Below are 72,089 nucleotides of genomic sequence, written 5' to 3' on the forward strand. Positions count from 1 at the left end.
CATTATGTACTGCAATTAGTACACAAAAGGTCGTATAGAAAAGATAGAGTACAGCAAAAAAAAACCGTAATAGGATTGAAATAGCATCAATTGGATTGAGGACTATTGAAGTTCCGATATATTGTATATCCTACGAGTAAAAGAGAAGATACATAGTTATTAAAATTATACTTAATTCTTTTAAAGAATTGTGTCTAAAACCAATGCTATAACAGATTCAACGACTGTATAAACCTATCTAAGAACAGCTTAAGAATTATCACAGGAATCGTAACAGGACACTACAAAGTAAAATGCCACCTTCCGAAACTAGAGATACATGTTAATACTAGTTGTAGATTCTGTGAAATTAACAAATATTCGACTATGTACGTATTTCTTAATTGTCCTGCATTAGTGCACAAAAAATGGCGAGTATAAGGAACAGAAATGTTCCACGAATTACTACGGTTTGTCGAGGTAATCGGACTTAAAGAAAAGTGCAGTAGGGGCATAATATATAAGGTCGCAAGGTCGCAAGGTCGCAGTGCATACACCCAAAAAATTATAAACTAATAAATAATCATTAGTAAAATGAAAAACATAATGACGTTTTTCATGATTTTGTGAAAATGTTTACCTTCTTTAGTTAAGAACAGATAAATTAAATTTTGTCTAAAACTTCTAAAGATACAATATTCTTAATATTGAATGAATTGTATTTAATTGCTTTGTTCTCCAGATTCCTTCTGTAATTACATTTCCAAATCCTTTGTTCCATTATTGAAATATTCTTGATATTCTTATATTTCGATCAATTACAAAATCCTCAACTTTATTACCTAAAGTAATTAACTCAATCATTAAAAAGTTCACATTTACTTAACTGTAAATATTTTATGTTAAAATAAATTACAATTTACGAGTAAAACTAAAGAGCCAGTTAACTGCACTTAAACTTGGGAAATTAAGAAAAAATATAAAATTAACAACACCTCATTATCAACCGTCAGAATGGTTACAGGCTCCTTGGCCCGGCATGCAGCCCTGAGGTCAATTATTGCTTAGTCTGATGAAGTGATAAACAATAATCCAGTCAAGGCATAGAGAGGGGTTAGGAAGAAATCTCGCAGTTACTAGAGAGTAAAAGTGCTCAAGTGTACTGATTCAACTAGGCTCAACATAATAAATAATAATAATAATAATAATAATAATAAAATATAACAAAATGAAACAAAATAAAATAAATTAAATTGAATTGAAATAAAATGAAATAAAATAAAATAAAATAAAATAAAATAAAATAAAATAAAATAAAATAAAATGAAATATAAGTAGAAAAAAATAAAATAAAATAAAATAAAATAAAATAAATTAATATAAAACAAAATGAAATATAATAAAGTGAATTAAAATAAAATAAAAGCAAAGTAAAATAAAACAAACTAAAATAGAAAAATTAACGCAAAATATAATAAAATAAAATTAAACAAACAGAAAAAACAAAATAGAACAAAACAAAATAAAGCAAAATAAAATGAAAGAAAATAAAATAAAATGATATAAAATAATATATAACAAAATAAAATGAAATAATATATAATAATATAAAATAAAATAAAATAAAATAAATTAATATAAAACAAAATGAAATAAAATAAAGTGAATTAAAATAAAATAAAATAAAATAAAATAAAATAAAATAAAAACAAAGTAAAATAAAACAAACTAAAATAGAAAAACTAACGCAAAATATAATAAAATAAAATGAAACAAACAGAAAAAACAAAATAGAACAAAACAAAATAAAATAAAGTAAAATAAAATAAAATGATATAAAATAATATATAACAAAATAAAATGAAATAATATATAATAAAACAATTTAAAAGAAAATAAAATAAAGCAAAATAAAAATAAAGTAAACTAAAATAAATAAAATAGAATAAAATAAAATAATATAAAATCAAATAAAATAACATAACATAAAATTATCACACAAAATCGGTGTATAAACATTTTCAATCTTAAAAAATTAAGGGCATGTGTTATTTGTGCCTTTCTTTAATAAATCACTTAGTATTAATATTATATACAAAAAAAAAATATTTAAGTTTATTACATTTTAATGCTATTAAAATTAAAATTAAAATATTTCGTCATAAACTAAATTTTTAAAATTTCTTTCAACAAATCTTACTGCAGTGCTGATTTTCTGAAACCATACAAGAAAATTTATACACGCACTATGGATAACAAGAGAGTTCAACAAACTTCCGTGGTATGACAAAGTATAGTTACGTCTATGCGAACGATTGATTTTCACTTAAAAAATTCAATTTTTATTTCTCTTAACCCTAAAGTTCACTGCGATTTAAGCAATTTCCAGTTATATAGCGCTACGAGGTTAATACTTTGACACTAAAAGCGTAACTGAGTCACCTTTCGTGAACATATAAGCGTCTTGACAATTGTATGAGAAAAGTCTTGAATGCTTTTTGTACCAATAAAAAAAAACTGGGTGAAGACGTTATTATGTGATTTAAAGCGTAATAAAAAACGAGAAATTACTAAACATTGTAATAGAAAAATTGGTCAAGTGAGGCTACCATCGATGTTTGGATTACAACAGTTAACAGTTTTCCAAAATAAAAATGAAAATAAAAATAAAATAAATTACATCGTAAAGCAGCTTAAAAGTACTTACCAAAGCCTCAATTAACAAAACGCAAGAAGCAAATAAAATCTGTAAATAAAGAAAAAAGGATTATCAGAGTATGTAATTTGAAATCTGTATTAAAACAAATATCGTAATTTTTTATAATAAAATAGAAAATATTTTTTTTTTTTAAAAAAAACTGTTAATATTTTCTTGTTCAATTAAAATAGAAAAAAACACATTTCCGGCATTAACATTGCAACGCCGTTTTGTTCACACAATTGAAAGTCGGATGAGTTCAGTTCAGTTCAGTTCATTCGCTCCCAAATGAAATCGAAACTATGACACAATTTTAGATGCAACCGAAGTGTAAACAAACTGCAATTGCAACTGCAACCTACAATTGTGTTTAGATTACACAAGATGAGGGTCTGATGCATTACTTCCACATTGCTCACAAAAACTAAGCATGTTGCATATTTAGAAAAAGAAACCCACCAGCAGCAGGAACATGGGAATAACAATGAGTTTCATGTGCCGCGGGGGAAAAAACTTCACGAACGCGTGTTGAAGTGGCAGCCACTCCGCTATTGCAACACCAAGCGTCGCATTTGGTTAGACTAACCTAGGGAAGGGTTCATGACGTGCTTAACAGAAAGTAAAGTCTTGTTTTTTATAATGATTGATGCAGTAAATAGGTTAAGAAAGTATTTCAAAATAATATATATACAGAAGTATTTAATACATAGTTTAACTTTAAACTTTGAATAATTTTCTTACACATTTCTCATATTTCAAGTAAAATATTTATAGAAGAAGATAATTAAAAGATATATGAGAAAAACAAATAAAGGATGTTAAAAAACAATGAGTTTGACTAGGTTTACCTTCCACTAGAAGTTTCTAGTACTAATACCAGACAGGAATACATACGTTGAAGATTACCACCTATAGTACACGGATGACTGCAAAACCATAGAAGAATTGGAGGTAGGGGTCTATGGAATTAAACCAAAAGAGGAAATATTCTCAAATATGGCTCAAGAAAATTTAGTTTTTAGTCCGAAGTGCACACAATTGAACTATGTCTAAGGGAATATAAAGGGAAACCCTTCACAGAGAAAAATGTATATATTTTCTCTGACACCAAATCAGGACTTCTGATACTACGCTTACCTCGAGTGATTTCAAAACTCCCACATGAATGCCTGCAACTTCTCAAAGATTTTGCTAAAAGAAACGGGGTTCAATTAATATGGATCCCAGGGCAAAGTGAAAACAATAAAACCGATTAACTAGCCCGAAAGACGCAGCATCATGTTATATTGGGTCACATTCATTCTGTAGTCCTTCATGAATCTTTTTCAAATTTAGAATTAATAAATGGTTGGAGAGAGCACCTCAGACTGATTGGCATAAAGTAATTGTCTGCAGACAAGCTAAAGAATTCATGCGGATCAATCAAAAGCTGAAAAGGAGAAATCAAATACTGAACAGAAAAGGATCAATCAAATACTGAACAGAAAGAACATCCACAGGGTTTCTCAATGGACATTGCGGAGTCAAAAAGCATCTATCGAATCTAGATATTAAAAGTGACGATAGCTGCAGACTTTGTCATGAAGAAGAGGAAACAGCAGAACACATTCTGTGTCACTTTGATAATCTCGCCAGACTCAGACTTCGATACTTATCAACTGCCTACTCACTTATAACGGAATTAAACAACACTTCTCCAAAGAACATAATAGCATTTTTAACTGCTACTCACCTATGGAACTGCATAGCTATCGTCGGAACTGCAATAGTCTTCAAAAGATGCAGTGACGTGATGACAAGTTCCGAACCTTTTCAAAATCTATCTATCTATCTAAAACAACAAATTCAACAACAAATTAAAGAATATCTGTCTCTCAAAAGCTCGATCAAAATCAGATATGCTATATTTCAGTATTCCAGTCTCGTGTCGCAATAATGTCTTAAAATGTTCCTTATCTTTCTCCATATAAGGTTCATCGCTAGTAATTTCTGATGACAGTACTAGTCATCATCTTCAAGGCTCTCATACTGTTCTTGAATCAACTAAACAAAGGACTTCCTAATGCATTCTTCAATGCTGGTAGGTTTTAGCGAGAATGCTAGTCATTGTATGAAAAGTCCTTACCGTCATCACAGAAAAGGCCAAAATATATTTTCACTTATTTCGTAAGTTTTACTCGTAATATTATTATTAAATTATGTATAATTCACATTTTGTGTAAATTAATAATACAATATAAATTTGGCATTTTGTCGTTGGAATGTTGATTAGTGATATCTTTTTTTTAATATAAACTTTAGATATATATATAGTAGTTACATATATCCTTTATTTGTTTTCTTAAATTAGCATAACTTTAACAAGATATAAAAAAAGAATATTAAAGGGTTTTATGAAGTTAAATAAGAATTAAATATTTACTTTTAAGATTAAATCAAACCGGTAGCAATTATTATTTTTTTTTTCTAAATTAATATATATATCACATAATTATTATGATATACAGCCAAACTTCCATAACTCGAAGTATCATTTTGCAAAGAAAAACTCGAAGGACTTATGGGGTCTCCGAGTTAGAGAATTTTTTTTATTTTTTTTTATTTCCGATAGAAACTAGAATTACATTTTAAGGTAATACATATACAGCACAGAATTATAGTGAAGTAAAATATTTAGAAATTTGGAGTTTGGATTTTTTTTATTTTCAGCAAAAAAAGATTATACTTTATTCAAACTTTTACAGTGATCATCAGTTGTAGTATCTTTCGTTTGCGAATAAAAATTCAGAATTTTGAATCCTCATCATCGTTTTTGGATGCGCTAAGATCGGATCCACTATAATGAGATATATACAGAGCTATAATGCTCAATAATATCGTCAACTGTATGAAAACTTAATGTACAAATTTCTTTGGCAAACTCAATATAATATATTGGCCAAGAATAGCATTGGAAGTTATTTCATTAACTTTACTTTATTTTTACATCAATTCACGGTTTTCATCAATGTTATTCCACAAAATGAAATAATTATCGTCCTGTTCTTCCCAAGTAGAAAATTGGCTAAATCCAGCTTTAATAGTGCGCCAGGGACCACCATTTGCACAAAGAAGTAACATAAGAAAGAAAAAACTGAAGCATTTGGTTTAGAAAAAGGGACTTCCCCTACCACCAGAAAGAATTCATACTTAAAGCAAAAATTTGAATAGCCTTTCCCATGAGGCAATATTTTTATACGAGTTATAGAGAAATTCGTGTTATAGAAGTTCGAATTAAGGAACCAGAATTGTATTTAATTTGCTCTCTAAAACTATGTTGCATTCTTTTTAGTTCGAATTATAGAAAATTCGAGTTATAGAAGTTCGTGTTAAGGAAGTTTGATTGTATTTGCTATTGAATCGAATAGATATAAGTTTTCAGTAACAATCACATTCTTTAAGAAGTAATTCTATTTTTTTCATATTCAAAACTAGGTCTTATAAATTCTTCATAATAATTATAATATTTTGTGTTTTATATTGTAAATGAAAAAATATATATTAAATAATATATATGTTAAGCATGATTAATTTTGATGATTAATTTTGGTTTAAAGCGTGCTTAAGACAAAGGTCAATTAAAAATATAAATTAAATTGCGTAGGTTGGATTAATTAATAATTTGCGTAAATATTATTTTTAAATTTATATGCAGCTTTTTTATGTGAAAAACAAATATAACAGAATATTAAGAAAATTGAGAAAAAAAAAGGAAAATGCAATTTGTACGTGATTTTCAGTAAAATCTCAAATTCAATTCATTTGAACACGTCGTGAATTTGCAGCTGCAATGCAAGTAGGCAGAAAATCAATGAAATATTATATTTCACAGTACGTAATTATACAAAAGAATAATTTTTAAAAACACTATGCATATTAATTTTTTTCAATAATAATAAAAAAAAATATTACGTAACAAAAGAGCAAAAATAATTATAATTAAAATTAAATAACATCCGCACAATTTTTTTTTTTGTTTTTTTTTTTTGCTTATTAAAGTGCAAGTTCATATTTTTAAATGCTGAAATTAAAAAAAATGTAGCAATTTTTTAAAAAAAAAAATGTTTAAAAAAATTAACAATCTCTATTGTTTCATATTTTCCGTTAGGTGGCAATACTATTAATTTTGTAATTTGAAGCACCTGCTAACCATTAAGAAAAATACGAAATTCACACAGGTCAAGTGTAATGAACATTTTATGTCACATTTTGTATATTTTAACATAATTTTATTTATTAAGAAAACTTGTTAAAAACCCAAAAGTTCCCACGTTTACAAATTTGTACCGAAAATACAATAAAATAGACGAAAACGCACTTTACGTTAGGCAAAAAAATGTTGCCTAATTAGGAACCGAAACCTTTCCAAAATGTAAAAGAAATCCAAATTCATAGACGAATACTTCCAAGGCGAAATAAAGTTAATCACTCGGCCGTTTCGCATAAATTAAGAAATTCTGTCTTTTTATTTTTGAAGATTGTCTGCGTTTCTTTTACGAAATTCAATTTTAAATAAGTGCCACTTGTTAAGTGTTTCAGAAGTATTCAAGAAGAAAGTTTTAAGGGAAAAACAGTCATAAAACCTAAGTTGCATGTTAATTAGTGAAAACATTGGGAATGGACTGCTTTAATTCTTAAGTAACAAATTTTATTAAAACATAATAAACTAGGCACGATTCAAGCTTATAATACTGAGAAAATGAGTTGGACTCTACAGTGTATTTATTATAAAATTATATACTTAATAAGTTCGTACTAATTATATTGCAAAAAAGTATGTCTGCCACTAAGTAGAACATTGCTACTAGAAAACAAAGCGTTAAGAAGCACAAAAAATATATCATTTATCTACATATCGTCCATACAACTACGGATTTGCGCCCCTTTTCAGATCATCTTAGCCTGCGTTATTAGCAAAATGGATCTGTCTGAGGAAACACATATTCTGTTTGGACTCTGCTTGGAGGCAGATGAGACTTTGTGAGTGTTTAGTTTCATCTGGATCCAAAGAGATTATTAGACCGGAAGATCCTATCACCGTTTGATGTGAAGGTTTTCTGAATAACAGACGTTATGGCTTTTATACGATGAGTTGGTAGTGGGTCAATTAAAAAGAATAAAAGATCAATCATAGTCGTAGTGCTTCGCTTCACTGAGAGCCTATACTCCAAACATTTTCTATCTATCTATAATAACCTGTATTGCTCTTTTTACACCAGTGATGCACCTTATTTGTTTTTAGTTATAAAAAATATAATTATTAATTACTCTTGGAGAAGGAGAATATCACTAAATAAAACGTTTGAACGAATAAAACGTAAACGATATTTACTATTATGCTGACGAATAGCTAATGGACTAATTTCGAAGAGTCTAAGGTCGATAGATCCAAATAGTTAAAATATCAAAGAGAAACAAGATATATTTTGTATTTCAGCAAAAATTACGTTCGTATGCCTACAACAATGCTAGCGGGTGACTGACCTATTGTGCAAAAACTATCCGGAGCTATCCTAGAGAGGAGCTGAATTACTGGAAATACTTTTTTTAAAACTTTAATAATTTTGTGGAACATCTTTTATATTAGGCATATTTTATTAACAATCAAGAATAATCATTTGAAAAGTATTCACTAAATTGCAATGGTTCACTAAGGTGGACTTATATAAATAAGAATCTTTACTACATTGTAATATTATATATTTTTTAAAAAATTATGTTAAATATTTTCTTTTAATACTCTTTAATTCCAAAAAACATTTATTCACTACATATTGCTGAAGATTAAATTAAAATATTTAATCAAAAAAACTATAAATGCAATTAATTCTTGACTACAAATTTATATCTTTTGGGTTTACTTGTAAATTTATGGGTGAATAATTTTATTTCCAGAAGACGAGTAAATCAACAACGTCTACGCATGCGTCTACGAATTTATGAAGAAAGTTTCAGTTGGTTGACTTTTTGATGGAGCAGATGCCAACAAGTACGTTAAGGAAATTAAATTGTGTGAAAAATAACTATTGGAATGACCCTAAATTGTATTCTTAAGGAAACCACCTGCAGTTTACAAGAATAAAAAAATGGGGAAAAAAAACAAATTCGGACAAATCTACAAATAAATTTATTACGTATTCTTTACAGCAAAGTGAGCTTTGTGAGGGGTCACAAAAGGTTCACACGGTTATTTTGACGGTGTTTATTAAATTAATTAATTCATTTCGTGTTTTTAATGTAGATTTGAGATGGATATGAAAAAATTACAAGATATGAAAAAAATGACAATGTTATCAAAGATTAAGATAATATAATCTTTTGAAAATGATACATGAAAACATAAATTAAAAGTGATTACAGTGAGAAGGATATGCTATAGTGATACATGGTATTAAATTCTAATATAATCATATGATATATAAGGTAATGAAATTATAAATAATTGTAATAGAGGTATAAATAAGTCTAAGTAGTCTAAAAAACTGCTGGGTTCTGTGAACGCAACTTCAAAATTGATTTTAGATAGCCATATAAAAGAAATAATCTGAATTAGGTTCGATTAAGCAAGACGAAAACTAAAAACATATTTTTAATCATTTAAATCTTCAGTATGTACTTTTAAAAACGAAAATGAATAGTTTTATTCTGTAAATTGAAAAATTATTAAATTTTTTTAAAAAATTTATTAAATTAATTTAAATCTCTACTAAGCTCACTTAAGTTATATTTATAAGGGTTTTCTGGATCATAAAGGAGGAACAGGCGATAACCACAAAGTATAAATGTGAGAAATCACTGATTCGAAAGAATTAATAACTTCAAATCCGTGTAGGTGTGCGCATCGTTTCCGTTTCCTCATTCTAACAGCAAATAATACATATTTCACACATTTTAAAATCATTAAATCTTAAATCCTGATTAGGGTTTGTAAAACATTGACAAATCTGATTGAAATATTGATGAAATTAAGCACCTAACGAGGATAGCACCTGACTAGGAATCGCAGCAAATATCAAAAAGGGATTTAAAGCAGACTACTAGGGGATTTTAAACTATTCTCAATTACAATGCAGGTTTAATGACGATAAATAAAATATGCAGATACGACTCAAATCTCAAGACGACTCAAGAAAAGATTTTTGAATACGAATTAGCAATAGCAGATGCTGAAGCCATCCAAAAAAGAGTTTAATTTATTGTGTTATTAAATACATAAGAAATCTTAGCAATAAAACTTTACTAGACTTAGTGTAAAATATAAAGAAATCAGACCTCATTCCAACTTCGAGCACTAAAAGGTGAGGATGATGAAGTTTATCTCAAATATAGTAAAAAAATGTCATTATATAGCTTCACTATCTACTATTTGGAGTAAATAGCATTTCAAAATATGATTACAACTTTTCTACTAATATTTTTCCTTTAAAATATTTGGAAATAATTAATATATCAACGCTTCACACAGAAAAATCTCTTCGAAATTTGATTTCCAACTGATTTTGGATTTATTCATTGGTTATACAAGTTCAAAGATTCTTATAACTAATAATACGTTGGTTGCGGCAGAAAGTGACTCCTATCGACTCTGTCATCTTGAGAAGGAAACATCAGAACATAGGTATTCTATCCAACTGCCCAGCGGTGCAAGACGTAGACTCGACTACTTTGGAAGCGGGATCTTAGTCTCAAATCAAATAGGTTAAATAAAGTCCACAGCAATTAAGGATTTATAAATTTTCCGTATAGTTCCTACAACCGAATACGCACAACAATATTAAAAACTAAGCTGAGTTCGGAAATGGTCAGACTCAGGAAAGTCCGAGTAATTTTAATGGGAATAATAATTGGAAATCTAGATATACGAAGACTCCGGATTTACAAAAAATTCGATTTCTTTTCAACTCCGGAGACTTCGTTTACTATCCGATTAATCGAATTCTCTGAATAGTTCCTAAAACCGAATACGCACAGCACTATTAAAAACCAAGCTTTATAAAATTAAGTCGCACTTTCTTAAATACTTCAAATAATCTGGTCTTCTCTCAAAGAAATACTCTCAATAATACTCTCGTTTCAATTAAGAACGAAAGTAGGCAATAAATTGCTCTATAGGCATCAAATTAGTTTATATTTTTATAAATATAATTTTAAATAATTTTTTTATATTATAAAGTTTTCAAAGAAAGCAATTATCATAAATGGTATAGTGGATACCACATATACTACGAGTATACAATGTTTAAGATATAGTTAATTCGTTTCACACTTTGCTCAAACTGAGTTCAAATTAACCATAAAAGCCGAGAAAAACTATTTTCCTATTATTATAAATTATAATTTTATTAAAATTTCATTGCTTCACCGAAAATTCCCGCAGTAGTTGCAAATTTTAATGAAGTCATTTCACTTTCAATTATTTTTTCGTGCAGTAAAACCGAGCAGTTGAAATGCCAAAGGCACTAAAACAGCAGTAAGAGCAACATTTATTACCAGCAGCAATACCAGTGAGAGTAAAGTCATCAGCAACAGCAGCAGCAGTAGCAGCAACAGCAGTAAGAAAGCAGCAACATGAAAGTAGCAATCATTCGCCACAAACTTCAACATAAAATGAATTACTTTAAAGCGTTCATCTTCACATCATGTTTTCGTAGGAAGTTGCAAATTTCCGGTTTTGGAAATGAGGGGTTACTTCTGTTATGTTGGGGTTATCAAAACTGTGTTATTATATTTTCACTCAAAGAGAATTTTACTGAATTTTAACACTTTCACTTGTAAACTTCGCAGGAAATAAGTTCTTTGGGTAACAAGGTTAGTATTTCTAACTTAAACAAATTGTTTGAGAAATTTTATCTCTTTAAAGAACTTATTTAGCATATAAATTATAAGTTGAAGTGAAAGATGTTATTTACAAACTGAAGAGTAAAATTATAATAAAATTAGTGCCTTTATACATTGGTGACTAAAAGTATCGTAAATTTGAATATCAAATGTTGTTGAAGAATTTTGAAAGTTTCTAAATTGTTAAGCCAAATACATTTGTTTAAAATATTGACATATCCATTGTCATGGATCAGGTTTAAAAATTGTACATTTCTAAAGTGAAAATAATAAAATTCATTGTATTTGCAATAGTATTATAAGTTTAATTTGAAAATTCTAACATATTCAAAACTAAATAAGAAAATTAACGCATCCAAATAAATTATTTTTATTGCCATGTGCGCAATATAATCCCAAATGTAGGTTTCTATAATCTTTTCCCGTATCTATCTCTTTTCTATAAAAAGCTATTCAGATTTTCTTGCCAAAAGATTTAAAAAGATTTAATAAAACGAGATTTTAGTTGTCTTCATTATCTAGCGTCTCTCGGTTGTAGTCAAAAATCGTTTATTATAATTCGGTCATATTCATTCTTATAATGTGCCTATCTATTTCTTTCAGTTCCTTTAAAATATATCTGTATGAAACTGATAGACAAACAGAAAGCTAAAAATAGATAAAATATAAAAAATAAAAATTCTAGAGACATGTTTTGAAAAATTTTTTTTGGAAATTTAACAATAACTATTATTACTTAAATATACACAATCTTAATTGTTTAAACAATTTATTAAAAGTTCAATCAATTATCTTTAAAATGCAGTAAATTTCAAATTCCTACCATTTATTAAGCTTGGGATATAGCTATTTGAAAATCTGTCTACAATGCCAATTCTCAAAACCCCACGGATCCATATTTCCTAGTAAAAAAAATTAGAAAATTTTTTCCCGAGATAAGGTTCTTCTTATTTTATAAAAGGAGCTCATAAAAAAAATTTAGCCAAATCGGAGATCATGAGGTCATTTTTATCAAAATCCGTCCGGTTTGTAAAAAAATGACCCATATTATTTATTATTCTAGCAATATGCATTAAACATATATATGTTAAATACATATGTAATATATAATATATATTTTTTTATACATGCATAAAATTTTAACCATCTGTTAATCCAAGTAACTAGTTTTTATAAAATGGACAGACTATTATTTCTAAATCTATTTCTAAATCTACTGAATAAAGTCATAATAAATATACATTTTTTTCTATTTGTGGCAATAGTGAACTGCGACCCTTATACTTTAATATATACTTTATCTTTCTTTGTAGGGTGTCAGATAATTGCATCAATAAAAGTCTATAGCCATAACTTCACCAATCTATAAACTTCATTTGCCTTGAGACAAACAGCCTAACATACATAGAGATGCGTTTCACAAATAGGTGTCAGTTGTCTTCTTCACTAAAAATCTTACCACAACTCCCTCATAGTTGTGTATATAAACACTAGCGTTCATAGTCTAGGAAATTTTAGTCAGTTTTACTGTTGAAAAGTATATTATAAAAGGCTTGAAACGGTTTAAAACCATGACACAATTATATGGTAAGATAATGGCTTAATACCCTTAAGACGATCGCTATAATCGCCGTAATAACCTAACATAACTTTTCTTAGAATAAATAAAATTGAAATTAGATCAAAAATGTTGTGTGGCAAAGATAATAGACAATAAATGTTAAAAATGAGTTTTATTTAATTGCAATTATTGTGAAAATGTTACAAAAATGAAGTACTCCTAACATTACAATGCGTTTTATGACAATACCATAAAAATAAAAAACTTTAATTTTATTTTGAGATACTTTTGTGTATAAACATATTTACATATATATATATATATATACATATATCACAAGTAGAAAATATTACATGGAATATCAAAAAAAAATTTTATGATTTTAAGAAGTGAAAATCTTATGTTAGACACTCAAAAGTCAAAAGTTAACTTTGCTCTTTTGCATCGGTCATAATAGTAGTGACCAATGTTTCGCAGGGAGAAATCGTAAACCTTAAGGCCTTGAAAAACATTAAAAATACAGGTTATATAAAATTTTCAAATGATTTCTAAGCAAGTAAGAATAAGATATTACAATAGTTACAACAAAAAACAACTGTAAGAACACTGAGAATTAATAGTTCTAAAAAATCACTTTTGCAAGTAAACGTGCCGTCATTAAATTTAATAACTTCTTTTATGCTCAAACCTAAGCGTCTGACAAGCGTACAATTAAATTTTATATCTTTTTTACTTTATTGTAAAAAATCTCGGATAAAAAGTAGGAAAATAGAAAAATAGCAATATAATTATTAAAATTAAGAGTACAATAAAAAAGTACAACTTTTTCGACTAAGCAAGAGAACATCAAAAGATAATAAAACAAAAAAATGTTTGAAGATCATCAGACTTCTACAACAACAACAACAATATAATGGAAAATATGAAATTTATATTAAAAAAAAAAATATAGCAGAAAAAATTCAGTATGAACTCAACATTTTCTTACTTGAGGCAAAACTCAGTTTGGTAGCAATCAGAGTTGCGTTAAATTGTTCATGAAGTACTTCATTTAGTAGCACATGAACCGCAAACTGTTTCTACTTAGAAGCACAGAAAAAATTAGACATGTAAGTAACATATAGATAAAATTTGTATCGGTAAAGTTCAGATAGATGTGCGCTATATGAGTTAGAGTGATCATTTTAGTGATTACAATGCAAGAGCTTCGGATAATTAGGAATTATACGGGGTTATCTAATATGTGGAGTCGTAACATATCGATTTAATTTTCAATATATTTTACTGTTTGGACTTTGCCATTACGGAAAGAATACAACATATTTTAAATATTCTGGACGACATTTTTTACAGTGTTAGACCCGTTTTAGATTATTTTCAATGATTTGTCGGCAAATACCTGTCAATAGTTTGGTCTTAACTTAAAGTTTGTTTATTTTCAAAGAATCGAGAGTTTAAGACTTATGCGTGTAGTCCACAGAATGTAATCTTTAGACCGTAGTTTACAGAACATACCCTACAAAACACAGCCTATAGAACGTAATCTACGAAACGTAATCTATGGAACGTAGTCTACAGAATATAGTCTACAGAAAACAGTCCATTAAACGTAGCTTACGGAGTCTACTGAAAATAGTCTATAGAACTTAGTCTACAAAACGTAATCTACTGAACGTTGTCTATGCAACGTAGTCTACAGAACATAGTATACAGAACGTAATTTACAGAACGTCCTCTATAGAACTTAGTCTATGAAACGTAGTACTGAACGTAATCTATAGAGCTTAGTCTACGAAATGTAGTCTACAGAACGTAGTCTACAGAACATGGTTACAAAACATAGTCTACAGAACGTAGTCTCTAGAGCTTGGTCTACAAAACGTAGTCTACAGAACGTAATCTATAGAGCTTAGTCTACGAAACTCAGTCTACAGAACGTAGTCTACAGAGCTTAGTCTACGAAACTCAGTCTACAGAACGTAGTCTACAGAACGTAGTCTACAGAACGTAGTCTACAGAACGTAGTCTACAGAACGTAGTCTACAGAACGTAGTCTACAGAACGTAGTCTACAGAACGTAGTCTACAGAACGTAGTCTATAGAACGTGGTCTACAGAATGTAGTCTACAGAACGTTGTATACAGAATGTAGTCTACAGAACGTAGTCTACGAAACGTAGTCTGATACATATTTTCTATTTTTATAACATAGTTACAAAATTACAAAATTACGAAGTGACAAAAAACTTGAATACAACAGTTAGATTAAAAAAGTTTTATAAAAAATCTCGTATTAAAAATGTTTAACCCTAAAACCAAAACTTTTAATAAAAACTATATTCACTTCTAAAGCACCTCACCGTTTTATAACAAAACCACAATATTGGAGTATATATATATTGGAGTATATATATTGGAGTATAGTATATAATTTCATTAATCGATTAAACATACTACAAAGTAAAAATTATAAATGAATACTGCCATCTGGTAATACATAAGCTAAGTAAGTGAATAAACTAATCTAACTCCAAAGAACAATCAAAACACATTGTTTATTCAATGGAAATAAATTCTAAAATAAAACTTAACATAAAGAAACTAAAGACTTAACTTACTCGCAAACTGAATATACGTCTATAAATTGTAATACCATAAGTATCTATACATTTATTTTTAGACGAACATAGAAACGTCAAATTGTAGTCTTAGTAATTTCAACTAATAAAGCAAAAATGCTTAATTCATTATATTTGTAATTTTTTTTATGCTTTGGAAGCAACCATAGAATGGACGTCATAAGTGAATAAGAAATATAATGAACGTGTATAAAAAATTACCTTCCTCAACGGATGACAAATTACAGATAACAACCTATTCAGTTAAGGCTTGAGTCTTAGTTGAAAGATACTTATGGGGAACAAGTGAAGTCTGTAGTACTTAAAAATATACAAAAACACGACGAGGCATTCTATTTGGTCATATTTGCTCATTACTTCTTTTTCTCTGATGATATTTGCCGTATTTTTATTTCTATTGTGAAATAAAAATTTTGTCTAATGAACTGCAAAATTAAGAAATTAAGCGTTTTTATACTTTGTTTGAGTACACTCACACATTACTTTTTAAATAAAATCATTATTAATCAATTTGAAAATAATTAACTGTTGTTAAATTATAATGCGTAATGCCATTAAATGTAATTACTTTTAAAGCATTCACTATTTCTGTAATTAAATTACTTCTTAAATACAGAAGAGAATATATAATTATTATAAGTATAAGCTTTGAGTTAAGCTTTATTAATTGATTATTACCTTTGTTTCTTATTTAAATTTAAATTAATTTTATTTTTTAATTGTTGAAATTAAATTAAAAATATATTAAAATACATATTGCTCAATTTCTTAATTAATACAATTTAATCACTTAATAACAAATTTATTCTCAACTAATTTTGGCATATATTTTATGTACCTATTACCTTGATTTAAATCTAGTACTCAAATCTAGAGAACTAAAAGGAAAACGCAAATGTCGTCACAATAATTTCGAATATGCAATTGGTGTCCTTTAATATATGACAAAAGATAAACAAAAAACAGAAGTTGATAAAAATAAATATAATTCATATGGCAGTTAATACACGACCCGCGTTTTGATACCAATGATTGATAGTAATGAAACTTTTTATTCCTTTTATCCGGCGTAGAGGAGGGAAATGTGTATACACTGTCCACATTCCAACACTCCAGAAAATGAGTACCCAAATCCCACTAACTAAACTTTTCCTCCAATCGTAGTCCTACTTCAGGAGTACGTAAATATTACTTCGGATTATTACTTCGGTTCCTATTAGTCATTTAGGACTTCCATCAGCGTGGTCTGCGTCCAGGCCCTGCTATTGCTTCAAGTGTTTATACTTATACTTTGTCTTGACGTTACATAACTGCTTGTTATAGGTGTGTTCCGCCCAAATCTACTTTTTTCAACCTTACGATCTTTTCAGCAAATATTACTATATGATCATAGTTCACTTTGTTTTTCATAATTTTTGTGGTACCGTCCTTGGGGAAAAATACGAATTTGCGTTGCTAGCACTTTATGTTGGAGTAGCCACTTATTGCACTCAAAGAACAGTTCCACAATACATACACTTTGGTGACTACATTTTACACAAACATATTTTTCAAATATTAATGGTGGGACAGGAATTAAGTAAGGTAGTACTTGATCTCTTCAAACTCCTTTGCTAATGAACTTTTCAGGTCTGGGATGAAACTTCCCGTTTATTGTCCACGGTTACCAACATTGCTGCCATACTTCCATGGTCTGGCGCCTATTGAACTGCCTGTTGATATTGTTGCTTCCCATGTACTTTATTTGCCAATATGATTCTCGCTCCTAAACCTTCATGGCCACTTATGTTTACTATAAGTCTACTCAATGCTGCTATAACTTTTCCAAATTTAGTTGTCGCCTCCTCGATTAATTGATGGTAATGACTAATATAATATACACATATACATAGTTATATAGATGTGTAATAAGATAAATTGAAAAAATTTATATGCTATATTTGTATTTGAATTAGTTTTAAAACCGGTATAAAAATATCAAATAGCTGAGTATTTTTATAAATAAAATTCATTTATACTCATCTACATATAGTATATAAATTAAAATACAGAAAAGTATAATGACTATCAAAAAATAAGAAAAACTCTAGATTTATTTCAGAAAACCATCGACATTCCTTTTATCAAAGATAATTGGTTAATTTGAAAAAAGAGCAGAGATGTGGCATATTACATGATCAGTAATGCATGTGGTAGTATATTTTTATACAATATTACCACATAATTTCAATCATTGAATTATAAAAATTTGAGCTATACTATAAGATTACCGATCCCGTTATATATTTAGAATATATTTTTGTTTAGCTTTTATATAGTCTTTTGAAACTGAAAGTCCGTCAAGGTAATACATTTGCACACTAATGGCTTCTGTCATTTACAAATTATTCTGTAAGTTTTTTAACCAAGAACATACTTATAAATATGTATGTCTGTATCTTAAGATATTTGATTGTAAAATCTTTTCAGGTTAACATTCCAAATAACTTTTAATAATATTTCTAGTCAACAAGAAAAACCAGTTAAAATTTTTGGCTTAGCAAAAATTTGTGTCTTAAACGAACATGCACTTTATCTGCATACTTCTGCATTTATATGGAAGTTTTATTTTTATAAATGCAGAATTTCTTAATCCAACAACTGTAAAATTATCCACATAACCACATCGGACCTGCATATAAAATATTATCTAAATGCACTTATCGAGATATAGCCATGTACTAATGCCTACACTGAAATATTTGCAGCTCAAATGCACACAGATTGGTTTGGAATTCAGGCAAAGTATCTTGGGTATTCGCAGTTGAAAGAAATCAACTGAGGCCACGTTAAAAGATTGGTCTTACGCTTATACGAATAAAGTGGAAAATAACAGTTTTGTGATATTTGATTGATTTAGTAGATAATTAAAATAAAAATCTTTTAAATATATTTTTTTATTACTCATTTTTAAATGAATTTTATAATTTAAGCAGTACTAGATTAGTACTAAATGTAACTAATTTATATATAGATGAATACAAGTATATATATATATATATATATATTAAATAATACAACCAGACTGAGAAAAATAATTATACAATGTAATTAGTTACTAACAAAAATTTTACAATAATTTCATTTCTGATTGGCAACACCTTGATTAATAAACCTTTCATTGAAACACATTTTTCAGATAAAAAAGGAGTTATAAGTCAATGCAATGCCAAAAGTCATAATAGAAAAAAATTTTGCTAGTAAAAAAAGAAGTCAATTACAAAAAATTAACCATCGATGATATTACATACAAAAAAAATTTATGCTAATAATGCAGAAATAGACTCTATTGGAAGTTTACACCAGAGACCATATATCAAGAAAAAACACAGAGTATATGAAAGTTGATAAGGACACTTAAGAAAACTGTAATTACATATTAATAATTAGCAGTTAAATAAAGCATTATCATAAAGTTTTATGTCTGAAACGAATTTTTATTAAGATACTATCAACAAAAGCACCAATAACTTTATTTGTAACTCTCTTGAAATAAGATATAAAGTCATTAAAACCAAAGAATTAAATTTTAATAAGAAGCAAGTTATAAACATCAATGAATAAAATATGACTAATTATGATTACTAAGAATTTGGATCGCAAGAAGTTAGGTAGCCTTTCTAAAATTCCATTGATGAAAGGGATTTTGTTCCAAAAAAAATTACTGACACCATAAAGATATCAAAAAAACATTTGATATCTTTATAAATTTGAGCATACGTAAATATGTTTTTAGAGTGGGTACCTCGTTCTCTCACTGAACTAAAAACAACAAACTACAACTCAATAAAAAAGATAAATAAGTTAATTCAATTACGTTCCGAATTTTTTCTCCACCATCGTACTTCCAGATCTGACCTATAGTAGATGTAGATGCGAAGTAGATAAGATCCAGTCACTAGCCTGTGTTGAAATTACGGATGCCCTGCGCACCACGCCAACACCGGCTTTAGAGGCCATGCTACATATGCTTGCGCTGGACTTATATATAAAGAAAACGCCGGTATTAGCAATTCGCATGAACCGGAACTCCACACGGAACAATTTTAAAAAAATTGTGGGAGATCGGAAAATTTTTGACCTTGTCAAAAAAAAACCCAGATGCCACTGGAAACTGTGAAGAGTGTTAATGGGATAGAAGTGTCCTATAGAACACGACATCTGTTATCGTCTACAAGGTGGAACTTATGGCAGTCACACGTACTCTGGATCTTCTTTTAGTTTGTCAGGTGTATCAGAAGAAGATTCACATAAGACTGGACAATCAAGTACTAATCAAAAGCATCAAAAAACGTGCGTATTTAACAGCTTAGTATAAGAATGTGGCATGAAGCTCATGGAATATGCTCATAAAAATGAGGTGACAGTCATTATGGTTAAACGACATATCGGTATTGAGCAAAACGAAAAACAGATGAACTTGCAGATGAACCATAACTTCTGCCGCCCAGAGCCCAGAATACCATTAGGGTTCAACATGACTGCAGCCTATGTCGATAAGTGGATAACTGCACTTCATCTTAACGGGTGGAGTGAAATGAACACTTGTAGACAGATTAAACTCATGATGCTGAAGCCGTTGGTCAATAAAACGATAAAAATGCTTAGCTAAGCGCGGAGCATCCTAAGTTGGCTGACTTCATTGATTGCTGAACATGGAAATTTCATACATCACATCAAAAAGCTCTTGTGAAGAAAAAGTCATGCAGACTATGTTTAGTAGAAAAGCAGACAGCTGTGCATATATTATGCCAATACCCTGCACTGGCAAGCAGAAGGATGACTGTCTTGGGACACCATTGGGTTGATGATGACTTGGCAACCAACCTCAAGCTGAATGAGTTGCTTGCACTAAGAAGGGATGTAGATATGTGAGGGGAAGTTATTTTGACTTTACCTCAATAACAACATCCAAGAATCGAAGGACGAAAAAGGATCCAACGTTGTTGGTGTACTTCAACTAATCTTTCACTTCAGGGGGCAACTTGATGAACGGCGTACTGCCCCAAGCTCCCACAATATATAATATATCAAGTATTGTCTTTGTTCAAAAAAATGCAGAAAATCCTAATAAAAAAAAATGGAGGTTATAAAATTTTTGAGAAAGGTAGCAATAAAATAGTAATATTAGCAATATTATTCTAATATAGAACTTTTGATTGTAATTTTTATTTCCAAATTTAATTCTTTTGCACTAATAATTAAATAATCACCACTTAATCTAACTACTATTAAACACAAATAATAATTTAATTTAATCAATGATTTAACATTTATAACCTAATTTGTTATACATTCTTATTATTTTAGTAACTAATACTAAACAAAACTATTTACTAGTAAACTGAACGGTCTACTCAACTCATCATTTTAAATGTGCAATTAAATTAAATTGATTAGTTAATTTCAAATGTACTATTTTATTTGAAATTTAATTCTTTATAATTGAATAAAAAGATTTTTAAGTAATAAAATACTGATTTATAAGTGAATTAAATTAATTTACCTTTTTATAGTGTTGGAAAATTTGACCCAGAAAGAAGTAGTTGACATGAAAGTTTTAATTTGCAATATCAATCTAAAAAAAATTAAAAAAAATATTTTTAATTAAGCTTAAATTAATTTCAATTACATGAAGTAAATTAAAAAGTTAGAAAATTTTAAATTAAATTTAACTTTTAATTTTTTGTTTGTAATTATAATTGAGACAAATTTAAATATATCATTTTAAGTGTATATTAAAAAAATTTTAAATATACATATAAAAGCTGATAACAAATTATTCTAAATATAATTAATAAACAATTAAGTAAAGTTTCGACAACTTATCGTTTACTCAGACCCATTTAATTTAATATCTTTCATCCCATTACAACGAATGGAATATCAATTTTAATACTGAATTAATAGATTAAAAATTAGATATAGATACCATAAAATGGGAAGCTTAATATAAATTTATAGTAAAGTTATTTTATTTTTAAATGAATATTCCGTTGAGTTAGGAAATAACATGTTTATACTATCTAAATTAACCAAATTTTGTAATTAATTGTATTACAATTAGTAGCATTTTGTGTTCAAAAATTTACAATTTAGATGAAAAAAAAAACAATCATCTACTAAGTAATCTCAGTTAAATAAATGCTTCTCCAAAGCGGAACAATCGTATCCAACCACTAATAGAAACAATGGAAAAATACATTGAAAAAAATAATTTCTGAATATATTCATAAAGAAACTAATGTTGTGCAACTCATTTATTTGTAGTAAACTTTTATTAAAGTAATGCAATTAAATATAATTTTTAATTTTAATTTTATTTTAATTTTTAATGGTATTTACTATTTATTTTGTGTACTCTTTTGTTTCGCTGTTCGTTAATTAAATAACTACTGTGTAAACACTTAATTTCAATTGTTCAGTTGTTTACTAATTTCAGGTTTACTAATTGTCAAATGTAAACATAGTGTAATTGTTTTGATCTATACTATGCATTATTAAGATTTTTATATTTATATGTATTTAATAGTTCAGATGTAAGATTTAATTTAATTCTTATTATCATTGATGAATTGAAATTAAAGCAAACATAAGTTTTTATTTAAAGAGGTTTTCGAACAGAAGTGAAACAACAAAAATTTATTTTTTTTTTTATTGAATTTATTACAATACAAATTTTAAAACTTAGCTAAGTCAAATATGATTTTTTAATATGTCTTATTAATATAAGCTTAAAAATATATATATTAATAAGCCATATATATGGCTTAAAAGTTTTACATTATCTGCAATAAATTACAGATAAAATAAATAATATAAATGATTATATAGTTAAATGAATTATTATGTATATAATATATAAACATAAATGAATTACAGATACAATGTATAAGTATGGCATTGTAAAAGTTAACTCCCATAAATGTAAAATTTGTTGAATTTATTTAAAAAAGACATAAAAAATCATTTTAAGAAAAAATTAAAAAAAGTCAAGTAGTCGTATAATTAAAGACGTGCTCTTTAAGGCATTTTACTTTAGGCTTGCAATTTGTTACATTGCAGTAGATGCCCACAATTTTTACTGACTTTTTTTTCTTCTGCGTTGTTTCACTTTTGTATGCAAAAAAAAAAACTACTCCACAACACAATTGTGAAAAATTATATAATGTTGAGAGCAAAAACGGATTGTTGACTTGAGATACTTAACATATTATTCCAATTTTTTAATTCTGTGTCAAAACCAAAGACACTTCAACAAATCCACTTTGCAACCTAACGAATTGCGACATGAATCAAGCAAAAATAACAATAACAATGGCAACAATGGCAAACCCTTCATTATGTCCGTTCAATGTCAAACTGTAATTCAAATAGTAATAATAAAAAATTTATTAAATTGTTGCATTTTTGTTTCAACTTTTTTCTTGCTTTGAAAAAAAAAAAATAAAAATAGTAGCTTAAAAATAGTAAAAATTAAAAAAATAGTAGCAACAAAGCAAATATTTTTTAAATACCTTTTTAACTCAATTAAGTGGCGTATTTTTTCTCACACGCTAATTTCTGTTAAATATTCTCATAATTTAACTTTTTTTTCGCAAATTAAACATTTATTGTTTAATTGTTAAATCCAACCAGGGAAACTGGAACAAATCATTTCTGGTGCACACATGTATTTTTGGTGCAGTCGCCACCGCATTTACACGGCGCGACGGTGTTGAGGGTGGTTGAGTGTTAATTAAAACTGCTTTGAAAGGTAAATTTGAAAAGCGTTCATGGTGCATATTTGACATGGGTGCGGTGCTTGAAATTTATTTGAGCAGCTGCTTGAACTGGTGATGGCTTTTCATTTGTTTTTACTGAAACAAAAGTGCTTTTCAATTAGTAACAAAATGGGGAGTTGGCAGCTTTTAGTGTTATTAAATGTTAATTTGTAATAAAACGAATATGTCAATGAAGTCTGTCATTAGCATTTGAACCGAATGTTGATCTGAATCATACATAAATTACGCCACTGAAAATGATACTTAAAATGGGTTAAGGTGACATAAAAATATATCATAAAATTTTCCATAATTAATATCTATGATTTGTGATGTTTTAAATTATCAAAACAGAATTGTTACACCGCTGCATTGAAATTAGCATAAACTTATATAAATAAGAGTAATAGATGTGTGTAGTAGTAAGCAATAAAAGTGATTATAAAAATTAAAGTCACTTGATTTATTCAACGAAATTATTTCCCATATAAAAAATAGACCAACGTTCACATTTTTACCATGTTTACACTTCATAATTGCCATATTTAAATTACCGTTTAATACACAATTAAATTTAAGTGTTTACATTGAGGTAGTATAATAGCTGAACAACGGAATGACACAAAAAACGTGAAATAATAATAAATCTAAAAACAAAAATTAAAAATTAAATTTAATGAAATTAAATTTTTAAAAACTGTATGATATATTATTTAAAGTTAAACCAAAGTCTTTATTGATATCTATTACATCCAAAAGCTTGTTGTCTGTTTTTGTTTGATATTTTACTTTTTTAAATAATTTGATGTCGTATGATACTCACTTTGTAATAAGATGAGAAAGCACTTTCTTAATTGTAGTCAATAATTCAATAATTATACGAATTCGACCTTGTTAACTTAAATATTTATATTTACGAAATGCAATTATTGCTAACTATAATACAATTAGATAGTTAATTGCGATATTGCACTTTTTGGAGAATGTATGCGAACTGCAATATAGTAGTTGAATATGAATAACGAGCTTAAAACAACCCAGAAAATAGTCTAATCTAGAACTACTGATTTAATTTACAAAAATAAGATAGAAGTAACTAAAATAATAATCATTTGCATGGTATACAGTACTATAATACTAATGAATTTAGGGTGAGTCTACCATATTAAAGCTTCTGTAAATCATTTACGTGAAAGGGAACCCAAAATATCTGTTAAGTCAGTATTCATGCTTACAGGTTTAATTACATGACATTCTATAAATAACTCTATAGCACATCCAACATAACAATTAGCAATATACTTGTGTTTATTACTGCTTCCAGCTCGTTGTAAAACAACAAACTCTTTCTCCAGAAAAATTAAATAAATGAGGCTTTCTAACTAATTGATTGCAATTAAGAAAGAATTTAACCTACAAAAGACAAGTAATGATCTATTATACAAAAATATGTATAAATTAAAAATATTTTAATACAGGGCTGTCAATATTGTGATTCTAAAGTAACCAGAAGAGCGACTGATTGCTTTCCAGGTAATTTTAGATTGTTTATTCGAACACATAATCACATTTCTTTGTGTACTCTACAAAAAAAAATACTAGTGATGACAGATCACATAATCACATAACTCATATGAAAAATCACACATCCGAGAAATTTCTCACACAACAAAATCAAAACGGAACGAGATCATATATCTTTTACATTTATCCTCAATTTTATGCCAAAAAACTTGCAGTTATATTATTATAGTGATCTGAATTTGCAGTTTGCACTACATCTATGTGTTGTTTCAAAAAAAAATAATTACAGGAGTTTTTCTGAATAATGCTTGTCTGACAGTTACCTCTGTATATTATTTAGTGGGACACATCACTGAAGAAAATTCGATACAAAAAATCTTTAAAATTTTTGTGATATGTCTTATATTAAACCAAACTTATGATACCTTAGATGAAAGCTCTTTTTATCATGTGTTCTTGAAAGAGTGATACCAAATTAGGACCATAGGTAACCGTTTATTTTATTAATCCATTAATTCCTATTTTAAAGGTCAATTTCACAGTCGTAACTTAAGTTTAAATAGTAACTAATTCAACTAATAGTCAGTAAAATTAATGACTTAAACATATAACATATTTAATAAATATTTGGGTTTAAGTTATGTTTATGGAATCGAACTTTAGTCCCCCTATTCAGCGAAATATCTTTCGGATTATATTAAACATTTCTACTGAAATCTATAGATATAGTTGTGGCAAATAATATTTTTTTTGTTTTCAATTATCTATTTATGTTATATATTTTAATAACAAAGTTTATAAAATTTTATACATAAAAATGGTTTCTAAGGTATTTAAATTTTAAGTTCAATAATAACAACTAAATATTTTTTTATTAATTTCAATTATTTTAAATAAAATATTTGAAAACCTACATTGACTAATAAATATTTATTATAGAATTAAACTAAGAAAATTAAATTAAGAAAAAAATATTATGACTATTATAAAATAAAATCTTACAAAATGTTAAATATACATCTTTGAAAATATATAACGAAAATATATATATATATGAAAAACTTAGATCCAATAAAAATCGCAGCTGACAACTTAAAATGCCATAAAAATTAAAACATTTGTGTAAGTGCATCGAGAACGGAACAGAGATCCTGCAACAATTTCAAAGTCATTGTTTAATGTTTTACGGTGCTTTACATCCTGCCACTTAAGTTCTGTTATTTACATTGCTACGCTTCACAGAGTTCTGGTAGCAAAGCTAAGGGAAGTAACAGCGAATGCAAGGCGGATAGATGCATAGACAGAAGTAACGATGAATTCGTAGTCTCAACGCCATGCTCACCACCAGCTGTTATTGAGTTTAATGTGCAACTTAATGCCTTTTTTGTTCGTTCGCGTATCTTTACTATTAAATTTTATTTACTTACTATTTTACACTTTATAATTTTCGCCTGCAGAGCTTTACCATTGCAGTTTTCATACTGCCTTTTAAATGAAAAAAGAAAAAATGCCCCTCAAAGTTGTGCTCAGGTGGCTCTTTTTCAAGCATCCAACAAACAAAAGAACTTCCTATTCTATTTATTTTTAAAAATTTATTTTTATTTTAATATTTTTTTTATATATAACAACTAAACTAAAATGCTTTGTGTACCTTGCAGATATTTTCTTTCTTTTGAGAGAATCTATTTTCAGAATATATACCTTTTCATTTGATATACATTTTCATACATTTTTTTTTTTCATAGTTCCATAGGCGTTTGAGTAATGCATTTCTTGTGCAGTGAACAAAAAATGTTAAGCTTTGCATTCATTAACAGCATAAATGCAACTTAAAACGTTTCTTAACAAAAAATACGAATGAAAAAATTTATGGCTTTTGTTTCTTGAATTACTGAATTATGTTGCTTTTAAGTTTGTAATGGATATTCTTTTTAAACTTAAAACAAACGTGATTAAATACCATATTTTATGAAGCATAATAGTTCTTGTGTTTTTGCATACAAAGTTCTTACATCTCTAATGATTTTAAATATACTTTCAATAATAGGGAAGTAATATATAATAAATTCATCTAAAGTAATCTCAGCATATGAAATATGAAAATGAAATTTATTTTTAAATTAATATTATTGCATCAATAGTAATGATAATATGGTTATTATTGTTAAGAGTAATATGCTGAAATACTATAGGTTACTAGGTGAATTGATAAATAACCGGCCAAAGTAAGAAGCATTTCTTTTGGAAACTTTTATTCTATGCTTCAATATAGCCCCCTTTCAGCTCGACACACTCAGTGCATCAATCTTTCAACATTTGGATACCTTTTAAATAAAACGATTTATCACAACCTCCAAAATATTCCTCAGTTTCTCATTTCACTTCATGATTTGATGCAAAACTCTTTCCATGGAGCCATCTTTTCATGACGCGAAACAGGTAATAGTCACTAGGAGCCAAATCTGGAGAATACGGTGGGTGAGGAAGCAAATCGTATAGTAATTCATTTAATTTTACCATAGTTTTCATTTACGTGTGAGCGAGTGCGTTATCCAACAAAAACAAAATTTTTTACGTCGACAAATGTGATCATTTTTTCTTGATTTTCTCATTCAATCGATCCAATAATATGCAGTAGTAGTCCGATCTTATTGTTTTTCCTTTTTTCAAATAGTCTATGAAAATTATTCCACTTGAATCCCAAAATACGAAAACGAAAACTTTTACAACCGATTGTTGAGTTTATGGTCAATCCACCAAGAAGGTATAAAGTAGCCAAATTGAATTGCAACCAATCTCAAACTGCTATATCTTTGAAAGTGATGGTAAAACTACGCTCAAATTTTGCCATAAACCCCATAATATAACAGTTTCGAAGAGTATAAGAGAAATTCTTTGGAAAAATTATTTCAAATGTAACTTAAACGTGGGAATATAATTGCGATATTCAATTATTACTTTTACTTTTAAAGCTCTCAAATTCTTCAATATAAATAAATGTCTCATATCATGAAATATACTAATACTATATTATAACGTCAGTGAAAATTTAATGAATTGTTCAGGCAGGGGTCAGAAACATATACCCATGTTTGAAAATGATAGTGGTGGAAGATAAATGGGTACTCAGGTAATGAAATCAAAAATTCATAAACACCTATTTAACGAATATTCAACAATAAGGCGCAGAAGTCAAACATCTGAACCTCCATATAGGATAATATTTCAGTTATATACAAAAAAATTTGGGGGCGTTGCAAACGATGAGATAATGATCAATAATAAAGAATCCACCGCAGAAACGGTTCACAGTGAAAGGAAAGAACTGCTGAGCTAAACATATTTAAAACTTGAAAACTGTCTTGCAATGAAGAAATGTAAAGTAAGCGTTTTTGCTGATATTATAAAACAAACATTACCGTCTACTCTGATGATAAAAATTTTACAAGTGCGTGATACATAAAGAAATAAAGCAATCGAGTCTATATAACAGAAAGATTACACGATAATGTAGGTATGAGAATATCTACAACAAATAAAGGATCACAATTTTTAATCCTGCATTGATGATAAATGATCACTGTCTGTTAATGTTTTTAACACGTAAGATGAAAGTTAATACAAATGAAAGTGAAATGACAACAAAAAAATTTTAGGAGATGCTTTAATGCTATATGAAACTAAACATTTCGGGGGAACAGACACGTTGTTTCAAAAATATTTTACACTATCAAATAAAGCACTCATCATCTAAGATTGGCTGAGAGACAAAGTTCCAGACTTCTTTACATCCACATAAGGCTCCATGCATACCAGACGCAAAACCTGTTACCCTCTAAACTATTTTGCAATCAAGTTTAGCATTGAAAAATATCAGTAGTCCAGTAATGTAATATTAATGTACTCAGAAAACACTTTTTCCATGAATGGGTGAATATTCTGTGAGTTCTTGATCGACTAAGAACAACAGTTCTTGATGAAGGCAGCCGTATCAGTTATTCAGAAATATGTAATCGTTTTCCAAGAATTTTGTTTAGTTAAATTAGTAAAATTCAAAACAAAGAATACTACTTTCTGAAAAATATAATTTCACACAACACATTCTGTACATCTGTGAACAACTACTGCTACCAAAAATTCTTCATTAAAACGATTTCTTGGATCAAAAGTTTTATATCATATCCCTCTCAATTATTTTCGTTTTTTTTTGTGTTTCAAAATTTGCCGGGCTTTAGGTCGTGTTTTTAAATTTATATTTTTATATAATAACTTATATTATGTTATAAAAAAAAAACAAACTTAAGAATAAATAAAAATATCACAAAAATATCATATATTTTATTAACAGATATTTCGGTCCATTTACAGTGTTAGTACAATTATACAAATACTGTCGTTTTTTTTTAAATCAATTCCGACGTTATTAAGCAAATCTAAAATTGCAGTTCAAAGGGGTCACCCTTTATATCTATGAAGGTTTGTTATCGCCAGACACGATTTATTAAAAAGGATGACTTCTATTTTGTGTGATATATTCGATTCTCTTCTATATTCTTCGATATATATATTCTTCATTCTTATTCTATATTCTAGATGCTTTATTCTCTTCGATCATGTTTTATTTTTTTATTATTATTTATTTCTTATTTATTATTTATTTTTTATCATTTATTTCGATTATTATTATATTCGATTATTTCTTGAAAAGAAAATATTTTTATATTTTAAACTGGATCTCGAATTTTTATTGATTTTTATTGAAGTTTGTTTAGCAATACATTTCGATTTATAAATTATGTTCATTATTATTATATTTTATAATATTTATTGTCTTTTCTAATTTTAAAATGATTATTATTATAAGCACAAGTGTTGTTAATCCACCCGCTTCAACCATAAACTATATCGTATATAAAATAAATCTAACAATCGTAAAGTACATTTGTTCAGTTGATTACAAAAGAAAGTAAAGAAAAAACTTATTTGTAATATGAAAACGCATGTGTGTAGGGGAATATTGTATTTTTCATTAAAAGTCAAACCCAAAAATGTCAAACACATGTTTCGAAAGGCGTACGTACATTTGAAGTAACCTATAATTTAGATACAATAGGAATGGAGATAGCATTTGAATAATCATCTGCCTGGTATGGTGAAATTAATGTACTGCGGCATATTGAGCATATTGAAGACATGCCCAAAATGTGAGAAAACAATACCAAATACATATATAAAAATAACATGCACGTGCCAGCTGTCATGTATAAATATTTTGAAAAATAATTCACAGGCTGCAGGCGCACCTAAAGAAAGAAAGATACATGCGAGCGAGAGTGCTGTTAACAGATAAAATCATATTAAACAAAAATACTACGGTTTATGTGAGACAGTAGAGCTGACTATATTAAAAATATATAAATATAGTTGAGAGAACTTAAAAAAAAAAAAGAAAAATTATGATAGAAGAGTGTGGGCCAAAGTACATGTAACGTGTAAACAATTACACTTCCGCTTTAAGCACACTGCACACCCACTAAAGCCGCTTCTGTCATTACGAGAGGAAATTAATTTTTCGAGCACCGGCAACGGTCATTTTAAGTACTCGTATATATATATAAGTAAAATTAAAACTTACTCAACTATGAAGTGGTGCTGAAATGATTTTGTTAATTTGTAACTCTTTCCCTTTGTCCATTTAATTTATCATCACATTTTTTTTTTTTTTGTCAAAGAAATACTTTGGCCCTTGACAAAAATATTACAATGACTTTGGTTAGGGTGCAGTCTGCACTTGGCACATGCAAAATAGGTATAAATGAAATACTCAAACCGGTGCTAGTGGAACTATATTTAATTTGGACAAATACAGGGCAACAACAGCGGTATCAGAAGCACCAGCAGCCGCAGCCGCATTTAGTGGCAGGTGCGGCAACATCATTGCGCCGCCAATTTACCCAATTACATTACAAAAAAAAAACAAAAAGGAAGAAACTTAAGTAAATAAAACAACAAAAGGCAGTAGCAGGCAGACAACTTAATGAGGTTGTGGCAAGAGCCCATAACTTTGCTTTAACACTGAAAGGAAAAAACAGTTTCATTGCAAAGAAGATAGTTTTACTAGATTTTGCTTATCTTTTTTACTCCCTTTTATGGGCCACATTTTAGCTTTAATTTAAATGCATTGCAGTTGGGTTGGTTCATTGCAGTTGGGCTGGTTCATTGCAGTTGGGCCGGTTCATTGCAGTCTCGTTACCAATACTTTAACATTCGCGCCATAAAATGTTATAAACTTACTTGTTTGTTTTAATAATTTTTTAGCGATTTCGTTTGAAATTTCTGTTTTTTTCATATTTTAAAATAATTGCTAAAGTTTTATTTATACAAATTTATACGTAAAAGTTTTAACTATAAAAGTAAAAGTTTCAGCGTTTTTATTCTATGTAAATTTTTTGATAAATAAACAAAGTTTTATTATTTCTGCAAACGCATAGACTTTTTAATAAAGTCATTGGACTAAAATATTTTTCACATTTTTTATAAAAGAATTTCATTGAAAATAATTTTTTTTGAATTGTAAAATATGTAAAAAATTACTATATTTACGTAAATTGTATACGAAGCCTACAAGTTGATTACGGTTTTATATTGTATAATTTAATGAATTATATTTAATAAATATGTATACAATGCATTTCAGTTGTCGAGCTACAAAATTATAAGGTTACATTTTTTTATGTTTCTTACCTCAACAATTTCTTCGCCTCATGTTAATGTTTTGTTGCAGTGAAAAGATAAATTTGTATGTTGAAGTAAATTTTTCTTTTTTTACTTATCTGAAAAATAAAATAAAAACTTTAGTTAATATTTTTGTTTTAATATGTAATACATGTATTTATTTTATTATTATGTTGAGCCTAACTCGGAGAGTTAGTACATCTGAGCACTTTTACGCTTTGATAGCTGCAAGGTTTCTGCAGAGTCACACCAATTTCACTGACTAATTTGTGTATTCCTCATAAGTTTCGTGATTATTCAATGACTGATCTAAGATCTGCGTACCGCTCGTGCGGTTAGTGATTACTCTGAGATTAGATAATGCTAAGTAGAGCAGCGTGTCGGCATTTGCATATAGCTTCAGCGTTCTGTCACTTATGTATTTTTTGACCGGATCTATTCTAATCATGACTGATTTATGATTTCTTTTTAAAATAAATACACAAAGTGAATTTGTTAATAAAACTTTCAAAGCAAATTAACAAAACTCCAAAAAAATGTGCGAACATAAAAGTCAAGTATGGCTCTGGGTCAGTTGGTTAAGAAGCACTGACTCTGAGCTTTAAATGTGGCAGAGCACGAGTTCAATTCCTATAACTTGCAGTCTCAACAAAAATTATTTAGAAATAATTAAATACAAGAACTATTTCCAAGACCATTGCTGATGGTTATTTGGCAATACTCGAAACAGCTGTATGGTCAGCCGAAAATTCAATTAATTAAAATAATATAAAAAAGAATTTTTGTTCTTGTAGTTCACTACTTTTCGAAACTTCGTTATTTATTTTAAAAAGTAACACTACATAAATCTTTATTTCGTTAATTAGCAAAGTTATTGTCAATTTCATTTAGAAATATTCAATAAATAAACCAATGAAAGAAAAAAAAATTTCGTTAATTATTTCTTAATCTACCTTATGGTAGTACATAAACGCACAACCAAAATACATAAGGGACAGAGCCCTGAAGTTATATGCGAAAATTGAGGCTATCCTACTTACCACTATCTAATGTTAGAGTAATCACTCTCCGCACGGGAAGGTACGCAGATCTTAGATCAATCACTGAATAATCATGAAGCTTATAGGCAATACATAAATTAGTCAATGAGATGGGTGGGACCCTGTAGTACCCCCAGTAACCAAAGAGTAAAAGTGCCCAGTTGCGCTGACTCGAAAAAAGGATCAACATATACCTAATGGTAAATTAAATTAACTTGTTTTTAATTATAAGATACATTTATCGCTACAACTGATGGAGTTACAACTAAGTTAGGCGATACGTATCGTAAGAACTTAAACGAACTTAAGCCAAAACGAGATACACAGGTGTGGTTGGTTGTGCATTTTGCCTTGACTTAAGTCCGCTTAACGTCTTACAGTACGTAACGACTAACAGAGCCTTTACTTCCAGATTCCAACGCCATGCTCTTTTTACAACAAATTACAACAAACAATAAATTTGATTTTTTAACTATTTGCATATAAATTTCATACATAAAATGACCATTATATATCATATTCATTTGGAAATACAATAGATGGACAATGGTAAATACTTAAGTCTAACTTTTGACAGATTATAAACTTGGTTAGAGTATATATGGGTCAAGAAACTGTATTATTTTACACTAATAAATTAATCTTTCCATTTTCACTAAAATTCTTTCCTATTTTTTTTTTATAAACTTTGTCTAATTTATATCTAATATATTTGGTTGGCACTGTAAAAAAAGATACTAAACTCTGCCATAAAAATAGAAATGCGGTGCACAAAGGATTGTAAAGTTACTCCACTTAACAGTCCAGTATGTGGTTTTTATATTAAGTTTTAATAAACTCTCTAACGCAGATATTTATTTAAAATTCCAGATAAAACCGCAAAATGGAAAACTCAAGAAAATAACTTCAGCATAAATGCGATACAAATGCCAATTGAACTCCACATAACTACAGAAATTACTTTCAAACGAGTAAATTCAATACAAGAAGAAATATTTATTCGTAATTTTATTGTTAAACAATTTTAAGGACTTCTACAATATTGAAACTCCTTTCAGTTTGGAATACAATTCTCTTTTGTGGAAAAGAAAAATGTCTACTTTGACCATTGATAATTGTTATTATTGTGAAATAAAATGAAATTTCTGTACATGAAAAGATTTACTAAAATTTTACTAAATACTTACTAAAAACAAATTTCTAATAATGGAAATCTTTTAAAGGATTTATATAGAAAATTTTCATTTGTAAGATTGCTTTAAAATATTTTCATTAAATTGGTAGACAAATATTTAAAATATATTTAATGTCGATGATTATTGTGAGTAAAGACAGAAAAAGAATGGAAACTTATGGCTATGAATTCCAGATGGGTGACAATGTTGATACTTGTATATATTATCTCCTTCGTTTGTCTGTGCATTCCTCGCAATCAAAAATTTATTCGTGGCACAATCTGAAATGTGTCTAGATAATAACATTTAAAATCTTTTTTGATCAGATGTCATGATCAGATCCAGTTTCAAAGTATCATATGCGAAGATTTTTTACCAGTGGTTTTCAACCTTTTTTTGACCAAGAACCTCTATGATATTTTTGTTTTTAATATAGACCACAAAGTTTATTTTTGACTGTTTTAATATGCTTTATGCATCTCTAGAAGAATATATAATCTAGTGTATAAGTGCATAGGTACATTATATGGGATAGAAAATATGTATATAATAATATAATTTTCTAAGTAAGGTCTTAGGCCAGCAACTACAAGCAGTGAATCCATATCTTTTTTTAACGGAATACTGGTTGGGAACCACTGCTTTATACATAAAGTAGGTATCTTTATGTGTATATTAAGTTTATGGTTTTGTTTAGTATCACATTATGTACTAACTTATTCCAAAATACCATAGCATACACTAATCAGATCTTGACAATACTACGACTGAACTCAACAAATTTCTAGTCCAGCTATTATCTGCAAAACTCCGTTATAAGTTTTGGATTGGAAGTTATTTACATTGGACTTAAAAAATTGAATGATCTGAACTATAGCATATAATTACGTATAATTAGATTTTTACCTTAGATACTTAAGATGTTCAATCATGAACACACTCAATTATCTTATACTATTTATTTAGGTTTTTGTCGAAATAAATGTTTTATTATGGTTATAATTTTATTGTAATTAGTGTTCATTTAGACACATACGCCGCAAAAAATGGTTGTCATCTCAGTGTAATTAGTTTTTATTTAGTTACATACGCCACAATAAAATACCTACTGTGGCGATGCATGGATATTAACCACAGAAATAGACTAAATATATCAGTACCTTAGAACTACTGAACTTATATAATAACATTTTATACAGAGTAAACAGGGTCTGTAAACATTTACAGATTTTAATTAGTTTTGAGCAAAAGCAATTCTGTAAGATTATATTAAATTGTTATAATAAAATTATAATAAAAATGTAGTAGATTGAAAACCAAATTAATATAAGTTTACTGCTTAATTGTTTTAGTTTACTTTTTATTAACATATTTCCTGAAATATATGTATACCTTTTAAATAAAAACCGGCTTTTAGTTTCACCTAAAACTAAAACTAGTTTTTTATCAATTCGAAGGCATTGGCATTTCTACATACGTATAAACTCTAGAAGAACAATCCTCAAATTAAGCTAGAGTTTATTAAAACCCTAAATATAAAGGGTTAAAAATCAAAACTATGATGTTAGACATAAGTAATAGATTTATACCGGTTGCTGATCATCTTATACGGCTACTTATGATAATATATCGACTTATACCACAATATTTTAATAGTGTGTATATTTTTCAATGTGTTTGATTTTAGTAAAATATTTTTAATTGAATTATTGTTTTAATTCAATCAAGCCAAATACATTCAATAAATAATTACTCTAAAGTTTTGTACTAAGATTTATATTCCAGATTATAATTAGCAAGTATATGATTATTGATATAAACCACTAATGGATTTTGCAGGTTAGTCGGATACGGAAACAACTCGGACGCCTCAAAGAAGAACGTTTCAAAACGCAGATAGTAAATCATTTGATGAACTAAGGTCAGTGACATATAGCAAAAATGTATTTATAAGAAGCTTCTAATAAGAGCATGGATCAATTAATAATATCTAAATATTAATTAAATTAAATATTAAATTAAATAATAATGGATTAAATAATAATAACTAAATATTAAAAAAATTTTAAATATAATTTTTTTAACTAAATTATAATTAAAAACCAACAAAATATTCTCTTAACAATTATAACAACAAAATTCTAAACACGTAATCTAATTTTCCTGAAGTTTACTAATTTTAACACTTTTGCCATTGCATCCTCACCGCAGCAATTGAACAAAGTTGCGATGCTGATTTGTGGTACGGATAAGCTTTAAAATCAATTTAATTAGAAGCCACATAGTAGGCTAATTAACATTGTGGAACCAGCAGTTGCAACTAAATCCAACAAAGAACCCAACATATACAAATTTAAATTGAATAGAAAATGTATTTGAATAAAAATTCTATTGCAAAGCAGCACATCAAATGTCAGGAACCGCAAGGCATGATTACAATTACAGCAATTTAAAGTGCCAAAGCAACTGAAATCAAACTCGAAGCATCAGTACAGGCAGTAAAATCCAATGACAGGTGCTGCACAGCCCAAGGATAGATTTTTATCTCTAATATAGAAGTTTACCTGCATGTACGATGCACCTTGCAATCTAACAAACCACAAATTATTGAATAGAACTGCTTTTCAACTCAAGTTAACTTCACGCTAAAACCACGTAAATTTCAAAGTTAAAAGATAAAGCAATTAAGTATAAATATAAATATAATATTGATTGATAAAAAAAAATATTAATATGTAAATAAATATTAAAATATTTAATATTTATTTTTTAATATTTATTTTTCAATAATAAAATATTTTTTCATCATTTTTCCAATAAGTAAGTTTTGTGTTTATAATAACTTAACTTTTCTCTAGTGTGAACAGTTTAATTGCCGCAAGTGTGGCTATTACAATTATAAACGTAAAAAAATCTGAATCAATTACTTTAATTGCACTATTGCACCTACCGTTAGTGTCTCATGCCTAATGCAATAATGACTATTACGACGCTAATTGAATGCAATTATGAGGAGAGCATAAAAAGCCTATAGGAACAAGTATCTCTGTCTTAAAATAGATTATTATTACATACTTCCATGTTTATACTAATTAATTGTGATTATAATTATGAACATAAGAAATTTGTACGGCTTGGTAACTGTCAACAAAAAGCTTCAACTGCCTTGAAAATTATATTTTATATTGTATTAATTATCACTGCGTTAAGTATTAAAAAGTACATATTTTTTAATAAGTCAGCAGATTAATAATTAATTTTAAAAATTCTTTGTCACACAAAAAGTTGAAAGCATTTTTCCTTAAATACTTTATTTTCTTTTTCAAAGCAGAATGCGAACAATTTTTTAATGACTTCATTAAGTTAATTAGGTTGCGCCTTCAATTCTAGATTCTGTGAAAAAATTCTGAAAAATACTTTAACGTCATTTTTAATCCTTCTCTATGTCTGAAATATGCTTCATTTTATTTAAGAGTTAAATGCCAAAAATTACACCTGCAAAAGTTTATATTTAATTTGTGCTTAATTCAGTTTGATGGGAGCGAAAAAATCTACTGAGGAGTCAAAGTTACGAACGACTAAATTTAGCTCTGCTATGTAACAGATAAATCGGTTTCTTTTTAGCTATTTTTTTACTTTATTTTGTGTTTTTTTTTTGTATGAATTTAAAGTTGAAAATGCTGTTTGTGCAACTTTTATTGCAACTGCAACTGTCACGGGGACTTGTCAGCCCAAATTAGCCTTAATCGGCCACCAAGTTTTTCTATAAAAAATTCAGCAATTAAATGGAGAAAATATTTAATAAATATAGACATTTCCTATTAAAATTTATTTATAAAAGATTTTTATTTTTTTTTTATATAATAAAAAAAATTGTTGAAAAAATATTTTAATTTTATACAATTGTGCCTTCTCTAATTAGTGAATTCTACTAAACTTTATTAATATATGTTATAAGCTAATTGGTAAAGTATTTTATTATGTTTAATTTTGTTTTAATTTTAAAATTATGTATTTGTTTTATTTAATACTTATTGTGTTAAATAGTTTGCTATTAAATTTCCAATTAAATTTAATATTATTTGAAATAAATAAATTTTATTAGCTTGATTAATTTATTTTTATTATGCATATGCTTGTACGTTTTATATAAATGAGTTGGGCGAAAAGTATACGGCGTTTATATATTTGTTTTTCATTGAAGTTCAATAATTTTAAATTATTTAAATGGATCTGACAACTTTGTTTTTTTAAAACTCTTTCTCTTTATACGGTAACACAATGGGCGAATAGGCCTTAGTGGATTCCATAGAAATCGGCTGTATAACCTAACCTAACCTTAACAATGATAAAGGTATTTTAAATAAATTGTATATTTTTAACTACTCAATAAACACGTTTGTATTTAACTTATATAGGTATTTTACTTAATTCTTAAGATATTTACAATAATTTCTCCTATAACGCGGAACCAATCTATTGCGTTATAGCGGTATTCCCTTATACCCTGTATACACACGTGCAAAGCTATGCGAAGCTAATTATGAACTGTACAAATCCGGGGGATACCGGGGACTGAAATCGCGTAATATGAAAACGAGTTGTAAGGGTACCGCATTATAGGGGGGATGACTGTATTTATATACTTTAATAAATAAATAGGGCGTTGTAGAAGATGAGAAAGATAAACATAACTGAACATAATTAACTAACAAAATTTTTGGATATTTTTTAACAATATTTTGTATGTTTATTTATGAAGTTATGAAGTTGTAAAATTCCTAAACACACCGATCGTAATAATAAAAAAATAAAATGCTTCATTGTGTTTTCGTACGAAACCCACATAAACCGAAAACATTGTTTCGTCGAATATAAACTGAAATCTTGTCTAGTACACGAGGACAAGCCCTATTTGCTTAGCGCTTATTTTCCTAAGCAAAATCTAAGCAAATAAGTAATTCAAAAACAAAAACATTGAAAACAAACGTTTTCGCGCCAGTTTCTGTTTATTTTTCAAGTTATTAAAAAATGTAAATTCAAAACACAAAAATAATCAACAAAGTATCTTTGAGTTTTATTGCTGGAGTACCGCAAAAACGCGCACATGGCCAAGAAAAGAACACAAAATACCAAACAATTCGTTTTATTAAATTTTTTTTTTTTCATTTTTCTCTTGTTTTCTTGTTTGTTCTCGTCAACGTCAAAGTGTTAAGTAAGAAATGAAAAACCTTAATTTGGTTAACGTTTATTGGCGAAGAACCACCTTTTTCACTTCATCGTTCTCAGCCACAAAAATGCCATGCCAATGCCGTTAAATTCTGAGCTGCGGTTATTGTCATCACACGATTTTATGGCTCAAATATGATTTTTGCCTGGTATTCTATGGTTTGTAACTGAGCTTTTATGTCATTTTTGCTTTGTGTAAATTTGCTTGCTTGCTAATAAATTTAACTTTAAATTTTAAACAAACAACAAATATACAAGCCCAACAACAAATTGCAATGAGCAGCTCAAATCTGAGTCAAACCCGAGTTGGGATTTTTTACTGCTAATTCGTGTTCATTAACTTCATTATGATGTTTATTACGATAAACGTGCTTAGTTCCAATTCAATTGTACATATTTGGGTGTGGTGGACTCTTTTACTTTTTAATATTTTATTCATTTTTTTCGAATTCTTCTAACTTTTTTCTTTTTCATAAATGCTTTACTTTTTTGAATTCTTAAGCCGTGATTCAATTGACTTAGAAGCTTTTATTGTCAATATTGGGTTATTAATTTCTTGAAAAGTAGCTTAAACAGTCATTGGTTTTATTTAGAAAGATATTATTTCTTTAGAATGGTTTTATGTGGAATAATATTAATTGTAACGACACTTTTGGTGACGTTCAAAAATTTTTAGTTTTTGCTGGGGTATCCTCAGCCGTCGTCCAGAGTCGTGACAATATATTTATAATTTTGCCGAGACGTTGGTTTTAGAAGAAAACAGAACGTGATTTATATGTATAAATTATATATAAAACTTTATTTATTTCATAAAACTTATGATTAACAAAGTTTAATTAAAATTCATTGGAAACATTTCTAATAATAAATAAAAAAAATTATGTTGATGCCAAAATTTCCCACTTCTCCATATACTATTTGTTAAAAGAATCTTAGCAAAACCCGTGTGACTTCTTAAGCCCCTCTTCTGTTATAACAAAATAAACAAAACGTTTCCTCCGTGCTGTAAAAAACTATTTGACCGAATAAGCCAGGTTAAAAAATATACATATAAGACAGGAAAGGAATTTTACACTACGTTTGACTCAAAGAACCAGATTTGTGGCACAATGTGCCAGATGACCAATAGGCCAGTGTACTTGTTTCAAGAAAAGTAAAATTTCAAGTTTGGTAAAATTTACCAGAAGGCCCAATGAGCCAGAGTACTTGCTCTTTCACTTGTCGCAAACCAAGTCCCTGATTATATAAAATGTACCTCCTTTTATATCGAGCATACCGGAGCTTTTTGGTGTAGCGTACCGGTATTCTTTGCTGTACTTGACTTCGCCGTGAAGTTGAACTTTGTGTTCTACTGTTTTCTCACTTCTTCTGCTTCGCCGTGATTTTTAGTACTTTTACTACGCGCCGTGTTTCTTTATTTCGTGTGTTATTCCTTTTTAGTTTATATTATATTAAATATTATTATATAAAAAGTAAAGTGTTTTAATACTACAAAACAAGGTATTAAATATACATATATATTCTGAGAATTTAATATTATCTAAATGTGAACAGAAAAGAAATATTAAAAGAAATAAAATTGATGTTGGCGTGCTTAGTTTTGTTTTGTTGTATTTTGTTTATAAAAATAAAATTGTACAAACATGAGTGTTAAATTGTTTTGTGTATTATTTTATTTATATATATTTCAAATAGACCTTTGTTCAATAATTAAACGTGTTTTCTGTGATAAGAGTTACATTGTTTTGTGTTTTGTTTTATTTCTATATAATTGTAGAAAAATAGACATTTGTTTAAAATTTACACATGTTTCGCCGATAATTGTTCATTGTTGTTGCGTTTATAAGTGTTCCATTCATAAAAGTTTTAACCAAACGTTGATTTTGTTTTTTCGTATATTTTTAGAATTTGCACATTTCATGTAGCGATGCCCGCGGCACATTGGCATCGAGGATCCCAGGTAATGTCCATGATATTTCAAATAAATATTTTAATTCAATTTTATATTTTCCAGTTAAGTCGCCTTCAGTGATTTTCATGTGAGTTGTTAGATATATTATGTGTAGTGGTGGCGGTTATTTAACACACAGACTGTGTTTTTCTCTGCTTCTTGTTTTATGTAGCACAGAAATTTACTTTGTAAATTTGTGTCGTTACATTTCCCTCCTTCTTCAGAACAGAAATTAAACTAAAACTTTATTTTAATGATACGTTGATGACCCCTCTTCGGCTAATTTGCACTTGATATTTCTGATTTTCCATTTATCCCTTATTTTCCATATGATACATGCTACTACTTGTGTTACTAATATTCCTTTTAGAACGAGGCTCGATTTCTCTTTCTAATCTTTGGACACTTGAAAATTTTGTAATACTCATCTTGGTTGCTGACATGATGATGATCATCCTTTCGTTTAAATGTACCTAGACGTTGTACGAAAATCTCTGGTTTGTTTCCTTTTGTGCTTGGTTGACTGACGTTCAATTCCTCTTGTGGTGACCATGTTTCTTGTTGACTGTCATGCTTGACTTTATCCTTTGCTTGAGTTCCTTGGCTTGGTAGTTCCGTGTTAAGTTTACTATCTGAAACATTGATAACTAATGGACCTAATGAATTCGTAAGTTGTACATGACGATTATCCGATACTGGCTGTATTATAGTAGAATTCCTCTGTAGCGATGTAGTTGATGACGAAGATGATGGTTGACCAGATTGGTGATTATCTCTTGGTGGTGCTTCTCGTGGTGACTGTGGCTGATTAACCGAAGATGGCGGCTGCGGCTCAAGTTCTTTTGGTTGTAACGATGATTTGAAATTACCTTGCGAATGACTCTGTGACGTTTGCGATGATGATTTAAAATTACCTTGTGAATGCCCCTGTGGCCTTTGCGATGATGATTTAAAATTACCTTGTGAATGACCCTGTGACGTTTGCGATGATGATTTAAAATTACCTTGTGAATGCCCCTGTGGCCTTTGCGATGATGATTTAAAATTACCTTGTGAATGCCCCTGTGACGTTTGCGATGATGATTTAAAATTACCTTGTGAATGCCCCTGTGGCGTTTGCGATGATGATTTAAAATTACCTTGTGAATGCCCCTGTGGCCTTTGCGATGATGATTCTGAACTTGTAGAAGTTGGTAGTACTGGATGATTGACATGCGATGACTCCGGTACTGTCATTAAACGTTGTGGCAGTGCTGGACGTGATGATAAGTCATGCTCTTCGGTTTGATACTTTTGCTCTCGTGGTTGCGTATTCTGATTGTAGTTAACTAGCGACTGTTGTGCATATGCTTGTTGATAACCTACTTCTGGACTTTCCCTATGAGACGTTGAACTCTGTGGAGGAGTTACGATGCATTTATGAACTGCCTCCTTGTGTGGTTTTTCCTGTAATGGTACTAAGTGTGATTGTGAATTACTTTGGTGTGGCATATTTAGCGTTGGTAGTATATTTGTTATTGGCCTACTAATTGCTGTTGCTTGTTTTGCGTCTGGTGGAATCGGTTGCTGGTTACTCCTCAGTTGGATATGATGATTCGATTTAATGCTTTGATTTTGGACTATACTTTCTTGCATCAGTTTTGGTTGACTGGATTCTAATTTGACGGATAAAATGTTTGGGTGGTTGTCGTTCCGCCTGGCGTGACAACCCCCAAAGCGTTTCCCGATGGCCTCTGATGATTTCTGTATGTTGGATTTTCCCTGCAGCACTCGATCGTTCGACGGCCTATAGTACCACAACTCCAGCAAAAAAGTCTCCTAGGCTTTGTGCATTCTCGTGCAAAATGATTTCTTTCCCCACATCTACGACAAGCATTACGCACGTCCACCTTTTCGCTCTGTGTTCTATTAATGGCAATCGGTGGTGACCAATCAAGAGTGCATTGGCGTTCTCTACTACTTAGTTGTGTAAGACGTTCGAATTCTTCTGCTAGTTTGCTTAATTCTCCCAAGGAGCTAAATTCACGCGGTTTGATCTGGAGCTGATACTCTGGTCTACTATTCCGGTAAATCCGACTTAACTGTTGTCTTTCTGTTAACTCAGCATATCGCATCAACTCTTGTAGTGCTAGGGCATAGTCTTGGAATGACTCCGTCTTCTTCTGGTATTTGTTCCGAATTGTGTCTTCTAATTGCTCTAAATAATTAGAAGGCAAGAAAAACTCTCGAACATCCTGAACAAAACTTGACCAGTGTGTCCACTTCCGATTGTTATTCCGGAACCACATTAGGGCTTTTCCTTTCAGTATTTCTGGCATAAGTCTTGGCAGAATGTCTCGGGGAATGTTATAAGTTTCGGAGAGTGTTTCCAAATTTTCCAAAAATGGTAATGGACTTGTTTCACCATTAAAATGTACCTCCCAATTACGCACTTGATTGGCGATTCGCGCTATGTCTTCAAATTTGCTAGTCATCATGGTTGGCTCTGAAATGTGTATTTTTGGCGTGTCGATTTCGATGCCTGGAGGTTTGGGTGAGAGACTGCGATCGTATTTAGTTTCCATGTCCATAATTATATCTAGTAATTTTTCCGTGTACTCCTCAGTTGCTAGATGATCACGTACACGTTTCCGTAGTTCCTCAACGGTTCCTGATGTACTGATCTTAATTTCTTCTAGAATTTGAACCAAATCCTCTTTACGCGCTATCGAAATCCATGCTGTTTTGACCATGTTACCTCGTGTACCGTCTAATGACTCTTTGCGTTAAACGTTTGTACACTTACTCGTCCTGTTCCTAGTTCGTTCTTTTCTAAAACACGTCCCCTGTTCAACGTTCGTTCTTTTCTAAACAACGTCCCTGTTCAACGTTCGTTCTTTTCTAAAATCAGGTCCCTGCTCAACGTTCGTTCTTTTCTAAAACCAGGTCCCTGCTCAACGTTCGTTCTTTTCTAAAACCAGGTCCCTGCTCGGGCGCCAATTGTAACGACACTTTTGGTGACGTTCAAAAATTTTTAGTTTTTGCTGGGGTATCCTCAGCCGTCGTCCAGAGTCGTGACAATATATTTATAATTTTGCCGAGACGTTGGTTTTAGAAGAAAACAGAACGTGATTTATATGTATAAATTATATATATAACTTTATTTATTTCATAAAACTTATGATTAACAAAGTTTAATTAAAATTCATTGGAAACATTTCTAATAATAAATAAAAAAAATTATGTTGATGCCAAAATTTCCCACTTCTCCATATACTACTTGTTAAAAGAATCTTAGCAAAACCCGTGTGACTTCTTAAGCCCCTCTTCTGTTATAAAAAAATAAACAAAACGTTTCCTCCGTGCTGTAAAAAACTATTTGACCGAATAAGCCAGGTTAAAAAAAATATACATATAAGACAGGAAAGGAATTTTACACTACGTTTGACTCAAAGAACCAGATTTGTGGCACAATGTGCCAGATGACCAATAGGCCAGTGTACTTGTTTCAGGAAAAGTAAAATTTCAAGTTTGGTAAAATTTACCAGAAGGCCCAATGAGCCAGAGTACTTGCTCTTTCACTTGTCGCAAACCAAGTCCCTGATTATATAAAATGTACCTCCTTTTATATCGAGCATACCGGAGCTTTTTGGTGTAGCGTACCGGTATTCTTTGCTGTACTTGACTTCGCCGTGAAGTTGAACTTTGTGTTCTACTGTTTTCTCACTTCTTCTGCTTCGCCGTGATTTTTAGTACTTTTACTACGCGCCGTGTTTCTTTATTTCGTGTGTTATTCCTTTTTAGTTTATATTATATTAAATATTATTATATTAAAAGTAAAGTGTTTTAATACTACAAAACAAGGTATTAAATATACATATATATTCTGAGAATTTAATATTATCTAAATGTGAACAGAAAAGAAATATTAAAAGAAATAAAATTGATGTTGGCGTGCTTAGTTTTGTTTTGTTGTGTTTTGTTTATAAAAATAAAATTGTACAAACATGAGTGTTAAATTGTTTTGTGTATTATTTTATTTATATATATTTCAAATAGACCTTTGTTCAATAATTAAACGTGTTTTCTGTGATAAGAGTTACATTGTTTTGTGTTTTGTTTTATTTCTATATAATTGTAGAAAAATAGACATTTGTTTAAAATTTACACATGTTTCGCCGATAATTGTTCATTGTTGTTGCGTTTATAAGTGTTCCATTCATAAAAGTTTTAACCAAACGTTGATTTTGTTTTTCGTATATTTTTAGAATTTGCACATTTCATGTAGCGATGCCCGCGGCACATTGGCATCGAGGATCCCAGGTAATGTCCATGATATTTCAAATAAATATTTTAATTCAATTTTATATTTTCCAGTTAAGTCGCCTTCAGTGATTTTCATGTGAGTTGTTAGATATATTATGTGTAGTGGTGGCGGTTATTTAACACACAGACTGTGTTTTTCTCTGCTTCTTGTTTTATGTAGCACAGAAATTTACTTTGTAAATTTGTGTCGTTACAATTAATAAAAGGTAGAAGTAATAATTAACATTATTACCTTAATTATATAGTTTCCAATCATTTACTTTCTTATGAAACTCAAATGTAGTTTTAGGCTCATAATAAAACCCTCAACTCAATTTTTCTCGAGAAAGAAAAGTTCAAATAATCAATTATAAAACAGTAACCATAATTTAAATCTGCTCTATGTAACATTTTTGTAATATTAAAATCAAAGCCTCACAAGCCGGTAAGGTCTCGAAAGTAAGCATGAAGCTAAAAACAATTAACAACGAAATCCTACCGCCTTCCTCGGATCCAGGATACTAGTAAAGGGGTGTCTGTTTTCCAGGTTAGAAGAATCATCACTCATCAATTAAAACAACAAGCAATATTAAAAGAATAGATCAAAGTCAAACCGGAATTAGAGGCCCACTGTTGGTGGCTAGAAGGAGTTTGGGAAATGTTAGTACAATTTTTATACATTGTGATTAAATATGGGTAGTCTACTCTTCAATAATGATTATACACATCCAACAAGTAATTAAAAATAAAATCAATTTTTAATACTGTAACTTAACATAAAAGTTGAAATGTGTAACCATTTTATTCCTTAAAGAGAAATAGTAAGATTTGTTTCATCTGAATAGATCTGATTACCAAAGAATCCCCAATATGATAATAAGTACGTAAAACTTAAAATCTCTTAATAATCTATAAAATTAAAAATTAAAATTATCGAAATGAAATCACAGTTTAACATATAACATCAACAAATTAGTCAATTAGTAAGCATACAACATCTTCACAGTCCGGGATTGGACCAGTGCTATCTAAACTAATCTTCTACATTATTCTCTAACATCTCTCTTACTCAATTCTACATTTTAAATTTCTAAATTGGTGAATACTGCTGCAAACCATTTCTACGACGCCCTCTACGTCTTTCCATAATAAATATTCGGATATAAGCTTGTTTTGCTGCTCCATTGGCTAATATTCTTACTAAATGACCAAATTATTTTAAGCATTAGAACTTGAGACATCTTATGACTTATGCTTTCTATCTAAGTGTTGTAGTGAATTTGAAATAAATCATCTGCCTGTTATACAAAATCAGATCGTATATCTTTCCTGTGATCTTGCATTCACCTGTAAGCAACCTAGAGATTTCGCCACTTATCAGTATCCAAACTCTAAAATATTGCTTTCAAACTAAGTCCTAAGCACAGTTTCGTCCAATGCTTAACTGTACTTTTGTAGTTCATCTCAAAAACTACTGCTTTATCCCTTACTCAAGCGAGAAAGGGGTTAGAATAGTATGAGTATGAGTATGAATAGTTATGAGTTAGTTTCACTTGCAGTACATAACCATAAGTGAAAATCTGGTACCACGGAGGTTAAAGCCCACAGCTTTGGCTGACCTATTGAATAAAGGTTAAAAGAAGTGTCGTAATAACTGTGATTTATATCCAAAAATACGCCTGTAGAATAACTGCATTTATTACTTTCGTTCGATTTCGAGTTGTATACCAACCGGATGTTGTGACCAAAAGAAAAGCAGGCATATTAGATAACTTCATTTAGGATTTGGCTCGTTCCAAGGAATTTTATGCAAACTTATAGCTTTAATTGATACCGGCGGAATTTCTATGGAGACATATATCGGTGATTTATAGTAATAGGTGTCGTCTTACCCATAACAAAAAAGCCGTTGTTTTTTAATTCGTTAAATAATGTGAATGATATTATAAAACTCGAATAGCTCATATAACTCGTGATTCATTCAGATATAGTAGTCATCGGAAACTTACAGAAAACCAAAGATTTAATAAAGAACTATACTCTTAATCACTTCCATTGCTGTTTTATTATTGATTTTTTTGTGTTGAAATTAGAAATTTGATAAACTAACATATAAAATACTATAAAAAAACTAAATTTAATTAATGATTTGTGTTAAAAAGAAAAATAGTGTAAATTAAAATTGATTGTTGAAAAAACCCATAAAATACGAATCAGATGCTATGGTGCTATATTATAATATTTAGTTGAAACAAATTGAATAACGCAAGCATGTACTATATAGAAAGGTTTTTATAATTAAAATTAATTATTTATATTTAACCTATTTGATTTTTTTTTGTCTTTAATTATGACCTTCACATTTTACTTAAATGCATGGCTATATGAACTCTAACTTTTAAAGAGCGATGAATGTACATTGAAAATTAATAATTATTTTATTAATTAATAGAATAATAAAAAAAAGCATTTAAAAATGTATTAAAAATACTTATTATTTAATGAATTATAAACTCAATAACAAATTTATTACAATGATACCCAATTCGTGTTATTCTTTTTTCCTTTGAAATTGATATAAAATATGTAAAACACACTCTGACTCAACAGGTTGAAATTTATTGTTTTATAAAACAATAAAATGCTTGTTAATTGTTAAACAAACAGGAAATATGCAAAAATCTATAAATAAAATGTATTATTATTTAATAATACATAATAATTATCAACGAGTATTGTATAAAATTAGCCAAAAAATAAAAATATTTTGAATGAACTTATATTGAATATATGAATTCTATTAGCATTTTCGTAATTTTTAATTAATTCAATAAATTAACTGAAGAAAGTATAAATAAAATCAATAAAAAAAAAGCTATAAGAGCAGATAAAGAACAGAAGCAACAAAATTCCAATTTCAAATCTGGGTAAATAAGGCCATGCACCTCAACAACAATAACAACAAAGCAAGAATAAAAAACCAACAATGAATCTAACAGGTATGAAAAGCACAAGTCATAAAAAGAAACTTTAAGATACTCATATACTACAATATTATTAACCCGGCTGGCTTTAAGTATAAAATATTGAAAACGAAAGAAACATGAGCCAAACAAGCTTATGAGCTGTTAAAGAAAAAAATATACGAAAACGGACAACTCAGCCACAACAACTACAACAGCGTTAAGAAGAAGAGTGGAACTACTATTGTTTCATATATGGAACGTATGCCGATAGAATGAAAACCGCAGCATTCAATCCGGTCTGCAACTTCTTCAACTTCAACTTTTACGTGTATTTTACCATATCATCAGCGTTCGAAGATGTTTTCGTTTCGATGCTAAATTTAAAATCTTGGTTAAGCGCTGATGATTGTCATGTTGAACACACATTGATAAAAGGCCAGCAAATAATAATACAAAAAAAACAAAAACAAAAAAAAATAATAATGAAAGAAACTGGCTTTTATGGCGGGGGCAACATGTAAACAACAGACATTTTATACGTAAAACAAAAATAAATATATCTATACAAATATATATAGTATTTATGTAAATAAATATATATCCGTGTATATACCCTTATATGTTTAGATATCTCAAGCTGAAACCTTAAGATGAAATTTAAGAACTCTTGCAGCCGCAACGTATAGTAGATACGTTTGCACAGATTACGAGTATAGCAAACGCATCTACAAGATAAAAATAGTAATAAAAAAATTATGCTGCCAATGTTAAATACAGGTATTCGTATTTATACTCTCAATGCTTGAGTGCAGAAAGGAAGGCACTAAGCTGCAGGAATCATGTTATCTTGAGCGATAAAATAAGAAAAAGAAATAAAAAAAAATATTTTTATAGAAACAAATACGAGCACCAAAAACAACAACAACGCACATCCAAACAAACAGGAAAATTTTAGTAACAGTTTTGGTGAAAATCGTTGTGGATGTAAAGCATTTGGCGGAAAAGTATAAAATAAAGGAAATTGTTTATTTGCAGTTCACATACGAGTCTGTGTTTTCGGTAATTAAACAAACAATTTTTTTTAATTTTATTTTTTAATTTTTTTTTTTAATTTTTTTTATGTGGTCTTTACTTCGGATTTCACTTAGCAGATATCCTAGTACAAAATTCATATTGATTATTTTTTAAGAACTCCTACATTTCATTAGATGCAATTAGTTATTAGCTTATTTTAATTAAATTTTCTTAAAATTTTATTTGATATGGACACAGTTAATTAAATTAACGAATTTTTCCAGAGACCACTTAGGATAGATACTTGACAATATCCGAAATAGCTGTGTAGTCAGTTCAAGAATGTGCTTGATCAAATAAACTTCTCTTGGATTAGAAAATTTCCTCACCATAACCGCTCTTTTCTATTCGAGATAGATTTCTCGTCATACGATGAGATCAAAATATAATCAATTAATAAATTGGTAAGATTTAAAATCTATAGAGCGAACATATATACACACGTACTAAAACAATCGCAGAATAATGTATCAATGTACGCTGTTTCCTCATAAGCGATATGTGGAATCGAAATTTTGAAATTGTGACTGTTAGTCACTGATATTCAGATCCTTAATATTTCTGAAAGTAATCAGTATTGAAGAAGCAGGATGGCAAAAACATTCTCCAAAATATTTAATCCTACTGTTTGTCAGGCATATTCTATCTATTATGTGAAGACTTGTGAAGATAAAACCAGTTGAAGACTATCAAAGTGACATAAAATCTACGTAGAGATGAACAGATCTATGCTAGTCTTAGCTAGTATCCACTTGTACGAACCACTAATTTTTCAATTAACAAATGTTCTCAGTATAGAAAAAGCAAAATGTTCAGAATAATTATAGTAAATATTCAACAAGTATAAGAATCACAACATCTTTAAATTCAATTAAAACACTAATGTCAGAACTATTGGCCAAAAATTTAACATAAAAGTGCGGTCATTATCCAGCACTTGACAGTTGGCGCTTATTCACTCTAAAATATCCTTTCCTCAAATATGTTATCGATATAAGTAATATAAGGATTAAACCCAATGATTGATACGTATGTGATTCAATCTTTCTGGGTGAAACATAAAGCCTCTGTTATCAGATCCAACGCTTATGGGATATCCAGAATTTTTTTACGTAATTAACTACCTTGTTAACTCAACACCATGGTGTTTTAAACATTCGTATTAAGATAATAAGATGATAGACGCCCCATTAAAATTCCAAAGAACTCTTCCTGTACCTCCTTCCTCCTTGGTAAGAAGCGAGGTCAAGAGATGAGAATGGAAATAATAGGAATGAAATAGTTTACATTTTTTAATTCGCGTTTCACTGTACTGCTTCATATCAGGGCCCGCTTCACAGGCTCGTCTAGCACCTTGCAGCTTCAACCTCAGTGCTTGTCATGCATTACTGCAATTTGATCTTCTGAAAGTGGCCTTTTCCAGTCCCATTTGCGAATATGCATTTCTTCTGTTGCTCAAGCTTACATATTGATATTGGATATTCTCTGGAGCCAATAAATACGCAAAACTCTGAATAAACCAATTACCAAATACAACAATGTCTACATTGATAGACCTAGACAGGCTGGTTGGAGGTGAAGCTTAAATAAATACATTTCTATCAATTGTTTAGCTTTAACTCATAAATAACATATTGCTCAGTTCCTCAGTTCACTTTTTAAACAATTTTAAAAAATTTTATGAATGAATATATTTAATGTTCTTAGTTTATACAACCATACTCCTAACAAAAAATAAAAACTGCTACTGCAGAGACCATGAAAATAATTTAAACCTTATATTATTTAAAATGTAACGCCTATTATCCAATATTTTTTTTAATTTTTTGTACAAATTTCTGATAAAATATAGAATAAATAATAAATTTTTATTTATCCTTTATTATGGGGTTATAAAAAATATAAAACTCAAAAAACTCCTCTCGACTAAAGGTGGTTTTTAGTGCTACTAATTAGGTAAACTGCAACTTAACTCCAAAGTGGAAATACACTTTAAAAAATTAATAAACAAAAAGTAAATGCAAAATTGTTGAAAAGCAAAAAGTTACTTTGAAAGCAAGGCTATTCAATTATAAATATAAATTTTTAATATTTTCATTCATTTTTGTTTTTATATCTTATGCTATTTTTGTGCATTTATTATTTTAAGGATTCCTATAAAGTGTGCTACGAACCAGAACAAAAACTGGAATTACTAAAGAAACAAATTACAACAAATATGTGTAGAAATAAGAGAAGATAAACTGAAAACAAACTCTTCATACTATAATGTACAGATTCAGGTAGTTACTTTGTGTGCAGTCGTTTCTTATCTTAATAATATGTTTTACTCTACACTAACTTATCCTTATAAAATGTACTGTCTTATAAAATACATTCGTTTTTTAATATATATATATAATATTTATTGAGATTAAAATACCGATATGCTAGTGTATACGAAAATTTGAAGATACGATTTTTTTAAATATATAATTAAATATAAATAATAAGATACAAAGAATCTCGAAAGAGTTATGAGAATACATATACAGTTATATGGAAACAAAATATATAAAACATATGCAGTGCATTCATAAATGCAAAAACGTTTCATTTAAAAAAAAAAAAATTTTTTAATTCTCATTAAGTTTAATTGAACAAAGATATATGTAATTAATTATTACAGTTTAGGTTATATTATTTTAATATTTAATTTGTATTCATGGTGTGTTACGGGAATATATTTATTGCTTACATATTTCTTAAAGTGTTTCAATTTATTCTGACTTGTCTCATTAAAAGGTATCCACATATAAAACAGGGATTAAAATAGATGCTATAAAATTTTTTATAATACGTTATTAAATATATATAGGAATATATAAAGCATAATGAAAGAGATTCATATTAATATACAATTAGATGGAAAACTAATAGAACATATACGGCTACAGGAATTCAAATTTTACATTTTTTTTTATAAATTTAATAAATACGGCTAATTCTTCACGTTTATCATTACAACTTTAGTGACATTATTTTAATAATTATTATTGTAAATGAATAATATGATTCATAATACCCTTAAGCAGTACAGAAGTGATTTACTGGTTTAATCATGGGGAAAACACTCCTAAAAATAAGTTGTAAACGTAGTCAAATCTTAAAAGTATTAATATAACTGGACCCTATTATTACTTTTAGATAATACAAAATGTAGAAAATTTGTTTATAATAATATTTGGTATTTGATTATTAGTGATATATGTAGGTATAATAAATTATAAAGAATAAATTATTTGATTATTGTATTTATGTTTTAAAAATATGATATTAGTACAAAAAAAGTTGTACTAAAAATACCCTTTACGTATAATATTACTTTTGTCACAATATACTGTTATGAAGTTACGTATAATAAGTCTCAAAAAAATTATTTACTAATAATTAAATATAATTTAATTTAATTGTTTAATTATAATTTAATTGTTGTAGTTCACTAATTTTCGAAATCTTTCATATTCGTTATCGCAATGTACTCTGAGACTCTTTGCTCCGTTAACGAGGAGTTAACGAAAGCTAGAAGAAGAAATTATTTCATCGCAATATTTATTATCATGTGGAATTTCTGTACGGAGAGTACTACAATAATCCACTAGTCGTAAAAATAGTTGATTTCTTTGGAAAATATAGTCACGTCAAAATTGAAAGAAATTTGTAAATATTGTGGTACTTATTTGAAAACACATTGCCCTTAGGCCAACGTTTTCTAATAAGTGTAAGAGTACAGAAATTATTAGTAAATGAGGACGTATAGATCAGTGATTCACACATATTGAATTATGTTTTATGTAGTTAGGTAGTATACAAAACATTAATTTATGACGGTTGTAATATAAACCTTTACAGGGATTTGTTAGCAACTAACTTTAAATTTAAATAATAATACTACTTTTATCAAATGTCCACATATGGTACATATAATTTTGCTTACTAGATAGCCGTTACAATTTTTTTAGATAGCAATCTCTCTTGTTAGACTGGACATCTCGCTTAGATGTCTTTAGTCGAACAATCAAATATGAATATAGTAACTCCATTGGTTTGTGATGTCCTGAAACATAATCAGACAATAACTTCAGTTCCACCTACTTTTAAGCAAAAACCGAACTATTTACGTTTATAGCCTTTTAGCATAAACACTATAATTACATAATGCTCTGTAATAATGAAACCCACAACCCTCACAGCATCAATTAACATGTCTCAATAAATATTATTTATTTTTCTTATAAGCATATATAAAATAACCAACCTATTTTCAAATTTTTGTATATACCTATTCATAAGTTAAATGGTTCAATGAAACTATTTTATCAACACATTTAAATGCCCATTAATGATATCAACAGCAACACCTACGCCCCTATGAAAATAACAAAAAAAAAAACTCAGAGAATACAATATATAAAAATTAAACATAAATTTGAAAAATAGTAAGAAATTTGCATAATTTTTTTTTTTTTTGAATTAAAATAGATTTGTAACAAAAAAGGTAAATATGATTTTTTTAAGTCATAATTTAAACGTTGGTGTTGAAATCTTTACCATACATAGTGGCGCCATAAACAATAGAGTTGAAGACTAGGTTTAACCTCTTGAATTAACTTAAAACTATAACAGAATCTGATAGTATTTCAGCATAACAATAAGAAGTCGATAAACAAAAAATTTGAAAGCAATTATTTTTCAAAAGATTTTTAGAAAATATCAATGAGTATCTGAAATGCATCCTTATATGCATATATACTTTCCCTATGAATTTCAAACAAATTTGTGATAATTTTGAGCATAACAAATGTGTGAACTCTGTTGGTTATTTTATTTTTATTTCTTTTATTAATGGTGTTTTCATAGGGTAAGTATTATTCTGTAACCATGTGAAAGAGATGCATATTGGAAAGAGGGTAGGTAGTGGCAAGGATATTCCCAACAATTGAACGTTTTCTATTTTTATTTGAGGTTAATGGCATATTACTGTGCCAGAAAGGTTCTTACCTGTTCCTACCTGCACTCGCAAGAAATTACCACTGCAAGTGAGAAAACATTGAATGCAACGCTACAGCACAAAAAAAAAGAAAACAAATGCAAGTGTGGAGTTTTCTTAGAATCGACTTACGAATTCTTCTAATAAATTTGTTGTTCAGAAGTTGTTTGGAATCGAAAAAAAGGAAAAAAATTGAAATGAACAAGTATAAAACTAGAAAACTTATTTTAATTACTTGTACCAAATGAAGCATGCAAATATATATGTATGCACTCGTATGCATGTACATAAATTTCGCTTAAACGTATAAATCCAATTCGGATTTCTGTTGAGTTGTTTTGAAAGTATCTTCACGTTATATGGACAAGACTACTGCTCTATACTGGTTTTAAAATACATTTTTGGTTTATAAAAATTTGATTTTATGCGAAACTCACTCTTTTAAATTCTATGGAAATTGATGCTGCTGCTGCATATGCGGGCGATGAGTAATCCAAAAATTCAACATAAATCTTATTTGATTATATATTAAAGAAATTTTCGTTTTAATTTAAAAACTATATTGCCTGGTTTTATATATTGCACTCCTAGAACATATTTTTTTTTCTTTCATTTATGTTTAGTAAACAGATTTTCTTCCCATGTAATTTAATTTTACAAATAATATTATTTTTCACTTCATAGTGAAATTAAATTCCAATGTAATGTATACACTGGACGTAGTTTAACTTGGCCGCTTGCTTATAAACTTGTTTAGATACACATACACTAACAAAACCACAGTCACTGCGGATAGTGCTTTAAACTCATAAATGGTAGACTTGTTAAGAGAAAAATCACTTTTCAATTTAAAAAATATACGTTAAAATTGGTTTTTACTTAAACAAAAACATAATAAAATATATTTCTATTTTATTTAGATTTAATTTTTTGTTATTTATAAATAATATTTAATCATACGCATTATTAAACTATTTCATTTGTTATTAACAAATAAAAACTTTATAAACAATTATTTATTCATTTTATAATCTCTTTCAAGTTTATTTAAAGTAAATAATAAAGTATTATTAAGTTTAGTTACTTATTAGTTTTTTATATTAACTTAAATCTGTACACGTTTAAATTTTTACTTAATTTTACAGTATAACGCGGCGAGCACTCAAACCAAACACATCCATCAACAACGCCGTCTCATAGAAAACTACTTTTAAAACTTGTTTCCCATACGTTACAAACGCGTTGTATGCACGCTGTTAACAAATATTTCAATCCATAAGATAGATTTTTAACATGCACATTAAAGCAGTCACTTGTAGATGTGCGAATACATACACAATATTACAAACAAGCACATATACAATTGCAATCCTACTAACATCAAGAAGTGCATTTGTTTAGCCACATTACAAAGTTTAACAGCATGTTGCTAGCAACATTTGCAGTTATGTTAAAATCGCTGTTAGACTTACAGACAGAAGAAATAAGTCATTAGAGTGATTTATATTAATTAAATCGCTTAATGTGATGTATAAGTATATTACAGTTGTCGCAGTTATGAGTATACAAACGACCTATATTTCTTTAATTAATGCAATTATATTTATGGCAATATTTACGTTTAAAGCTAATATTTTGCTCCACTTTTTAGTAAAGAGATATTTTTAAAAAATTTAATATAGAAATTAATTAACTTTTAATAAATAATTTGGTATTTTACATTTTTACTAGTAATAACAACAATTTTATGTCAAGTGTAATAATATTTTAAATAAACATTATTAAGATAAATAATTAGTAAACCTGATCGTGGTTTAAAGAAAAGATAATCTTGTAGATTTTGATATTATATTTTTTTTGTTATTATTTAATAGAAATTTACTATGTATTCTGTCAAATAAGATTCTGTGGAGAGCTACTCTATTTTTTTTTTAATTAAAATTTAATTCTAGATTTTGATTAGAAGTGGTTTTAGTGATTAGAAAAATAAAGTATTTGAAAAAACCATATTGGAATTTGTGAATTAGAAATATTAAAAACTCATTCAAATTTAAATGAATTTAAATTATTTTAAAAAAATGAAGTGAATCTCCTAATGACAGACTTAAATTTTACATAATAATCATTTAAAATAAAAGATAATAATGTTTTTCATATCAAAAATGTTAAAAAGCTATTACCTCTTTGAAGAACACACGGAAAGAAAACTGTCTGAAGACCTCTCTTAACGTTATAAAGAGATTACAAAGCAAAAAGAAATTTTTTAAAAATATAAAATACTTTATTTTATTACTCATGCTATGTAAAAAATATTAAATAAACCGAAATAATTATGAATTACTTAAAATCATTATTATAAATAATTATGTTTATTATTTTACCTTATATACCGAAGACCCATTCGGTCAATCATTAATTATATTATCGAGTGACTTAATCTTTTATATAATTTTCCTACCCTGCTTAAGACATGAGCTTCAATCTTTTTTAGAAATATTTTATATTTATTTTGTATTATACTACAATTGTCTTGAAACAATTTTCTCAAATCGTTGGTTTTAATTTCAGAAAGAATAAATTCGTAAAGATCCAAATCAGATGATTACGTGCTGGATAATATTTATTGGGTTTTTTACCAAAGGTATAGAGAACTTCGTTCAATAACAAAACAAGAAAAAATAAAATTGTAAGAACAACCTATATGCACAAAAGAGGCAACAAATCACACTTAAAAGGTCTTTAGTAACACATTGTAGTGCTTAGTTACTTATTTTGCCACAATAACCCGTTACCAGGTTTCGGCCTGTCACAGCATATCCCTTCAGACGCCTCTGCTACGTGCGCACCTTCTTCAGTCTCTTACATCAAGTCCAGTTCGTGCTCCCTTAACTTGATCACAGCACTGGAGATTCGGTCTACCTCTATCCTTTTCTCCTCCAACTACCACTTCAAATACCTTTTTCGCTAAAGCGAAAAGTATTCTGCATCCATTCTCTCGACATGATCAAGCCATCGGTTAGAGTAACTAACTCTAAAAAAAAAATTACATTGCACAATGTCAATGTAATACTTTTGAGTTAAAGTCATAGTTCAGGAAAGAGGGAAGGTTGATTATTATCTGATTACTTAATGAAAAATATTATTATGTGCTATCATCTAAACAAATTATTGTTATCAGATAGGGTTTAAATTCCTATTACAAATTTTAATTTTATCTATATATTACTCTGTCTTCGAAAAATTTGAGATAAATGATCTCCTTATAATAAAATAATAAATACAGTAAGAGTTAGAGATGACTAACAATTTCACAAAAAAAAGAAGAAAAAGAAGAAAAAAGGAAAGAAAAGGAAAGAAAAAAACAAGAATAAGAATGATTAACGAAAGAATGATTAATTAAGTATTAGTTAATCATAAGAATGATTAACTAATACTTCAATTATACTAAATAAGAGAGACTACTTTCAGCCTAAATCTAAGTAGTAGAATCTTGATGCTAGTTTAAAGTTAAGATCATAAATCATCTGGATTTAGATTAGTTATTAAATAGCAATAAAATCCATTCATAGATCGAATGTAAATTTAATATTATGTTAATAGTTTTAATATTATTTTAGTTTCAATAAACATGAAAGTTATGATTTTATTTTAAGTGAAAGCAAATGCTAGAAAAAAAAATAAATATCTTTATAAATATTAAAAAAAGTGTATATCTCTGTAATATATTTCCTATTTAGAGTCATAAGGCTCTCCCACATGTCAAATTTGTTTAATTATTAACTAACCGGGTATCTAAAAGTGTCTCTTACAAAATCTTGAATTAAAAAAGTAAATGATCCAGAACAAAAATATAAGTCATCGCAATATTTCCACTCTCCTATACCCTTATTGTACCTATAGGTATATTGACTCTTAAACATGCTAATTTATATAAAATATGTAACATTTATCGATGAGCCCAGAAGATTCTCTTAGGATTTCCTGATTTTTAACATATTTCTTTATTAATTGTTTTTAATATTTCTTATTCGATTTTCACATAATTATTATTTAATTTTTTTTATTAAAAATAATATGATTGTTTTTTTTTTCATGCAGAAAGTGTTTATAAACAAATTCATCTGCTTCATGCAGTTCACTTGGCTTATCAATAATTCTTGCCCAGCAGCATGTATAGCAACATGCCGGCTAATAATCAGCAACATAAGGTGTTATTGTTTTGCCGGCAAAATACTCTTTTGATTTTTTCCTTTTTTAAATTTCGAATTCTATTTACTGCGCAAGATCCATAATAATTTTTTTTATTAAAAATATTAAAGTTTGTCGTTTTGGTTCGTAATGGTTATAAGCACTTTCTTTATATGAATTTATTTTATTTTAACGCGCCTGAATTCGGAAGACGGAAGCGATTTGGTATTCTTAAAAAGATTGACTTCAAACGTTAATGCTTTTAAGCTCTCAAAATATTTTATTTCATAAAAATTGAAAATTTATACCCAGCATTTAAGATGGTTCTGTTTTTATATATGGACACATAATATATATCATATACATATCAGATGTGTAAATATGACATTTGTGGGTAATCCAAGAATAAATAAAACGGGCAAGTATTTGATATAGGAAGATATTTAGAATAGGTAGATATTTGAAATATGTAGGTAATTCGAATAGCTAAGTTCTTGGCTTTGGAGAAAGTGATTCCAATATTTTATGATAATACAACGTTAACACACTCCAAAATAACTCAGGCCTTGTTAAGCACTTTAGATATTTCTTTAAATGATTAAATTTTTATTATTATTTTAATTTATTTTAGTGTTCAAAGGTATCCACAGGATAATCATTCTTTCAATATTACATATGCTTGGTCTATAAGTTCTTATTCAGTATGTTGTTACAGTCTATCGTGATGGTCTGCTGGAGTACTGACTCTAGGAGCAAAATATTTTTGCAGACCAACTTATAAGTGAAAATTGAATAATACGTAATAAAACAAATTGCTAGTTAATTGCGATAAAGTACAACCTCTATGCTTAATAAGATTCACAAAAATAATGCGGTGAAAGAGTGGAGGTTGGTCTTACAAGCATGGCTTGTAAGACCAACCGAAAAAAGACCCTTCTCGAGTTAGTGCGAAAGCGATTCCTGTAGGAATAAGACTTTCTGAAAAGCGACTGGTTTAGTCCGTATATTAAAACTTATTATGTTAAGGAGTCAGCACACCATTCCGACAATGATCAGTTTGAAGGTGAAAAACATTCCATCTCCACACCATAAAACGTCCTTAACTATTTGAGTAATAAAAAAAACTGATCAGTTTCTCTTCTTCACTTATTACATTCATCCCTTCGTTTATGACACTTGTTATTATCTTAAGCGCTTAACATAAAAGGATATATGACTACAATTAACGTAATCTACTAGTATTTCTAACTACCAAGCATACGTAGTAATAAAACGACTCATTATTTTTAATTAAACTTAACTTTAACTCGACTCAGATGTTAAAGTTAAATAAATATTTACTATTATCTAACTGTTAAAGCAACAGACGAACCCTAGAGATGTTTGCCTCCCTGAATTCATTTCATTTAAATAAAATCTTGAAAATCTTACTCCGAAGGTATATACCTATATTCATTTGTTAGATTTCGTTTATGAAGCAAATGCACTGCAACTATAGCCTCGACTGTCAACCTATTTAACCCATTCGTACTCAGTTTTGCTGTGGAACGTCAAATGCATATGAGGACGTTTTGTTTAATTATTAATAAGTGTTTGTTTATACACAGAACGACAGATAGACAGATAGACAGGCAGTCCAACAAAAACAGACTACAAATCTACTATATGCAAATTCAAAATTTCAACAGCGACATTTCTGCATTGCAAATGAAAAATTATACTATTTTTTTCTTATATGAATATTTCGCACTGTGAAAAAAAGGTGTAGACAAATCCACTCTTATGTATGTAAATTTCATACTTTAAAGATACTTTTTATCGTTACGACATTTAAAATGAAGAATTGACAAATGTTGATGTACTCAACAATTGTCATTCAAGTAATTTATGCAAAACGTAATGTGACATTTACTTAAGATTTTTAAAAAATTACAAGCTTCGAAGTGAAGATCTTGAAAAAACTGAAATTTATTTACAATTTTACACAATTTTATGCTCTTAAAGTGTATAGATACAATGTGCTTCATGACGAGTAACATTTACTCAAGCCTAATAGTTTTGATCAATTTTGATATGATTTATAAAAAAATTATTTATTGAGGACAGGAAAAATATAAATTCTTGTCTATACTATATTGATAAGGAAATATGTATCTTTTTTTGAAATAGTATAAAATATTAAATAACAGAGATCCGATCTTCAAATGAAGAATTTTATTTTTATTTAGATACTTAGTAAAAAAGGTGACTTAAATACTAAGGAAGATCTAATTCTAAGTTAACAGACGACTTTTCAGCAGAAACATACAACTTTTCAATGTTTACTTACTTACTTATTTGGCCATAACAACCCTTTACCGGGTTTCGGCCTGACGCAACATGTCTCTTCAGGGGCCTCTGCTGCGTGCGCGCCTTCTACAGTCTCGTACATCAATTCCAGTTAGTGTACTGTTAACTTTATTACTCCACAGGAAGTATAGTCTATCTCTACGCCTTCTTCCTCCAATAACTGCTTTAAATACCTTTTTGTTTGGAGCATCTTCATTCATTCTGAATTATATCATCGCTGATATGCAGTAATTCAGCTTTATCGCTGCAAAAGCGATAAAGCTCTTAGCCACGTTGTCTTATGAATATCGCGGTATGGAAATCTGTTGCTACATACTACCAATGATAATATACAACTTCTCAATGAAGGCCAAAATGTGTCTTATTGAGAATTTCCTAATAACATACTTTTTTCTACTAGTATAATTACAGAAATCTCAATATGCGACCAGTATTAAACTTCCAGTCCATATAAAAGTCTGTCAATGAGACAAAATAGGTATATGACTATAATATTTATACCCTTCCAAGAGCTATTGGTGTTCTGTCACTGTAGACGTTATGACAGACCCATCTTAATGAGATAATAACATAGCTTTTAATTTTATCCACCGGTGACTTAGTAGTAAGCTCAACTCTGTTCTACTGGAGATATCTTTTTAAGCTATTTTATTCCAAATAATACTTAACACATTTTTAAGAAATTTTTTGTTTTAAAAGTTCTTAGCAAAAAAATACTATACGAAAATCGAAATGAATTCAGACAAATGACTATTACAAATTATCTTGAAAGATCAAATTTCAAAAGAAAGAAAGTTCTAGTATTCAAGATTTTTCTGTAACCCAAAGAACAGCAGAAGTTGAATGAACCTCGCTATTCTATTAGAAGAATGATAATTCCAAACATGTAACTTCAATTGATACCGGTGCAATTTATTCGTTTTGAGAGTCTTTCAGTATTGAGAGACTTATCGACTTTAATGATATATCTTTAGTTATATGCAGGAGAATGCAGAGAAATTTGTGAGATCAAACATTTCTTCATAATTCATTGTCTGTCAATAAAGCCCCCCATTTAATCTCTTGTGGCATTTAAATCGGAATATTTATCACAAATGAATTGATTTGGAGAAGGGATTTTCGCGATCATCGTACCTAAAATATGAAGATTTGATCAAACTTGCGTTGTATGTTTTAGAATAAGAATCAATCCTATTTTGTCAAGTTTTTTCCACATTTTCCATACATGTAGGATCAGTGATGTGTAAAAAGGAAATTGAGTTATTCTATATAGATCTCCGCATTCCAACTGTCTACTGAATAACTGTCTATGAGTGATTTGAAGAGAGTAAATTTTTGTCGTTGAAGATATAGTTATGATTCCAATTCCCTACTAGGCACCCGTGCATGTTAACTTCCTTGATGAAGCTTAATCGTAGTATAAGGTTTATGCTTATTTGTAACCTCTTTATTTGTGCGTTATTAAAATAATGACATTTTCCTGATTGTTAGTGGTCTTAGACACTGTGTAATTATGCATGACAGTAGTCTATTAAAAGTTATTGATTCTTATAGCATAATTTTAAGAAGTATGTTAGATGGGTTTTATGAACACAAATCTTATAGTTAAATATTTCTAATTGCAGATAATTAATTTCGCCAATAATAATCTAATTAAGATTGCTCATTTGCTTTCAATTAAAATATTGTTTTAAAATATAGTCTATTCCTCGAAAAAATGATACCAGAACACCTGTTGTGTCTATTTTCAAGCCTGGCCAAAACTAGGATTACGTTTTTGGAAGCCGCCTTCTTTAATACCCCTTTTAGCGATATCTCCAGTATCAACATTGGCTAGACTCTAGCCCTTATAAATTATTCTGACTAGTTCTAATTCGAGCATCTTCTACCCACAATTACAAAGAATTCAAAACGGGTTTCTTCGCAAATTGAGGAAGATTCATTTTGAGGAGGATTCGTTTCTAACTAATAGTCTATTCACTACTGTTAAAAGTAAATTTGCATTTTTAAATTGAATTTTTAACAGCTTCTTGCAAAATTAAATAATTAGCGTCATATTTTATTTGAAATATTTTTTTAAAATATGTCATATTCACTACTAACAAAAGCAGCTCTGCATTTTGTGAAAATACTTTTTTACAGCTTTCATCAAAATTTAAAAATTAACATTATCATTTTCAAGAATTTTCACGAGTTCCATGAGGTCTTAGATAGCTGCAAAGGTAATCCATTAAAGAAATTTAAAATGTTGCAGTCCATGCGCGCCTATGAAAATTTCCAATTCAGTGGTCACTATGGTATCAAATTATGTATAGTAAATGAAAAAATATCTCAAATATTTAAATTTTATCTCAACAAAAATGCAATTCGAATTTTCCATTAAAAATTTAAACCTCATTTTATAAAGTTTTCCTTATTCTGCTTTTCGCATTCAACGTACTACGTTCCATAGTCATAACTTATACTATGTGGTCTCTTTGGCCACTGTAATTATTTTATACCCGGTAATCCACGTGAACTCCACCTCGCACTTTGGTTTTTCACAGATTTCAACTCCGCAACTTGTAAAACTCATTAAAAAAAAACTCAACTTGGCATTTTTTGCATATGGAAAACGTAAGGAAATAAAAATAAATGGAAAAGTTTATCATATCAGTTGGAAGCAATTATTGTCCGCAGAAGGATAGCGAGGACAATGAATACAGGTACGTTTTTATTATGACAGCTGAAGTTGTATTAAAGTGCGCAACTCCGATTCACAACGTCATGCAAGAGGTCCTATAGCGGGTAGGAATGGCTGAATCTGCGTTTATTCCTGTTGTCATAAAGGTTAACGTAATTAAAATGGAAAATTTGTATGTAAATCTCATTCGAAAATATTGGCACAAAAGGATTTTCAACTGCATTACAAAATTTAATGGTACTTTCATTAATTAATTATCAAAAACTGAAATTACACATGAAAAGGATATTATTAGGGGCTTTTATAAAACTTGATTGACAATTTTAACATGTCAGACGGCGGAATTCAGACATATATACTTATATATGTATATGTATAAGCATATATTTTGTATATATACTTATACAAAATAATGGACAATAGTTTGAGAATATAAAATAAATATTAACAAAGTGTTTTTCTTTGAATTTAATAAATATAATTTTAGTAAATTTCAAAAAAAAATCCATTCATTTAAAAAACAATTCGCGTGTTTAATTAATGTTCTCAAGGGAACTACAATTTGCCTGACCTTAAACTTTGTTTCCGTAGAATCATACTGAACTTAATAAACTAATAATAATAAAAACTACTTTATTATTAAAATTTCACAACTTCAAAGCTATAGTAACGCCCTCCGTCTAGTATAGCAAACTTACCCTCACATCAGACAGAATTCTTGGAAATTTATCTTATGTCGTTTTGAAGTGAACCCTCAAATTCAGTTGGCAGAAAATTGAAGATACAATACTTTTGAAAATTTTCAGTTGCGTATAAATTTCTCAAAATCTTCATTGTTTTCTCCTCTCCCACTCAAGCATATTTTCCTTGGCGAAGAATTTTTTAATTCCACATTTCTTAGCTACAGATTTCGACAACGGAGCACCGCTAAGGACAAATCTAGTGTGTTCAGTGCCAGGTTTGCTAAACAAACGTAAACAAACAAACAAACAAGTTCAAATCAGTTTTAATGAAAGTGAAGGCAACGAAGTGAAGTACAGATAAAAACTTTTGCCAACAAAAGATACAAGCACTACAAAGAGACGATAAGTGCAAGACAAACAATTGCAATTGCCATTGGTATTGGTATTGGATCAGGCACTGGCATTCGCATTGCCACTTACACTGGCACTGGGACTGGTACTGGTACTGGTACTGCACGGTTCAGTGGATGCATACGTTTCTGTTGAGGACGTCAGTGCAAAGGCTTGCCGGTGCAAATATTTGTGATTGCTCTTTTGCACTTCACAAATTAAAGGTGTGCTATTGTCTTTTGTAATACAAAAATTTTTTAATGATGAGTCTTTGGCACTTTTCGCTGCGATGACATTTAAGAATTGCATGACATTAAAGGACATATTGCTTAGGAAGAGAAAAATATTCATGTGGTCTTTTTTTCAATTTTTTTAAATGTAAAAATTGCATTTTTAATATAAACTATGGACTGCTAGTTACTTAAAGAGAATAATAACTTTTAAGATGTAATAACAATCTCCTTATATTCTCTACTTCCACCCTATGCCCTTACTAAGAGCGATTTCTTTACCCAAAGCATAATACACAAATACATTGCATTAATAACGATAAATACATTATAAATACACCACAAAAGGAAAGAATAATAATTATATATTCTCTACCCACTAAATAGACAAATGAAATAGAATAAAGTGTATCCATGGTTCTCAAGTAGTTTAGACCCAAGAAGATCTTAAAAAATTTGTATTGTTTATTCTTTCTTTCCTAAAAGCGAAATAAAGAAAAGCTTTCAACCTCAATGAAATTAAGAATCACTATCAAGTAATAAAAGAAAGGAAATCTATCAACCTTAATGAAATTAAGAATCGTTTTGATTTTGAGAATTCTGGGGTAATTTAGTAGAAAGATTGAAAATACAGATAACAGTATTATTATCATATACCTAATTTAAAAAAAAACTAGTAAGTAGGAGTAAAAGAAAGCAAATCTGTCATCCTTATTGAAATTAAGAATCCTCCAAAACTAAATTACTTATGCTTGGTAATTGTGATCTTGATAAATCTGATCGTATCATTGAAGACCCATATTATGTAAGAAAACAGACCAAATAATAGTATTATTTTCATATTCCTTATTTATTTGGCCAAATACCTAGTAATAAGCTAGTAATAAGAAGTAAAAAAAAACAAATCTGTCATCCTTAATGAAATAAAGAATTATTTTGATTTCAAGGGTTCTAGGAAAGATGAGTAAAATGATTGAGAACACGTAATAGTATTCTTCTCATATTCTTTATGCATTAAATGGAGTGAAAGTGTCCAGATGCACTAACTCGGAAATAATAATAAGTAAGAACACAACCAGTCAACATTAATTAGACTAAGAATCATTTAAAAATCTTGGTATGAATAATTATTCTAAATTAGAATAGTAAGAACTAATATTTCATAACCTGTCGAGCTACGAAATTCCTTTCTTAACTAGATTTATTGTAAGATGAATAAAAAAAATTGAGCAATCAGATATATTAATTTAATTCCAGTTAAAAGTCATATAAACATTCTATATGACTTTTAACAGAAGTTGAAATAGAAACAATTCAGTTTAAATACAATAAATATAATCCTACGAAAAAAAAGAAAAACAACTTAAAATTGTTGAATATTTTAATGTAAATTAAAATATTTACTTTAAAATTAATTTATTTCAAATTTACTAAGAATAAAATTAGTTTATTTCCAAAAGTATTTTTAAATTAGGCTTATAGTTAAGATTGCTAATAAAGATTTGTGTTGCACCCTGTATCCTCTTATATTTAAAATAAATAAGTTCACTATTTGTATCTATATTAAAATAATTGTGTTACATATTATATTTTATTTTATACTGTATTTATTATATTTTATTATATAGCCATTTGTCTGGATATTTTCTTTTCAATGATACTTATTTAATTGTAAATTTATTGTCGTTTGAATTATAACATTCTTTTGTGGGAATTATAGGCAAAAGTTAATTTATTTATAAATTTATATGATATATTCAATTTAAAAGAAAGCACATTTGCGATAATTATACCAGTTAAAAACCAGCTAGAATTAATATAATTATTTAAATATATATAAATTTAAAACGCAACATATGAAATTTAATACTGTAAATGAATGAGAATTTTATTTTAATTAAAAATTAATTTTAATTTGTAATTTGTATCTTATAATTATATTTTATAATAATTTGTTTTATATATATTTCATATTACTCAATTGTGGTCGAATGTATAACAGTTACAGTTTATACCAAACGTAAGCACTAAACAAAGCATAATGCAACCCTGTCACATATGAAAATGAAATAAAAAAACATTGTTTGACAGTTAGTTTTCTCACTTAAGGTCATATTAAGTATAAAATAATCAACAAATAATTTAAGTTACAAATGGTTAAACAAATATTAATGATATGTTTAGGTGAATTTCAGACTACAAAAAAATATAAAAATAATTAATAATCATACTATAATTAGGCAACATATGCCGTTCACCTATTGCGGAGGCTGTTATGGTGGACACAATTTCCAAAGCCGGTCTGTCGAACGAATGGAAGGTTGATAGTGCGGCAATTGGTGGGTGGCATGTTGGAAACTCACCAGATCAGCGTGCACTTAGTACTATGAAAAAGCATGGGCTACCATATAAAAATAAAGCACGACAAATAACTTCCAAAGATTTTAATGAATTTGATTACATTTTTGGAATGGATGATGAAAATATGAGCGATTTGGAAAGTCGCGCACCTGCGGGCTCCAAAGCTAAATTACTTATGCTTGGTAATTTTGGTCTTGAAAAATCTGATCGTATCATTGAAGACCCATATTATGTAAGAAAATAAAAATTATTGATAAAAATAAAAGCCAATCATATTTGTTTTTGTAGCAAAGAGGAGATGCTGGTTTTGAAAAGGCCTATCAACAATGTGTCGTTGCCTGTGATGCTTTCCTAAAAGATGCTGTTGCTAATAAACTTTAATTTTATTTAATTACTATTTTAATGTTACAGAAAATTTATTTTAACAAAGTTGTTAGAGTGATTATTTAAAATAAATCAAAAAAAATTATTGTCAAAATTCATTTGTCATTTTACCATCTGTTGGGTGAGTATGGTATACGAGTAAATATTGACTTGGGCTAAAATGAAATTATTATTCGTGTGCATTGGTGAGTGTTATTATGTTAAATACGTCTAATATTATAATTGTAAGAAATATGTTAATATAATTTAAGGAAATACATGTCGCTCACCAATGGCTGAAAGTGTTATGAATCATTACATAAAAGAGCGCAATTTAGACTGGGAAGCAGACAGTGCCGGTTTAAGAGCATGGAACGTTGGTTATGCGCCGGAAGAACGCTGTATAAAAATATTATCCGAAAATGGACTTACTACAGCTCATATAGGACGAGAGGTAGAATTTTATTTAAAATACTGACTACAAAAATTTTGTGATGAAATACTTAGTAACGTATGAGACAAAAACGTTATGTATATAATTGGAACCGATTTAACTATAATTATACAATATATATGTTCATATTTTCTTAAATTTTAAATCCGTATAACTTGCATAATCAATTATTTCCAATATTTACAAAATGGTACCGTATATTGAGTTAAGCGTGTTCTAATCTATAAATTTAAAGTTTTTTTTTATAAAATATTTAAAAATGTTTTAATAACATATTTTTAAAATAGATAAAAATTGATGATTTCTATTTATTCGATTATATATTTGGAATGGATGAGAGCAATATGCACGAATTAAATGCTATAGCTATCGCAGCTGGTGCCAAATGCACTACCAAAATTGAATTGCTAGGTTCGTATCTTGGTCGTGATGAAGATAAAATAATACATGATCCTTACTTTGTAAGTCGAAGAAAATTTTTGTTTTAATTTAAATTACAAAATACATATTTTTAGTCGACTGGCTTACAAAGTTTTAGATGCGCATACGCCCAAATATCGGAGAGCTGTCAGAACTTCATTAAAAAACATGCATCGCAATAGACTAAAATATACTTATGTACGTATGTACGTAAAGCTAGTGGATACTCGGTCAATAATTTTTAACTATATTTGAAAATTAAAGTGTATTTTATATAACTTATAAATTTCTTATATTTAATAAAGTGTTATATAGGATATTAAAATCTAGTTGAAATATTATTATTTTTTTAATAATATTAAGCTTGCTACCGTGGTACTAGAACGGGCCATTATTAAGCACAAATCAGCCACACCAACCTAACTTAAGTTATGCTTAAATATCTGCTTAATTTTGTTCATTTCACCGAACATTGTTTATGAAATAATTATTATTGTTCAATATATAAAATTTATAAATAATTTGCAAATCATAATATTATAATCGTAAATAATTTACAATTATCAACTATATCATCAACTACTTACTTTACGAATATGAACTATACATTTACTAATCTAAGTCAAAAAATAGATCTACTACAAAGTTCTATCTTCGAAATGATTGTGAGAAACCAGTAAGTTAAACCATTCTTCGAAATGTTTGTGAAAAACTAGTGAGTAGGCTTTAGCTAAATTGTCAAATAATGTGGATATAATACTTCAAGCAAGAAAGAAATAATATGTGTATTATGGGGTTCTACTAAAGAGGTTTTCAATTAGCTTTTACTGATGATAAATAAAAGTACTATGAATAATTTACACATTAATTAGTTGATATTATCGATTATTGATGTTATGGAGACTTTAAAAGCTTACAACTATTAATTTTATTTACGCAGTAAAAAACCATTCTAACGATAACCCAGCTTGAATAGAACTCAATAAAGGAATATATTGCAAGCGCCAATAATTAAAACACTTTGAAGACAGGTTTCAAGATTAAAACTAAACAAAACAAGGCAAATGTTTGAAGGGCTATGTAATATCATAAAATAATGTATATGCTATAAAACAGTCACTATACAACAGAGTTTAATGTGATCAAATTGAAATGGCGATACTGCCTTTATAATAATTAATTATAACTAAATATATGGTAAATACATGGATTTAAAAAAGTTAGGGTGAAGAAGACATGAAAATTTATACTAGAGCACTTTGTTAATATATGTTATTCTATTTGAATAGAAAGCATTGAGATTACGACGTTTGTTCTCATATTTAATTTATATAGCAAAATATATATAAAAATCTCTGAACACAGTAACAACAAGAAATACATTTTGACAAAAAAAAATATTAGACATAAGGAAATAAAAACGTAGATAATTATATAGTAGCTTAAAGAATGTATTTAGTATATAATGTTAATAAATTCTTTAAAAAAGATCAACAACAAGTCCCATTAAAACGCGGTTTAAAAATTCATCCCAGGATTGTTCCAACATATCAATTGCGTCAGTTAATTCTACATCATTCAATGCTGAATACTTTAAAGAATTCCAAACTAAAGACTTTAAAGTTTTCAGACCAGAATAATTAGGTGCCAAACTCATAATTGCATAATAAAAATCATAACTAAGGCCTTTAGCATTCCAAAAACCTGGATCGTCATTAGAAATAACTATTGGCATATCATCAGCTAAGAAATAACCTGCTGGATGGTTTCGCAAATCCCAAATTAAATCCAATACTTGATTTGAGATAGGAGTCACTTCTATACCAATACCACGTTCTTTCACCGTCTTCATTAGCACAGGATGTTTAATTAGTGCAAAACCATGACCAATACGTGTGGTATTTAATAAAATTGCATCCACTAAATTCAAATCAATGGAACTACCATACCAATCTGTAAATTAAAAATTTATTAATAGATATTAATAACAGTATATATACAGACGTACTTGTTTCCCCAGCATGAAAGAAAAATTTCGCAGTTTTCGGTACGTCTTGTAAAATGGTTGAGAAAGTATGCAAAGCTTTACCTTTATCTTCTTGACCAACCAAGTCAAAACCAACAATAAAATGAGGATACGCTTCACTAAAAGAGTAATAATTATATAATAGATAATAATTAAATAAAATAATTAATATAAACTTACTGCATTCGCTTAAACACTTCGAATTCATTTCGTATACTTTCTTTTTCCGCACCACGATGTGTCGAGTATATAATTTTGATACCAAGAAAATCAGGATGTAATTTTTTGAAGTCTTCAACAATGCTTATTAGAATTTGAATTGTTTCATCGGGCTTTTTATCATTTCCATTCGCATCATAAGTCTTAAATTACTTAAAATATAATATCTACACTATTAGTTCTCTAGTTTTATACCTTTTTAAAACGCATGCGGATTTCAGCATACATTATATTATCCTGGTACATCTCTTCCAACATCCGCCAATGGAATGCTCGAAAAGCGGGTTCGAATTTTATTGCATCTCCCAATGTGTCAAACATATTTTGAAACTTCGTCCAAACTTTTTCGTCTGTATTGTACTCAACTATAAGCGATGAGTTTAAATAAATATGAAAGTGGCTTTAAATTAATTGAAGAAAGTTTGCTTCATATTAAGTATCATACTAAATATCTTTGGTAAAAACCAAAATTCACCTACAGAGTAATGATAAATAATGATCTGACCCTACAACCAGCTCGAAAACTTATCAAAACCCAACACTTCTATAGTATCACTGATCAACTAATACTATAAGAATGGTACTAGCAATAAATATGCAATACTACTAAAGGGTCAATATTCAACGATTATGAATTTTAAACTTTACTTTATTATTGAAAATTAATTGAAAAAAGAAATAGTTTTTATAAACATAGAGTAAATTTTATAAAATTAAAGTCTAACACTAAACCTTATATTATATCATAGATTCTATCATATAAAGTGTTTGTATCTCTGTTAGGTAGTAAGATATAGAAACGTCTTTTCACTAATAAATCTTTATATATGTATTAATAATATTTAACGCTTTAGAACTGAATTTATATCCCTTTTAATTAAAAATTTAAAGAATTTTTCATCTATATTTTTAAAAAATTAATAAATCCACCGTATAAAAAAATAAATCCACCATATATATATATATAAAAATAAAAATTTAAAAAAAAATGTTAATTAAAAAATTTAAAAATTAAAATTAAAGTCAATTTAAAATTTGTTAAATTGACAAAGTTAAATACAAATATGTTACATTATTTATATATATTTTTGAATGTTACATATAATGTAAAATATTTCTATTTAACTTTAAGTCAATTTAACAAATTTTATCCCTATAATA

The 72,089-nt window shown here is 28.5% G+C and overlaps 3 protein-coding genes and 1 long non-coding RNA gene across 4 annotated transcripts in view; 2 read left to right on the forward strand and 2 right to left on the reverse strand.

The window, feature by feature from the left end:
• Window positions 1–2,686: 2,686 nt before the first annotated feature.
• On the reverse strand, window positions 2,687–31,899 carry LOC119685495. The gene is made up of 3 exons (XR_005252806.1): window positions 31,824–31,899; window positions 21,299–21,370; window positions 2,687–2,725 (listed from the first exon to the last, which is right to left on the reverse strand). It is a non-coding gene; the product is annotated as an uncharacterized LOC119685495 (long non-coding RNA).
• Window positions 31,900–67,175: 35,276 nt separating this feature from the next.
• LOC119684024 (low molecular weight phosphotyrosine protein phosphatase 1-like) lies at window positions 67,176–67,883 on the forward strand. The gene is made up of 3 exons (XM_038097956.1): window positions 67,176–67,269; window positions 67,326–67,678; window positions 67,735–67,883. The coding sequence occupies exons 1-3, from the start codon at window positions 67,239–67,241 to the stop codon at window positions 67,825–67,827; spliced, it is 477 nt and encodes a 158-aa protein (XP_037953884.1). The 5' UTR covers window positions 67,176–67,238; the 3' UTR covers window positions 67,828–67,883.
• An 8-nt stretch (window positions 67,884–67,891) lies between these two features.
• On the forward strand, window positions 67,892–68,990 carry LOC119684025 (low molecular weight phosphotyrosine protein phosphatase 1). Its single transcript, XM_038097957.1, has 4 exons — window positions 67,892–68,015; window positions 68,082–68,263; window positions 68,551–68,724; window positions 68,779–68,990. Exons 1-4 carry the CDS (start codon window positions 67,991–67,993, stop codon window positions 68,863–68,865), a joined length of 468 nt encoding a protein of 155 aa, XP_037953885.1. The 5' UTR covers window positions 67,892–67,990; the 3' UTR covers window positions 68,866–68,990.
• Window positions 68,991–70,113: 1,123 nt separating this feature from the next.
• The window catches only part of LOC119684026 (adenosine deaminase 2-like), a 2,859-nt gene continuing 883 nt past the window's right edge, over window positions 70,114–72,089 (reverse strand). Inside the window, exons 4-7 of the mRNA XM_038097958.1 lie at window positions 71,124–71,293; window positions 70,890–71,071; window positions 70,692–70,828; window positions 70,114–70,636 (exon numbers count right to left, since the gene is read on the reverse strand). Coding sequence (XP_037953886.1) covers window positions 70,164–70,636; window positions 70,692–70,828; window positions 70,890–71,071; window positions 71,124–71,293 — 962 coding nt within the window. The 3' untranslated portion in view covers window positions 70,114–70,163. The remainder of the gene's footprint in view (window positions 70,637–70,691; window positions 70,829–70,889; window positions 71,072–71,123; window positions 71,294–72,089) is intronic.

The sequence above is a fragment of the Teleopsis dalmanni genome, chromosome 2 (genome assembly GCF_002237135.1).
Source record: "Teleopsis dalmanni isolate 2A chromosome 2, ASM223713v2, whole genome shotgun sequence".
NCBI lineage: Eukaryota > Metazoa > Arthropoda > Insecta > Diptera > Diopsidae > Teleopsis > Teleopsis dalmanni.

Bases quoted from the DNA above. Each gene is read 5' to 3' on its own strand.
- LOC119684024 (XM_038097956.1), top strand. From the start codon at position 67,239: ATGGTTAAACAAATATTAATGATATGTTTAG. The intron at 67,270-67,325 runs GTGAATTTCAGA...TACTATAATTAG, and splicing joins AATATTAATGATATGTTTAG to GCAACATATGCCGTTCACCT. The intron at 67,679-67,734 runs GTAAGAAAATAA...TTGTTTTTGTAG, and splicing joins TCATTGAAGACCCATATTAT to CAAAGAGGAGATGCTGGTTT.
- LOC119684025 (XM_038097957.1), top strand. From the start codon at position 67,991: ATGAAATTATTATTCGTGTGCATTG. The intron at 68,016-68,081 runs GTGAGTGTTATT...ATATAATTTAAG, and splicing joins ATTATTATTCGTGTGCATTG to GAAATACATGTCGCTCACCA. The intron at 68,264-68,550 runs GTAGAATTTTAT...TTTTTAAAATAG, and splicing joins CAGCTCATATAGGACGAGAG to ATAAAAATTGATGATTTCTA.